Here is a 72089-nt window from a genome sequence, read left to right on the forward strand (position 1 = left end):
CTATTCTTGTTTTACTAAGGGTCCACAGGAGTTGAATAGAAGGTGAATCAGTCTTCTGTGTACCACAATTTGATGAAGTCAAGTCAACAAGCTCAGTACTAAGAGTTCAAATACAAGATAAAGAGAGTCTCTGCCCTCAAGGAGTTGATATTCTAAAGGAGGGAAGACAACTGATTAAAAGAAGCTGAAATGGGGGATGGGTGCTACACTTGGCTTGGGGTGTGATGGAGAAAAATGTCCTAAGAGTCAGTAGGGAGACCCAGAGAAGAAAGTAGGAATGAATACGGCTGACCTGGGTATTTTCCTTCAAATAAATATACAGGAAGGGATTGACTAATCAAAGAAAGAGACCTAAGAAGTCAAGGGATCTTCCAAGGTTAAAAAAAAAAAACTTCAAAGAAAGAGATTCTAACATGAAAGGGCTTCTGGGGAATGATGGAAAAAAGAAATCTGGAGAGTCAGGAGCATTGAGAAAAGAATGAAGGAGACGGGGTGGCTAGGTGGCATAGTGGATAAAGCACCGGCCCTGGAGTCAGGAGTACCTGGGTTCAAATCCGGTCTCAGACACTTAATAATTACCTAGCTGTGTGGCCTTGGGCAAGCCACTTAACCCCATTTTCCTTACAAAAAAAAATCAAGAATGAAGGAGAGCTCATATTTATAGAATTAACTCTCCTCTTTGAAGGTGGACGCACAAAGTTGTGACACAAGGATACTTCTAAGAAGATGGAGCCCAGACTCAAACCCAACAAGAATATCAACCCATTAGTTCATCACATACTAATAATGAGAAAACAAAGGGCAAGGAACTTGAACTCACTTTTTCAAATGGTTAACATAACACATAAATACACACACACACACACACACACACACACACAGAAGGGTGCCAATAGCACAGAAAGCAGACAAATGGGTGAAGGCTGAGGAAATAAGCAGAATAATATTTGTCTTTCTTTCTCAAAGAAGACCACAACATTGAGGAGGTGATGCTATGGCAAGCACATAAATTGGATTTGAGGGAGGGGTGCTGTGCTAAGTCCCCAGCCTCACTTTCTTTTCCAGAGCCATCTAGGTCCAGTGGCCAGATATGAATCCAGATTACTTGAAATAACCCTGGTTGTGAGGTGACTAGAGTTAAGTGACTTGCCCAAGGACACAGAGCTAGTGAGTGGTAAGTGTCTGAGTCTGGATTCGAACTCCTATCCTTCTGAATCCAGGGTCAGTGCTCTATCCACTGCACCACCTGCTACTCACCAGAGGTACAGAGTGCTGCAATGTCATAGGTATAGTTAGCTGGGAAAGGAGGAAACCTGTCCCTTAAGGAATATAGCCCACATTTCCACAGCAATTGTGAGGGACACTGAATGAAGAGTTTCATGATGATGGGAAATCAAGGGTGGGGGGCCAGAATCATTATGGGATGACGGATGATAGAAAATCACAAAGCTTAAGAACAGTGTTCTTTAGAAATGACAGTCCATGTTACTTAGAATAATTAGCAGTATCTATCTGATGCCATCAATAAGCATTATATTCAATGGGGAGAGGCAACAGGCATTCCCAATAAGATCAGGGGTGAAACAAGGATGCCCATTATCACCACTACTATTCATTATTGTATTAGAAATTTTAGCCTCAGCAATAAAAGAAGAAAAGGAAATTGAAGGAATTAGAATTGGGAAGGAAGAGACAAAATTCTCACTCTTTGCAGATAACATGATGGTCTACCTAGAGAATCCCAAGAAATCATCCAAAAAACTACTGGAAACAATTAGCGATTTTAGCAAAGTTGCAGGTTATAAAATAAACCCTCATAAATCCTCAACTTTTCTATATATGACTAGCAAGATACAGCAGGAAGAGCTAGAAAGAGAAATCCCATTCAAAGTAACCTCAGACAATATAAAATACCTGGGAGTCTATTTGCCAAGACAGACTCAGAAACTTTTTGAAAACAATTATAAAACACTTCTCACAAAAATTAAATGAGATTTAAATAACTGGGAAAATATCAACTGCTCATGGATAGGTCAAGCTAATATAATAAAAATGACAATTCTACCAAAACTAAACTACCTGTTTAGTGCCCTACCAATCAAAATTCCAAAAAATTACTTTAATGAGTTAGAAAAAAGATATAAGTAAATTCATATGGAGAAATAAAAAGTCAAGAATTTCCAGGAATTTAATGGAAAAAAGGTGCAAAAGAAGGGGGTTTAGCCCTACCTGATCTAAAATTATATTATAAAGCATCAGTCATCAAAACTGTTTGGTATTGGCTAAGAAATAGAGTGGTGGACCGGTGGCATAGACTAGGTGCATTAGTAGGAAATAATTATTGTAATCTGCTTTTTGATAAACCCAAAGAGTCCAGCTATTGGGATAAAAGCTCTCTCTTTGATAAAAACTGCTGGGAAAATTGGAAGTTAGTATGGAAGAAACTTAGATTAGACCAACACCTCATATCCTTCACCAAGATAAGATACAAATGGTTAAAGGATTTAAACATTAAAAAAATAATACTATAAGCAAATTAGAAGATCAAGGACTAGTTTACCTGTCAGATCTATGGAAAGGGGAGCAGTTTATGACTAAGGAAGAGAAAGAGAACATCATCAAAAACAAACTAGATGATTTCGATTACATTAAATTAAAAAGTTTTTGCACAGATAAAACCACTGTAACCAAGATCAAAAGAAATGTAGTAAATTAGGAAACAATCTTTACAACTAATGATTCTGACAAAGGACTCATTTTTAAAATATATAGAGAACTGAGTTATATTTTTAAAACAAAAAGCCATTCCCCAATTGACAAATGGTCAAAGGATATGCAAAGGCAATTTACAGATGAGGAGATCAAAGCAATCCATAGCCATATGAAAAATTGCTCTGAATTATTAATTATTAGAGAAATGCAAATTAAACTTCTCTGATGTACCACCTCACACCTCTCAGACTGGCCAATATGACCAGAAAGGATAATGATCATTGTTGGAAGGGTTGTGGGAGATCTGGGACACTATTACACTGTTGGTGGAGCTGTGAACTCATCCAACCTTTCTGGAGAGAAATTTGGAACTATGCCCAAAGGGCAACAAAAATGAGCATACCCTTTGACCCAGCAATACCACTACTGAGTCTATACCCTGAAGAGATGATGAAAAAGGTTAAAAACATCGCTTGTACAAAAATATTCATAGCAGCTCTGTTTGTGGTGGCAAAGAATTGGAAATCAAGTAAATTTCCTTCAATTGGGGAATGGCTTAGCAAACTGTGGTATATGTATGTCATGGAACACTATAGTTCTATTAGAAGCCAGGAGGGAAGCCTGGAGGGATTTGCATGAACTGATGCTGAGTGAGATGAGCAGAACCAGAAAAACACTGTACACCCTAACAGCAACATGGGGGTGATGTTCAACCTTGATGGAGTCACTCATTCCATCAGTGCAACAATCAGGGACAATTTTGGGCTGTCTGCAATGGAGAATACCATCTGTATCCAGATAAAGAGCCATGGAGTTTGAACAAATTTCAAGGATTATTCCCTTTAATTTAGAAAAAAACAACAGATATCTTATTGTCTGATCTTGTTATCTCTAAGACTTTTTGTTTCCTCCTTAAGGATATGATTTCTCTCTCACATCACACTCAATTTGGATCAATATATAACATGGAAACAAAGTAAGGACTGACAGTTTGCTTTCCGGGGGGGGGGGGGAGAAAGTTAGATTAAGGCAAAAATTGTGAAACTCAAATAAAATCTTTAATAAGAAAGGAAAGAAAGAAAGAAAGAAAGAAAGAAAGAAAGAAAGAAAGAAAGAAAGAAAGAAAGAAAGAAAGAAAGAAAGAAAGAAAGAAATGACAGTCCAATAGATGTTACACTCTGGAATAAAACTCTAGTTGCCCCACATTACATAAAGTTAAGTGCTTCTTTTCCCTCTGATTCATTGAAATTATGTAAGACAAGAATTAGGAAATAGTAGGATGAGAATCATGTAGAATCATACAGGGTTGCAAATGGATGGGCTTCTAGAGATCTCTCAGCTCAAACTAACAGTTTTACAAAGAGAAAAAATTTATCTATATTACATGAACAATTTTTGATAGTGTATGATATTCTGTTTTATTTAATGAAATAAAATGAAAAAAGCACTGGATTTGAGCCCCAGTGCCACTGCATGAGATTATGGAATCATAGTTAAGAAACAGGGAGAGACTTCAGGTGTCATATTGTTCAACCCCTTCATGTTACATTTGAAAAAACTGAGTACCAAATAATTCAAGTAACTTGTCCCAGGTTACATATTTGATAATGTATGTGAGAATGAATTTAACCAAGTTTCTTAGACTCCAGAGTCAGAATATTTCCACTTGTACAGATTGCCATGTCATATTTCTGTTTCCTGTGTGCTCATTTCCCAATCTATAAGATGAGTAGACAAGACAGGTTACTTCACAGTATGCTAGAACTAGCCAGGGTAGGTTTGGAAGATTCGTTCCTACATTTTCAGTGTGAATATGTATACCTCTGAAATCAATAAATGCTAAAATAATAAATAAATGAATAAACAAACAAACGAATGAATGAATGAACAAATAAATGAATGAACAAACAAACAAATAAATAAATGAAAAGTCAGGGCTTCATTCAATGCATCGTTGATCCTGAGGTGTTAAATCCTCACCTGAAAAATTCCAATGAGAACCAGATTAAAATATAATTGAATAAATAGTTAAACAAATTAAATAACGTGCAATGCAACATGAATAAAATTAATTTGTGGTTTTCTAAATCAATGTGGAATCAGCAGAGCTCATGTGAGTTTGAGTTTGACATCATTAGCTGGACTTTAAAAAGTGAGAGAGAAAATATTAATAATGCTAATTAAACTTAAAAGTATGTCCTATATATTTTTTTCTTTTTTTCCTTCTTTTTTTTCTTTGCTTTCTTCTTCAAGTCTCTTCTTTCTTCCTTTCTTTTTCAGAGAGCTGGCTATTAAAATTTGCCAGCATAACCATGCTTATATATTTACATACTATAATACTTTAAATAAAACAACAGGAGATTTATGACTATGTTCTCCTGTGTAATTCAATTGTATGTCTTTTGTAAATATCTATACAGTACAAAAATATAAGAAGATAATTTCTATTAGATTAAGTAGTTGATTTAACATTCTAGTTACAGGACAAATATAGGTTTGTGCATGAAGCACTGGGCATCAATCAGATCCTTGATCAGGAATATAACTCTATCACAACATTGTTTCTTTGAAGGAAATTAGATTTGACTCACATAATTATATTAAATTTTCTGGAAGAAATTTCATAAGGATTTCAGGTTGTTTTGATTTAGTAGTTAGATTGGGGACTCAGGTTCCATATTTTGCAAGTGGGTGGTTTTATTAGTTTGTTATTGTGAGGTGGCTAATGATTACTAAATTCAGGATACTAGGTAGGCAATTATTTTTCAAAGCCAGAATACTCCATTTCACAATTCAGGATACTCAGTCTCAGGTGGTTTCATCTATCCAGAGCATGTGGTAATCACTGACAGGGAGCTAGCTAAGCTACCAGTTCATATTCCACTATAAACCCATGTCTGACATTAGTCAGAGGCACTCCTTGATCAATATTCACGGTATGACAAACCATCTTGCCAGAGATGTAAGGGCGACTTTGATTTTGTAATTGTCACTTTTATCATTTACCCTACATATAACTGCTTCAATTCAATACATCAGCCTGGCAGAGTGCTGTCACCTTAATATGTCCATAATTTAATAAATCGATGCTCATTCTTCATTCTGTTAATACTTCAGTTATTTCTCTATTCTTTTATCTTTCTAATTCCTCTTCCACAAAGCTGCCAAAATGATATACCTAAAACTCAGGTCTAACCATTACTTTGCCCTGCTCCAGGAGCTCCAGTGGCCCTTGGTTTCACTAGGGCACCTTCTGACTTCCCTCTGATTGGATAGTGCATCCTTTTCTCTCAGGGCCTCCATTTAAGGAAGGTATCCAAGTCAACTATTTCTCATGAGGCTCCACTGACTTCTCCATCATGCCTAGCCTGTCCCTTCCTCTTGTCCAATCCCTTCCCTTGTAAGAGATGAACTAGAATACAAATTCATACAAATACAATACAAAATCATCTTTCTTTTTGTTCAACTTTGTATTTTCTGTCCTTAGTGCAGTGCCAGAAACATCTAGTAAATATTTTATAATTGGTTGTTGACTTACTGACTGGGACATTACCATAATTCATATAATCAGAGATTTAAAACTAGAAGGTGACTCAGAAGTTATCTAGAACAATTGCCTCATTTTATAGATAAGGAAACTGAGACCTAGAAAAGTGAAGTAGTTTAAATACAAATTCCCCCAATGTTCTCCATAATCTCCATAATCTAATGCCAGTCTATTTTTTCTAATAAATTACCTTCTTGTACTTTATACTCTAGTCAAACTGTCTTATTTCTATTCCCCATCATGGAATTTCATAACTTACTTCCAATCTTTTGTTTTATGATTTCTCCTCCATGGTTCTCATTTTTCTCATTGGCAAGAAGAGAGGTCTGAACTCATGATAAAATGGAAAGAACCCTGGATTTCAAGTCAGTGGAGCCAGTTCAAAATTTGACTCTCTTACCTGTATGGTCTTTGAACAAGCTTTGCCTTGGGTCTGGAGTACTAGAATGCCTCCTTCTCTTCACCTCTTAGAAACTCTATCTCTTGTCAAGGTTCAGTTCAAGTTCATCTCTTACAAATGCCACCTTCCAATTCCCTAAGTTGCCAGACCTCCCTGCCTCCTCACAAAGAATCATTTTGTGTTTATTTAGTCTGTGTTTTGAATTTATTTGGGTATGAATGTGTTTTATCTAGTCAGCAGAATATAAGCTCCTTGAGGGCAAGAACTATCTGACTTTGTTACCCAGTGTCTAACATAAAATCTGGCTCATAACAGGTGTCTAATAAATGCTTTTCAATGGACTGATTCTTCCACATATCACAACTTTAATACCTCACTGTCAATTCTTTAATTGCTTAAAATTCAATATTAATATTTTTAGACTTTAACACCTCAATGCATCAATATTTCTGTTTTAATACATCAATAACTTAGTTTAGCAATATTATAATGTGTCTCATCTCAACATGTCAGTACCTCAATATGTCTGTGCCTCAAGGGTACAGACTAATCTCTGTGTGCAAACCATCTCCACCAAGGCAAATATAATTTCTATCATGCCTAACTTAATAGCTTTTGTGAGTCATGACCAAAACACTCATCACCTATGGTCAACGGTAATGTCTTTTTGCTAATTGTTTAGTTGATAAGGTCTTTCATCTGAGACAGACACACAGTCATTTCTCAAAACACAACGGGAAGTTGTCATTTTGGTAGGAATGATATTATGGTTTTCTGGTATAACAGAATCACTTCAATAACTTGATGTTGAATCAAATGCATTCCAGGCAATCCTCATTATGTTTTCTATGACCAAGGGCCATGCATGCATTCCAAAATACCTAGACAGCACTCCAAGGATTAGGCAGAACAAATGATGACCAAGATATTCTACTTCTTGAACTCATTCCCTAATTCTGAGTTGCATGAACAAATAAAAACAACACTCTACCACAAGATGAAAGAAGTCATGTTGTTTGGTCCAGATTGGAGATGTCAAATCCTTGTCCCTTAGAAAGGGAATGGAGTCAACAAATACTAGGGAGTAGGGTACAAAGATAAGAACCCTACCAGAAAAAAAGGAAATAGTCTGAAATTCTGGTTGAAATAACTAAATGAGAAAAGAAATCTAGAGCTCCTAGGGATAATTAAATTCAAGGTTCCTAACAGGAGGAAGGAAAAAGTATCTAGCAATGATCAAATGATCTAAGAGTCTTCATGAAGTCAAGAAGAACACAGCAGGTGAATGAGTTCTATATAAACAGTTTTTACTTTACATAAATTCACATTGTAAAGATTCAACTTAACTTAAAAAATTCTGAAAGAAATCTGTATTCCAAAAAAATGCCACTTTACTACCTAGTATTGTTCTCGTTCTCTCTCTCTCTCTCTCTCTCTCTCTCTCTCTCTCTCTCTCTCTCTCTCTCTCTCTCTCTCTCTCTCTCTCTCTCCATTCCTCGGTGTTCCAAACCCTTCCACCCCTCAACCCTCTACACCCTCCCAAAAAAACCCCTACAAAATTATGTCTACTCCTGTGGTTATTTATCATCAGTTCACACTGACCAGTTTCTGTCTTACCTGTCTTCTCCTGTCTGTGTGGTCCCCACATACCTGTTCCCTTTGTGTTCTTCCTCTCTGTTGTTGCCAGCCCCCATGTGACTGACCCTGTCCCACATATTCCTCCTCCTCTGTTGACTTCTCTGTACCCTGCTTCCAGATGTCCTTGAACTGTGTGAATCTCCTCCCTTTACACGTGTTTGCAAAAAATCATCTTGTCTTGAGGTATGCAGATATATTTACAAAGTAAGAACTGTCCATATAGTCTCTGACAACAAGATGATTTAAGTTCAATGGATTTTTCTGCTCAAGAGAGCATTTTTGATGGCAGCATCCTCCTAGCCAAGGTTTCTCCTTGATCTATTTGGTTGTCATTCTTCTGGTACTAGAAGGCAGGGAGACATTAGAGGAGGGACCTTACAATTAAACTATTTCCTTTTTAATAGTTTGCTTCTCTGATAGAAAATCCAAGGTATTTCCTTTTTCATTCCATGTTGTCTTTATGAAAAAGGTGAAGCCTTGGGTCTTAAAGGAAGAGAGAAATTTCAGCAGATGGATATGAAGAATGAGGAGACCATTATAGGTATGAGGCATGATGTAAGCAAAGACTGCAGAGGTGGGAGAGAGTAGGGTAAGAACAGGGAACAATGAATAACTGAGTTTGCCTAGAATAGAGTGAAAACTAGTTGACTTAGTGAAAGCTAGGAGCCAAGTCATGAATAGTCTTGTTTAATTTGGGAATATCTTGAAAGAGTACCTTGGGAGATACGAGTAAAATTATTACTCATACCACTGTAGAAAGGAAATTGTGACTTTAAATAGGGAACAAAGTGGGGGTTCAGGCAAATTGTGACTCAATACTAGGCATTTGGAAATTTGGAACTGGAGTTTTGAGTAGATATTGGGGTAGAGGTATGGTTATGGGAGTCATCTACATAGTTATAATCTTCATGATCCTTTAAAGCATGGGTGTCCAACCTCTTAACTCTTCTAGTGCCCAATAGAAACTTGGTAAGGGCTGCATATAAATTTAATATTTATTTATGACTACATTATAACCAATATTACCAATGAACATCATAATAAAATGTAATAATACTACAAGAATGGACTTTGAGGGCTGTATATGGTTGGCAAATTTGACACACCTGCTTTAAAGTTGTTCGCAAAGTGCTTTACAGATATCTTAGGTGCCATTATTATTCCCATTTGGTAGTATAAGAAACTAACACTTAGGAGGTCAAGTGACTTACTCAGGGTGACACAGCTAGTCAAATGTCTGAGACCGCACTTGAACTCAGGTTTCCTGGACTCAGGTCTAACACTCCAGACTCAGATACTTGTCACTTATCAGTTGTGTGACCATGGGCAAGTCACTTAACCCTGATACCTCACCTTAAGGGTCATTTCCAGTTATCCTAATTGATATATCATCATTGGACTCAGATGCCTATGGTGAGAAAGTGAAGCTTGGTGACTTAGCACAGCAACCCCCTCACTCAAATCCAATTCATGTGTTTGACATGGCATCATTTCCAATGTCATGTTCTTCTTCAAGAATGAAGGACAAACATCAAAAGCAACTATAATTTATTAAACTCCTACTAAGTGCCAGACACCTAGCTGTTGTTAATACATAGAAGTGATCACTGAAGTCATGAGTGTTGATAAGGTCATCATGGGAGAGAATGTAAAAAGGAAAGAGAAACAAGGAAAGGACAGATCCTTGGAGGGCAGTCATGTTTAAGAGTTAGGAAGAGGGTGAGGAGCAAAAAGAAGAATAAGTAGATTGAGTTGTCATGGAAGCCAAAAACAATAATAATAACAGCAGTTGAAATTTATGTAGTATGTTGAGGCTTGAAAACAGCTTTTTAATATCTTATCTCACTTAAGGATCACAACAATTCTGTAAGGTAGAATATGCCATTGTTTCTATACTACAGACAAGGAAACTAAGACTGGGAGAGGTAAGTAACTTAACCAGGTTCTCACTCAAGTAGTAGGTGTCTAAGCTGGATCCGAACTCAGGTTTTCTTGACTCTATCCACCTTGATGTCCGCATGACCTAGAAAGGTATTTATAGGGCAGACGTGATCAATACTGGCAAGTAGAATAAAGAAATTAAGGAAGATGAGAGTCAGTAAAATGATTGAACTCAGAATCAAAGAATGTCAGAGCTAGAAGCTAGATTAAACAGTATATTATTCAACCTCCTCATTTTACAAATGAGAAACCTGAAGCCCAAAGAGAAAGAGTATCTTGCTGAAAGTAACACCAATAGAAAGTAACAAAGCCAGATTTGAATACAGATTTTTGTATGTACCCCCACCCAACCCCCAGAATCTAAGTTTCTTGAGGATAGGAAATTTTTTTAACCTCTCTTTGTTATCCCCAACACTTAGCATAGTATTTAAATGATGTTAGTTAATTTGATTGATTAATTTGTACTCCCAGATCACTGATCTATTAATTAAATCCAGTAGTGAGGGGAGATCATGGAAACTAGTCTTTCAAGGCAGAAAATCTGGTTATGTCATTAGATAACTGTCAATGTATGGCAGACTCCCCTCCAGGTCTCCTTCATTTGCATAGCCTTCTCTGGTCAGGCTTCATTCAGCACATAGTGATACCATAAGAGCTAAGCTCTGGGATACTATAAGTCTCCCTTTTGTAGGGGAAAAACTAGGGCTACTGTTCCTGCCACATCCAGAGAGTACCTCATTAGGAACTCTTACTTTGGGGCCATGCATTCAAAGCCAGCAAGTTCTCCTGCTGCTCTAGTAGTTTCTGGAAAAGTAAAATGGAGTATTCTGGCTTTGAAAAATAATTGCCTGCCTAGTATAGTGAATTACATCTCTGAAGATGACAAAAAAAAATATCAAAAAGGCCATTACCAAAAAAAGAAGCCCAGTTGATGTCCATACAAAATAAATCTTTAATGTGATAAATTTTAGGAAAGGGGGATAGAGCTTGATCTGAGAAATGATCTATAATTACCTAGCCGTATGGCCTTGGGCAAGCCACTTAGCCCCATTTGCCTTGCAAAAAAAAAAAAACTAAAAAAAAAAAGAAATGATCTAAGAAACACAAGTTTACAAAACAAAGATATAAGGACTGAGGAAATGAGAAATAAGCAGAGTAAGCCTGGGGCTTCATTCTAGCCATTCTATGATAGAATCAAGAATTGAAAAATAAATTATAAGTCATCTAATTCAATATCTTCATTTTACAGATGAAGACATTGAGGATCGAAGAGGTGGTGACTTGCCCAAAGTCACAGGTAGCAGAGTCTCTATTTTCTGAATCCAGATAGAGTACTTTTTCTTTTTTTTTAACAGCAGAATGAGTTCAACTTCTCTCATTTTGTAGAGGAGGAAAATGAAGTTCATAGAAGGGAAGTGATGAGATATTCAAAGTAGAAAGGATTCAGGTTCAAAAAATCTTTTAGTCAAAGAAACCTTATAGGTTGGAAGCAATCTAGCCCCATCCTCTTGCTCTGCAGGCAAAGAAACAGGTCCAGAGAGAAAGGACAACTTGCCCCTGATCATAGAGGTTTATGATCCACAGAGCCAACATTGAAACCTAGTTCCTCTGATTACAAGTGTCCTGGTTTTTAATACTTTGTCACTGCATTACAATAATTCCCTCTGTCATTTCTGATTTCTCTAGGCAAGAGCTGGATTTTGACAGCTCCAGGTTTTTATATCAGGACCAGTCAGACCAACTGACACTTTTTTTAATTGGTCTCATTTCTAAGTAATATGTTTTTCATCAGCATTTAATCCCCCCCCCCCATGTTCTTTTTCCTCATCCCCCTACCACAAATGCATCTTCTTGACAGCGGAAATCACCTTCCCTGTCTTGCAAACAGATCCCTTATCATATGATTGATCCTTTTGGGCCTGTTCTCATTTTCCTCTGCAAAAGGGCTCTCTTCCCTGACAAATCAAACTCCCCTCAGATTTGATTTTCTGTATTAACATCTTCAACACCAGTCCCTTCCAGTAATGGAAAACAAGCTTCCTTTATTTAAGGGGGGAAAATTGAGGATCCACTATATCAGATGGCCGCCTAAGAAGCACCTGGGTTTTCATATACTAGCATTGCTCTAGCTGTCTCAAAATCCCAAACTAAGAAACAAACTATTTTACTGAAAAATAGATTAAGGCTAAAAAATTGTAGAGAAAAGTGGCTCTGGACAGTATTACACACACATACACACTATATAAGATTATATGTATCATAGTTAATGTCTGTCAGTAGTCTAATACCCATTAATGAATAGCAAATTCAATGACTGACCCAATTATTCATGTCTGATATTGATACTTCTGTTCTTAACTTAGTTTAAACAATTGTCTTCCTCAGTAGTTATTAGAGGCTTTATAGAATATTTTTGAAAAACCACAATAATGGAAGAATTCAGAGAAATTTATGAAGACTTACATGAACTGATGCATGATAAGAAAGCAGAACCAGGAAACCAATATACACAATAATGACAATAACATTAAAAAGAATAGCAACAACAAAAACCCCAGAATAAAATGTAACTTTAATGAAGAAGGCTGGTCCCCCCAAAAAAGGTAAGGAAATATACCTCCTCTTTATAGAGCTAAGGGAACATGAGAATACAACACTGTATATATGATCAGACTCAGATGATACTTTGATCAATTTAACTGAAATTCTTGTCTTTTTTTCTTAATTATAAGAAATCATTTTGTTAGAGGAATAATTTCACTAGGGAGGTTGAGAAGAAAGGGATGCATTTGGAAATCTGATTAAAAGGTGATTAATATAATAACGTAAAATTAAATAAATTAACATAAGCAATAGGTTTTTATCTTTCTAGGTTTAACAGATGCCAATTACATGGACAAATAGATCATAACATCAGTTAATAATTGTATTATTAGCATATTCATAGGTATTAATCGTGGTAGATATGTTCTAATGGCAATTTTAAGACTATAGTGACCTCTTTCTATCAAAGGAAAGTTATTTAAAGTCTTAGTTATTAATTCTAGAATTAAGTCAGGTTTTTGTGGAGCAAGTTACTGTGACCAAGCACCAAGACCAATACACACAGAATACATGATTGTTCATAGAGAGAAGAAATGAACTGAATTGTGAGACCACAACTACTTCTAAATCCAGGTCTCTGTTGGCCAGTCACACCACCTTCTTCTCCAAAATTCCCTAGTATTAGCTATTCAATACATATTTATTTTTAACTCAAAATGCTTCTTCCACAACAACCTTACAATTATTATCATACTCATTTTACAGGTGAGACAATTGGGGCTGAAAAAGGTGGCAAAAGTTGTCAATAAATTTACATAGTTGTTTTGATTTAAATAAGAACTCTGATCCCAATACCTCACTGCCCTTAAACACAGAGCATGATGTTAAAGTATTAGGAAATACAAAGGTTAGCTTATACAGCTCCTTGTCTTGGTTGAACCATAAAGACTGGGGGTAAAGGTAGGGTTGGGGGTGAGGGATAGGTAAGGAAGGGGTTATCTTCAGAAGGTAATAAACATATTGGGAGCAGTGGTCACCACAGATAGTAAGGTACTAAGAAGTAAGTGTGTGTGTGTGTGTGTGTGTGTGTGTGTGTGTGTGTGTCTATGTGTGTTGTAAAGGGGTGCCAAAGACATACTGTTGCCTTTACAATTTTGCCTAGGGCCAGACCTGGCACCATTCTGGAGTCTAGCAGATTCTCTTTTCCAGTCCCACCCAGGGTTGGCAAGACCAGCATTTCTAGGGAGAAGTGTATTGAGCCCTTTCTCTTGGCACTGTGCACTGGGCTGGCAGTTAACAGATGGGGGTGCCCAGGCATGAGTAACCTGGCTCAAAAACAACTGCTTTGGAGAAAACTGATGAGATTTATATATGGTATAATAGAATAAGCCTATATTATTATTATTATTATAAAATCTTCTTTTCCTGTGTTGATACGCACACACACACACACACACACACACACACACACACACAAAGATGACCCTGCATTTGAATAGAGTGACCACATAAATGATATAACTTAAGCAACATGATGAAAGTTCCTTTCTGACCTGCCCCCCACAAATACCTTCTCAACTGTAAGTATTTTTTCAATTTAAATATTTTTTAAAATTTATTAGTTTTTCCAACTATATGCAATGCTATTTTTTCACCAATCATTTTTATACATTTTACATTTTACATCTCCCTACATTTTCTCCCTCCCTCTCTTCCCACCCTTATCTCCCCCCTCCCCAACAGAAAGCAATCTCTACAAGTGTAGCTATGCTAAACATCAATCCATATTTATCATGTTATGAAACATGAATCAAATCCAACTGGAAGGAAAAAACATGAGAGAGAAAAAGACAACATAATACATAAGACAACTTTTAGCAATTGAAATAGTAAACTTTGATCTGCCCTTAAACTCCACAATTCCTTCTCTTGATATGGATGATATTTTCCATCATATAGCTTTTAAAATTGTCTTTGATTAAGGTACTGCTGAAATGAAGGTTCATCATAGGTGATCAGCACACAATGTTGTTGTTAGTGTTCTTCTGGTTCTGCTCATTTCACTCAGCATCAGTTCATGCAAGCCTTTTCAGGCCTTTCTAAAGTCCTGTCCTTCATGATTTCTTATAGAACAATAGTGTCCCATCTCATTCAGATACCACAATTTGTTCATCCATTTCCCCAATTGATGGGCATCCCCCCAATTTCCAATTTTAGAAGTAGTTTTAATAAGGTATGATACCCTTGCTTTCCCAATAAAGATCTTACTCTTTGAATTTCCCTGTGGGATGGGACACAGTTACCTTAAATTACAGTGTCAGGTAACTTTTCAGGTGTTCCTTCTGAGAGGAAGTTTTTAATAGTAGAAGGTTGAGCCTGTAGAAAGTGCCATGAACACTGGAATGAGAATAAAATGATAGAATTTCAGAATTGGAAGGAACCTTGGATCAGCTAGTCCAACTCATTTCCAAATCAAATGATTCTCTTTACAATATCTCTCAGCCTTTCCTTGAAGACCTCCAGACTTAAGGAACAAGCTCCCTCTCAAAGTAGCTCTCCATGCTTTTGAATAGATCTTGTTGTTGGGAGGCACAAATTTGCCTCCTTCAATTTCTACTCCTTCCTAATTTTGTCCTCTCAGACCAAGCAGAACAGTCTGATCCCTCTTCATTATTATAATCCTTCCAATACTTGATCCATAATGTAAAATACCATCCTTAAGTCTTTTCTTCTCTAGATTTAACATGAAGACTTTCTTCCCTTACTTTACCACCTGGCTTGTCCTTCCTTTCTAATGTGTGCCCAGAGCTTAGCACAATACTCCAGATGTGTTTTGACCAGGTGTTTGGGGCAGGATGATATTCAGAACCCTGTTAATGATGGAAAAAAACGAAGCTCTTAAAGGTCATTTAATAGCTAACAAAAGGAGTTTTACTTAGTAACAAAGCAATATGCAACAAGTAAATAGCTTCTATAGACACAGCCTGGCATCCCCATGGAAACAGACTATTCAATTGGGCAGGTGTGGCAACTCAGAAATCCATCAATTTAGAGGACTGGACTTCACAGAGATGAAACTTTTTATGCCCTTTGGTGACCTGGAAACATGTCAATACAGCCAAAGATTGCCAGGAAACTCCAAGGGAGGTGGGAGCCAATTAGGTCTGGGGGACAGCTTTTTTGCCTTTCAGGGAAAACTAACACATGCCAGGGTTGAGGAAGCATGGCTCTACCCAATTTTGTGGGGAGGTAGGAAGGAGGGGGTAACATTGGTCCTATAAAACTAGGAAAGAAAGTAGTAGGACAATGACTTCCCTTATTCTGGAACTTCAGTGTCTTTTATGCAAGTTAAAATCTCCTTAGCTATTTGTTTCTTGCATCATACTATTGACTTATCTAGATCGCAGAATCCACTGAATCCCTAAGTCCTTCTCATATATATCCACCTTGGTCTCCTGCATCCTATATTATTGCAGTTTAATTTTTGAACTCAAGTATAGTTCTGTACTATGTTTATTTCTATTGAATTTGATATTATTAGATTCAGCCTGCTGAGATCTTTGGGGATAGATTCTATCATCTGTCATCATGCTATATCTCCAAGCTTCATATTATTTGGAAATTTGATGAGTTTTAATTATTGTCTTCTTCCAATTTAGAGATTCTCTTAGAGGCATCCTTGAGACCTTTTCAAGGGTTCTTCAAGATCAAAATTATTTTCATAATAATATGATAAAATGATAATAATAAAACATTTTAATTTCTAAAATGGTAAATAGAATAGGTATAATCCACATAAACAAAAATGGGATAATTATCTAATTGTGTGACCTTGGGCAAGTCACTTAAACCCACTGCCTTGCAAAAAACAAAAAAAAAGTAGTATTTCTCAATTTTAAAGTTACTAAAAGAAAAAAGAAAAGAAAAAGAAAACAATTGCTGAACCAACTTATTGTTTCTAGTTTAGTCATTTGTAGAAATGTCATACTCTTTGTGATCCCTTTTGGGATTTTCTTGGCAGAGCTAGTGGAGTGGTTTGCCATTTCCTTCTCAAGTTCATTTGCAAGGAAATTTGATAAGGAAACTGAGGCAAACAAGATTGTATGAGTTGCCCAGAGCCATACAACTTGTAAGTGTCTGAAACCAAATCTGAACTCAGGAAGAGAAGTCTTCCTGATTCCTGTCCCAATACTTTATCTTCTCTACCACTTTAACCATCCCAAACTTGTTGGTAAAAATGTTAAAAAAAAAAAAAAAAAAAACAAAGAAAAACTCTGGGTTATCTTCTAGGGAATCAACTCTATGGCTTTATTTGGAGTTCAGATAATGGTCTCTTGAGAGTTTTCTAGTTTTGGATTAGGGGGTTCTTATTTCAAATATCAATAAAATATTTGTACTCAGCACAGTGTTTGACATATATTAAGTGGTTAATAAATGTTCATTCCCTTTCCCATTCAAATCTGAAATTATTTGACTCTGACTCAGATTAGTTGCATTTAAATTTTGACTCTCCTGATTTACAGCTAGAAATGGCTTAATTAATAGTCCAGACCAGCAGTTCTCACATTGTGATTCAGGAGCCTCCTGAGGGCCCCCAACCTTCCAGAAGATTCTCAGGGTCGAAATTTTTCATAATAATACTAAGACAAATTTCTAATATAGTAAACACTGATAGCTATAACCCACATAAATAAAAGCTCTTTGAGGTCCTCAATTATGCCTAAGAGAATAAAGGGGTCCTGAGACCAAAAATTTTGAGAACCCTTAATATAGTCAAATCATCATACAGAAAGGTTTTAAATTATTCTAAATCAGTTCCTCTAATGATAGAAAATTTAGGCAGTTTGGATAATCAAATGTTTGGAGATCATGTCCCTTAAGCTATAACAAAAGCAAAAAGGTTGCTTTTTTAAAGTATTTAATCCATGTAATAGGCACTGAGCTATGTACTAGAGATGCAAAGACATAATCAGACGTAATCTCTTCCCTCAGAGATTTATATGGGGCAGAAATAGTGTAGGTTAAGGGAGGGAGACTAAAACACACCTATGTGTGTATATATATACACACATATATATATTTATGTATATATATACACACATACATACATACATACATACAATATCTAATATAATTACAAAATACAATCGGAAGGGATCTGGAAAGGTCTCTTGTAGAAAGTGATACTGAGCTGAACCTTAAAGAAAGCAAGGAATTCTAAGAGATGGAAGAAAAGAGGAAAAATGTTCCTAGCATAAAGGACAGCCTGGGCAAAGACACAGAGATGGGAGATGGAATGCTATGTACAGGAAAAATAAGCCTCTCATTTAAATGGAACATATAGTGTGGGAAAGGAACTAATGACACTCTTATATTGGGGGTAAGCATTCATTACAAGATCTCTTGATCATCTTTTTGCCCCAAGACTGGGTATTAGGAAATACAAAAAGATAGATTTCAGCTCTATATAAGTAAAATAGGGGGTTTTTCCCCTTTTCTTTTAAAAAGTGGACTTAGCTGCCTAAGGTGACAATGGATTAATTTTCATTAGATGTCACTGAAGCAGGGAATAGGGATTTCTACTCAGGTAAAATATTGGATTAGATGCACTTTGAAGTCCCTTCCACCTCAGATTCTGTGACTATAGAACTGACATGATTTTATGTTTTAATGAACCTGGGAGTTTGGTGGGGAGAGGACCTGATATGGAAGGAGGATCACAAAATTGATGTTTATGAGACAGAATAGTAGATTTGAAATCAGAGGACCTGGCTTTACTACATAGTGATATTAGATATATCTCTTCCCCTCTCTGGACCTTAACCTCTTTAGCTATAAAATAAAGAGAAGCAACCTGATATATTGTAGAAAAGATTGGACTTGAAGTATAAAAGACCTGGGTTCAAATTCCATCTCAGATTCTTACTGTCTATGTGATTATAGGTATGACATTTAACTCCTCTGTGTCTCATTTTCCATCTGTAAAATGGAGATTAGACTTAAAGACCTCCAAGGCTCCTTCTAGTTCCAAAAGAAATTATGATGTGAGGAAGTTTGGACAAATTTCCAAAATATAACCCAATTCTAAATCCTATAATTTATAAAGAAAAAGAAATAATGGATATCAGAGTCCAGCATCAATTCTTAAGTTCTCCTCCAAAGATCCATGTTGAATTTAGCTATTATTCTGATGCCTTGAAGGCGAAGTCTTTGTAGGACCAATACACACAGAGAAAACAGTCTTTTAACTTTGGAATTCCTAGCAAATCACCCTCTGTCAAGGAGACCAGAGGAGCAGATAAAATAGACAGACCATTGGAGAGGAAAGGTCAATAATTCACTGGAGCCCTAGAGAACTAATAAGCTGATGGCTGGCTGCCTTGCACAACTTTCAAAGATTTCCAGTAAGACAGATTGTAGGTGGATAGCTAGTAAGTGGTTTGGATGATACTCTTGATTCAATAACAAACATGAATTAATTGCCTAATGTGTGAAAGTTCGTGATCTCAGTCAGTCCTGACAATACAAAGATAGAAATGGCACATAACCCTGCCAGTGGGGAGAAACTCTGCTACACAAATAACTAGGAAAAAAAGGATTGTGAGATAAATGGGAAGGAGAGATCCAATCAACTGCTCATTAAGTATTTATTAAAGGACTACTATGTACCAGCCACTGTGATATTTCACTGAAGATACAAAAACAGAAGAGAAAGTCTTCACTCTCAAGAAGCTTACATTACATCAAGGCCAGATATATAAGATTTTTGAGAAGGAAAAGAATGCTTTCATCTGGGGGTGACAGGGATCATAGAGGATTTGGACAGGAAAATCAGGGATTTTTAACTGTTTCTGTAAGTCTTGAACTCCTTTGGGAATATGGGGCTTATGGACTCTCAAAATAATTTTTAAATGAATAAAATAAAATATAAGCTTTTAAATATTTTGCTCACCATTTCAATAAAATTGGTTTTCTTTTGTATTTTACCATATATAAGTTGGGAAATCCAGAGAAAGTCACTTTAATTATATGTTTTTGCATTTCTTCATCCATAATAAAGAGACAATATTTCCAGACTGCAAATGTCAAGAAGACAATGGAAGCAAAGAATTTTATAACTCATAGAGTGCTATAGAAATATGTTATTGTTTCTTTCTCATCTAGTGCTCTCTCTTCTGGAGTTACCATTAAAATATCTATTTTGAATGAATTTGTATATATTTTTTCTCCATTGTATACATGCTGTCCCTCTGCCTGCAGAAGACAGATACTGTTTCCATTTTTTTCCAGAACTCAGCACAATTCCTTACTCATATTAAACATTTAATGAATGTTTATTGATTGATTGATTAAATGGAGTTCAGATAAAAATGAGTCCTAAGACTTCTTTATCCTACTTTTATTCTTTTATGTTTAATGTTCTATACACTGTTATATGGATCAATAAAATTATTACTCTTTTAATTGAATGTATTTATTGGAATATAAACTCATCCAGAAACTCAGGCTAGCCACCACATCGCTATTTAATTCTATTATATTCAGTAGTCTATTAATAATTTTGCAAGTGGATAAAATAACCAATTTATATAGCTAAATAAAAAATGCATTAGGATAAAAGCATAGCAGGAAATATTTCTCTCACTGGATGGAAGAAACACAAGGTCCAAGAACAAGAGCAGCAGCAGCAGCAGCAGCAACAATAGCCAGGCTCAGCAGGGGACCTACAATAAGACTCCAAATCTGGGACAATCCACCAGTAAGGCCCTCTTCTTGCAAACCAACAGTCCCCTAAATAAGTGAAAAGTCTCTATAGAGCAGCAAGACCCCATCCCAGCAACCCCCACCACCCCAGTACAAGCCTCTACTTTATTTAATAACTTAAAAAGATTTTAAAATCAAATTAGAAAAGAAGAAGAAAATTGGGAAAAGAAATGAGAGTAATATAAGTGAAGCATGAAAAAAAGTCAATAGTATGAGAAAAGATATACAAAAATTTACCAAGAAAAGGAAGTGCAAAAGCTCACTGAAAAAAATAATTCCTTAAAACTCAGAATTGTACAAGTGAAAACTAATGACTCTATGAGACATTAAGAAATGGTAAAACAAAATAAAAAAAGAATAAAATGTGAAATTTCTAATTGGAAAAACACTAACTTAGAAAATAGATCCAGGAAAGATAATATAAAATTATTGGATGACCTGGAAGTCACAATTAAAAACTCTAAAATAATTTTTTCAAAAATTATCAAAGATAGGTGGCTAGGTGGCACAGTGGATAGAGCACTGGCCCTGGACTCAGAAGTCCCTGAGTTCAAATCCGGCCTCAGACTTAATGATTACCTAGCTAATTGACCTTGGGCAAGCCATTTAACCCCATTGTCTTGCAAAAACTAAAAAAAAAAAAAAAATCAAAGAAAATTGCCATGATATAGTAGAAATAGAGGGCAAAATAAACATTGAAAAAATCCATCCGAGTGCCTCTTGGAAAAGATCCCAAAATGAAAACTCTCAGGAACATCATAGCCAAATTCCAGAGTTAACAGTTCAAGGAGAAAGTATAGCAAGCAGCCAAAAAGAAAGAAGTCAAATATCGTGAAGATACAGTAAGAATTAGTCAGGATTTGGTAGCTTCCACATTAAAAAAAAAAAAAAAAACAGAAGGCTTAGAATATGATATACTGAAAGGCAAAGGAGTCAGAATTTCAATCAAGAATCACCTATTCAGCAAAACTGAATATAATCTTTCAAGGGAGGAAATTAACATTTAATGAAAGAGTTTCCAGTTAAGCATTTCTAGTTAAAATACCAGAGTTGAATAAAAAAATTGACCTCCAAATACAAGATTCAAAAGAAACATAAAAATGTAGTACATGGTACATACACAAAAATTGACCATGAACTAGAGCAAAAATTCCTAATGATCAATTGAAGAACGGCTGAAATAGTGAATATATCTTTCTCAGATCATAATGCAATAAAAATTATATGCACTATTGGGCCAGGGAGATATCGACCCAGAACTAATGGCAAAGTAGATAATCTTATTTTAATGACTGAGTGGATCAAGCAACAAATTATATAAATAATTAATTATTTCATCCTAGATAATGACAATAATGAAACAACATACCAAAACCTATGAGACACACTCAAGGCGGCTGTCAGGGGATATATTATATCTTTAAATGCTTACATGAATTAATTAGAGAAAGATGAAATCAATGAAATAATATGCAACTAAAAAAATTAGAGAAAGAGCAAATTAAAACCCCCCCCAATTAAGTACCAAATTAGAAATTCTAAAAATTAAAGGAAAAATTAATGAAATCAAAAGCAAGAAAGCTATTGAACTAATAAATAAAACCAAGACTTGGTTTTATGAAAAAAACAATACAATTGATAAACCTCTGGTCAATTTGATTTAAAAAAAGAAAGAAGAAAACCAAATTGCTAGTATCATGAATGAAAAAGATGAACTCACCACCAATAAGGAGGAAATTAAAGTAATAATTAAAAAGCTTTTACACAGACCAAACTACTGTAACCAAGATCAAAAGAACTGTAGTAAATTGGGAAACAATTTTTACAACTACTATTTCTGACAAAGAACTCATTTCTAAAATATACAGAAAACTGAGTCAAATTTTCAAAAAAAAAAAGCCATTCCCCAATTGACAAATGGTCAAAGGATATACAAAGGCAATTTACACATGAAGAAATCAAAGCATTGCATAGTCATATGAAAAATTGCTCTAAATCACTACTTATTAGAGAAACACAAATTAAAGCATCTGTGAGTTACCACCTCACACCTTTCAGACTGACCAATGTGACCAGAAAGGACTGATCAGTGTTGGAGGGGGTGTGGGAAATCTAGGGCACTAATACATTTTTTGTAGAGCTGCGAACTCATCCAGCCTTCCTGGAGAGCAATTTGGAATTGTGCCCAAAGGGCAACAAAAATGTGTATACCCTTTGATCCAGCAATACCACTACTGGGTCTATACCCTGAAGAGATTATGAAAAAGGGTAAAAATATCACTTGCACAAAAATATTCATAGCAACCCTGTTTGTGGTGGCAAAGAATTGGAATTTAAGTGAATGTACTTCAACTAGGGAATGGCTTAACAAAATGTGATATATGTATGTCATGGAATATTATTGTTCTATTAGAAACCAGGAGGGATGAGAATTCAGGGAATCATGGAAGGATTTGCAAGAACTAATGCTTAGCAAGATGATCAGAACCATAAAAACATTGTACACCCTAACAGCAACATGGAGGTGATGATCAACCTTGATGGGCTTGCTCATTCCATCGGTGCAATTTTGGGCTATCTGCAATGGGGAATACCATCTGTATCCAGAGAAATAATTGTGAAGTTTGAATAAAGACCAAAGACTATTACCTTCAATTTAGGAAGGAAAATACATTATTTTATTATGGAATTTTGCTATCTCTTATACTTTATTTTTTTTCCTTAAGAATATGATTTCTCTTGGGAGGCTAGGTGGCACAGTGGATAGATCACCAGCCCTGGAGTCAGAAGTACCTGAGTTCAAATCTGGCCTCAGACAATTAATAATTACCTGTGTGGCCTTGGGCAAGCCACTTAATTTCATTGCCTTGCAAAACCCTAAAAAAAAAAAAAAAAAAAAAAAAAAAAAATATATATATATATATATATATATATATATATATGATTTCTCTCTCATCACATTCTATTTAGATCAATGTATACCATGGAAACAATGTAACAACTAACAGACTGCCTTCTGTGGGGGCAGGGAGAGGGAAGCAAGAATAGCTTTAAAATAGTAAAACTCAAAATAAGTAATATCTTTCTTTAAAAAAGAAGAATAACATTAGATAGCATATCAATAAATGGAGGTTTTTAAAAAACTGATAAGTGATATTTATCTAAAGCTATCAGCAAACATTATCCATAAAGGGGATAAGTTAGAGATCTCAAAGTATGCCCATTATCACCTCTACTAATTAATATTGTACTAAGAATGCTAGCTATAGCAATAAGAGAAGAAAAAGAAATTAAAGGAATTAGAATATGCAATGAAACAAAATATCACTTTTTATAGATGATATGTTATATTTAGAAATCCATATAGAATCAACTAAAAATACTATTTGAAATATTTTAGCAAAGTTGCAGAATATAAGATAAATGCACAAAAATTATCAATGTTTTTGGAATGATCAACAAAGTCTAGCAACGAGATATAGATATAAAATCCCATTTAAAATATCTGTGGATAATATAAGATATTTACAATTCTACTTACCAAGAAAATCCCAGGAACTATATGAAAACAATTATAAAAAACTTTTCACACAAATATAGTCTTATTAAAAATTGGGAAAAATATCAATTGCTTATGGGTAGACTGAACTAATATAATAAAAATGATAATTCTTCCTAAATTAATTTATTTATTCAGTGTTATATCAAATAAAACTATCGAAAATTATATTATAGAGCTATAAAAAATAGTAACAAAATTCATATGGAAGAAGAAAAACTAAAGGATACCAAGAAAATCAATTGGGGAACAATGTGAAAGAAAATGGTTTAGCCATACCAGATCTCAAACTGTATTAGAAAGTAGGAATTATCAAAAAAAATCTGGTATTATCTAGGAAATAGAGTGGTAGATCTGTGGAATAGATTAAGTACAAATCACATTATAGTTAATAATTATATTAATCTAATATATGTATATGAAAAATCCAAATATACAAGATTTTAGAACTAAAATTCTTGATTTGACAAAATCTACTGGGAAAGCTGAAAAACATTATGGCTGAAGTCAGGTATAGACTAACCTCTCACACTGTATACCAAGATAAGATGAAAATGATACGTAATTTACCCATTAAAAAGTGATATCAAATTACAAAAGGAATAGTTTATCTGTCAATCTGTGAATAAGGGAAGAATTTAGGAACAAAAAAAGATTTAAAACCATCAAAAAGATAAAAAAAGATAATTTTGATTATATAAAATTAAAAATGTTTTATACAAATAAAGTCAATGCAACTAAAATTATATGGAAATCAGAAATAGGGGTGGGTTTAAGACTGGGAATTTCAACAAATATCCCTGATAAAGATTTCTGAAATATATAGAGTACTGAATAAAAATTTTTAATTATTTTCTAATTATATTGTTGTAATATTGTTGTAATATTCATTGTTGTAAGATTTTTTCCCATCCCATCCTAGGATTGCATGTAATCTGATAAAGGTTGTACATATATAATTGTGTTACAAATATATCCATATCAGTCACACTGTGAACAAGGAATCAAAACAAAAAGGGAAATGCAAAAAACAAATTTAAAAAGATGAAAAAAAAGTACATTTTTTTTAGGTTTTTGCAAGGCAAATGTGGTTAAGTGGCTTGTCTAAGACCACATAGCTAGGTAATTATTAAGTGTCTGAGACCAGATTTGAACCTAGGTACTCTTGACTCCCAGGCCGGTGCTTTATCCACTGCGCCACCTAGCCACCCGTGAAAAAAAAAAAAAGTATATTTTGTTCTGTATTCTCCTATAATTTTTTTCTCTAGATGTGAATGGTATTTTTCCATTGCCGATCGTTTAGAATTGGTTTAGATCACTGAACAGTTGAAATGAGCTATCAAAGCTGATCATCCCACAGTGTTGCTGTTAAGGTATGCACAATGTTTTTTGCTGATTCCCCAACTGATCAGTGGTTACAGGATATGAAAAGGCAGTTTTCAGACAAAGAAATCAAAGCTATCTTTCAACATATAAAAAAATGCACCAACTCACTATCAAATAGAGAAATGCAAAGAGAAACAACTCTGGGATACCACCTCATGCCTATAAGAGTGCCTAATATTACTGGGAAACTAATATACCATTTTGGGAGTTTTGAACTGATCCAACAACTCTGGAGAGCAATTTGGAACTGTGCCCAAAGGGCATTAAAACTGCTAATCCTTTGAACAGGCAATATCACTGCTAGATCTATATCCCAAAGACATTCAAAAAAAAAGGGGAGGGGAGTACTTGTTGTACAAAAATATTTATAGCAGTTCTTTTTGTGATGACTAAGAATCAGAAATTAAAAAGATATCCATCAGTTGAGGAAATGGATAAACACACTGTGGTGTATGATTATAATGCAATATTATTGTGTTTTAAGAAATGACATGAAGGATGGTTTCAGAAAATCCTGGAAAGACTTACATGAACTGATGCATAGTGAAGTGCATTGAGCCAGGAGATTGTTGTACAAGGCAATACTGTTAGATGAACTGTGAATGATTTAACTATTCTTAGCAATGCAATGAACCAAGACAATCCCAAAGGACTAATAAAGCATACTATATCCACTTTCAGAGAAAGAGCTGATATTGATTGAATACAAACTGAAACATTCTATTTTTCATTTTCATTTTTTTTCTTTTATGGGAGTCTTCTACAAAATGACTAATATGGAAATGTTTTATATAATGTTTTACATGTATAACCTATATCTGATTGCTTAGAATCTCAGGAAGGGAGGATAGCAGAAAGGGAGGGATAGAATTTCAATTTCAAAATCTTAAAGAAAAATTTTAAGCAATTTTTAAAAATAATTGGTTCAATTTAGCTTGAAGATTATGAGTATTTTGGATGGTGACATACTATTTAAAACCTTTTCTTAAGTTTTTATGAATGCTATATCCAGATTTAGGGCAAACATTCTTTTGATGATAATGTTATGAGTCAAATAGAATTAATTAGTTGAATTGTCCAGGTTATTTTTAGTTCCATATTTGTAGTACACTCTTTTTAATGTGTTACTTATTATTATTATTATTATTATTCCTTCAGTGATTATTGACTTCTATGTTCTTTTCATAGTTTTACATGTCTATTTCTTGAGTCCTTATCTAGACTATCTAAGCCTCAAGTATAGAGTTTGTGTTTTGTTTCCTTATCCCTACCACAATGCTGAGAACATAGTAGGTATTCAGCAAACGTTTGCTAAATCCAACTGAAGTGTAATAGCATAAAGTTTTATGGGTTTTATTAATTAAATTATATTTCATTTCAGTACTTCATCAAGTGTACAATTGAGTAAAGATCACTGAATTCAAAACCAGAAAACCTGGAGTCTAATCCCAGTCTTCTATTTATGAGCTTTTTACTACCATCAAGCTATTTTAACATTCTGAGTCCCAATATCCTTACCCACAAAATTGAAGTAATAATACCCATATTTCAAGAGACAGTATGGTATAATGAATGAACAGAGTGCTCTACTTAGAAGAAGAAAGAGTTAAGTACTCCCACTGAAATTTATTAGCTATGTGGCCATGAGAAATTCAATTTACCTTTCTAAGTTTCAGTTCTTCATCAGTAAAGCAAAGGTAACAATACCTATAATTGCTGTCTACTAAAGTTGTTTTGAAGCTTGAATGAAATAATTATATAAAGTAGTATATTATTGTTAGCTATTGTTACTTCTTATTTCACAGAGTTAGTATGAGAAAACTACCATGTAATTCTTTAACAAATGTAAAGGCCTAAAGTAAGAATTAATTCTATATGAATATTGGTTTATGTATTTCTCAAACCCCAACTCCAGCAAAACCCTGAAATTTTTGCAAGACCAAATAATGATCAAAAAAATCCAATGAGAAACTATAGCAAGATACTTCTAGCTCAGGTCTTCACAAAAGTCAGTAAGGGACTGGTGGTCAATAGGAAAGAAGTCTGCTGGCAAAGTAATTGTCATAGAAGTCTGAATTCTCTAAGCACTACCAGAGGCAGACTTTAGCTACTGCAACCTACAAGTCTAGGGGGAAGATATAATAATGTTTGCCCTTCATTTCCAAAGAAGATCACAGAACTGGGAGATGATGACATGACAAGCATGCGACTTGGATTTTTTGAGTGAGGGGTGCTGTGCTAAATCACCAGTCTCACTTTCTCCTCCAGAGCCATATGGATACAGTAGTCAGATATGGAAACAATATGGAAGCATTTATGGTTAAGTGACTTGCCAAAAATTGCACAACTGTTAAGAGTCAAGTGTCAGTCAGATCAGATTTGAATACCAGTACTCCTGACTCTAAGACTCTATTCACTGTGCCACCTAATTTCCCTTCAAGGGAAAGCAATAGGAGAGCCCTGTCTCTCCAACCTGAGAAAGCCCTAAGGAGGAATCCAGAATACCTGAAAAAGCAACAGTGAACAACAGAAGAATAGTTTGACAGTGTTCAGGAAGAGGACAGGCTCAGTGCATCCAAGGTTCTTTGTAGTCTATTCTGAGACACTAGAGAGGTGCAGGATTCTCAGCTTCAGTGATTTAGGAAGGCCTAACCCAAAGATGTTGACATCAACATAGAAAGACAGGGGACTTATGGTGAAATAAAGTGACCTTGACTACCCCACCCAAAAGAACAGCAGAGGATAGAGTCAGGACCTGAAACAAACCTCAGTTCATGAACTAAAGATGGAGAGATGACTAACCAAAGAAGACAACATTCAGTATCAAAAACATTGCAAATCTAGATATCCATAAAAATAAGGCAATAATAATTCTTTAACCACTATAATCAGAGACTCAAAAGGAAAAAAAATGTTTTTTCACAAGTACTAAATGAAGAAATGAAGCTATAGATTAAAAAAATAAAACTAAAGCTCTGGAAGAAAGATTTAGAAGGAAAACAATAGAATAGAAATTGATAAACTGTATTCAAATAATGTATTCCATGAAAGTCAGAATACAAAACTAACAAATGGCTTCATAAGAAAGCAAAAACTACCAGAGAAGGTAAGGAAAGGAAGGTGAATATGTATTTATATAGGACCTACTATGCAGCAGACATTGTGCTAAGCACTTTTTCAATTATTTTATGAAATGTTTTACAAGTATTAGAAAAGAATTTTGTAAAAATAGAAGAAAATTAACAAATCTGATGTCAAAAACAGCTATCATAGTAAATATGCCAAAGAGAAATAATTTAAGAATCATTGAAATTTCTTCAGACTATGATTTAAGATAACAAAACACCTGGGCACTATATTTCAAAATATCATAAAAAACTGCCCAGATCTATTAGAACCAAAGGGGAAAATAAAAGCAAAAAAATTCATTGATCACTTCCTGAAAGAAGCAGCAAAATGTATATTCCCAAGGGATGTCATTGCCCAAGTCCAGAACTTTCACGATAAAGAAAAATATTACTAGCATCCAAGAAGTTTAAGCACCAAAGAATCAATCAGAATCACACAAGACCTGGACAATTCTATTATTTATGAAAGGAGATGTTGGAATACAATTTTCCAAAAAGGCAAAAGAGACAGGCATACCACCAAGATTAACTGAAAAGCCGAACATAATAGGGATGGAGGACAGAAAGAGAAATGGAATAGAGAAGTTTCAAACATTTCTGATGAAAAGATTGTCATTTAAAATACAAAAATGTAGTCAAAGAAACCTAGTAAGTTCAATTTCAAAGGAAATGTTTATGAGGTGTTAACATTCTAAAGGGGATGAAAAAAAATCATGCCTTCTGAACCTTAATGTCTTTAAAGGATATGGAAGGAATTAAATAGGGAAAAAAATAGAAATCATGTAAGTGGGCTGGTTCTGTTCTGAGGATTTTCAAAAAGTAAAGAATAAAGAAAATAACAGAAATACATTAGTGTAGAAAGGATGAAGAAAGGAGTGAAAGTTGTCATTTTCTCATCATTTGGATTTAGGAGAAAAAGAGTATGCAAACATGGAAAGAGGGGTAAAAGAGCAGGCCTCAAATGAATTTCACTCTTATTTGAAATAGACCAAAAAACTGGAACATACATATTTGATATAAAAATACATAGGTAAACAATCAAGGATAGGGAGGATGTTAAAAAGGAAGATAATACTGGGAAGGAATAGTTGCAAACAAAACAAATTTTCTGATACTCAAGAAGTAATGATGGGGGAGAGGGGAGGAATTTAATGGGATGTCCATCGATGAAAATTGTTTTATTTTTTATTTTAATTGTGATTATGTAGATGTAAGGGATTATCATTTTGTCATAGACCATTACAAAGGAGACAATTCTGGCAAATCTTGGGCAGTATAAATTCAAACTTTGAGCAGCATTAAATTTAAAAGGATCTTCTTTTTAAAAATAATATTCTTACAGTGACTCTATGTAATTGTGATTTGTGGAATATCACAGTTGCACCCTACCCAAAGGGTAATGGAACCCTCCATGGTCAGAAAGTCAATCAACTCACATTTATTGGGTGCCTACTAGGTGGCAAACATTGTGCTTTGTTTTAAACTACAGAATATTACAAACAAAAAAAAAGTGTGAAAAAGCAGTAAACATAGCATTATTGAAGCTATATAGACAAAGGAGAAAAAGGAATAGAAAGTGGATGGGCCTCATGTTGACAGTAAGGGATAACCAACAGACAGCCCACAATCTTCATTGATACCTAGGATTCCTAGTGTAGGAACGACCAAAAAAAAAAAAAAAAAACAAAACCCAAACAAATTGTTAACTTTATTTCAACATATTTGTAAGCCTTTGTTTATTTTATGTATTTAAAAACACTATTCTAAGAAGAAATGCAGTCTGCATGAGACTGCCAAAGATCCCTCACAACATAAAAGATTAAGAACCCCTGGTCTAGAGAAAGTCTCAAATACATTGGGTGAACCCCACCTCCATCTGGATTAAGAATTTTCAGGCTGAAATGGATGAGTCAAACGAGAAGAGAAGGCATAGACAGAATGTGATCAGAGGGAATCCCTATAAAACTCACAGATGTACTGAAGTATCCAAGGACTGAGTAGGCAGTATTACTAAACATACTGATTTTTAGATAGCATTAAGCCATGTCTCATAGAAGTCATCTAATGATGGCCTGGCTTTAGCCTTTTATTTGATCATTTGGTCTCATGGTAAATATACTGGCACTACATTCAAATCCAAACTCTGAGTCTTACTTTCTGTGTGATCTTGGACAAGTAACTGAACTGAAGGAAACCTTGGTTTCCTTGATATAAAATGAGAAAGTTAGACTATGGTTTTGGGGGGACCTTCTAATCCTAGAGAGTTTTTATTAGTATGAATTCCCTCAGGCTGGTGGGTTATGTAAGGGAACTTCTGAATTTTCTCCTTCAATCTGTTAGCAGGATCATGTAATACCTAATGCACAGGACCAGGGTGATGACTAAGACCAATGGATTTTTATGTTTCTGGCTACACATGTTCACACATATCATTAATAGCTGTTTACCAAATCTGGGTTTTCACATACATCATTGCCAAACTATGCCATTAAAGTCCTTATCTCATTATAGAAAAACAACTTACATAACACTACCTAATCACAAACTAGAGGCTTAAAACAAAAGTTGCTGCTCAATCTAAGTCAAATACTTATTCCTACTACAGATATAAAATGGATCTCAGAATGTCAGAGCTGAAAGAATCTCAGTGATATGAAAGTTAAAACTAAGGAAAGAGAAGTGACTAGACCAGAGTCACACAGCTAATATCTGTGCTGAGATGCAAACTCAGTTTCTTCAACTCCAAATCCATCATTCTTTCCAAGAATGATCTTCAATCCAATTTAATTCAATATACTTTGTTAATAAGTTAATAATAATAATATTTCTGGTATTGGGCTAAGTACTTAGGATACAAAAAGAGGTAAGAGTCAATTCCTACCCTCAAAGAGCTTTCAGTCTAATAGGGAAGACAAAAATGTAAATACATATATAAAAAGTAAGCTAAATACAAGATAAATAGAAAATAATTTATCAAAGAGAAGGTACTGGAGTTCTAAGTACTCATAATCAGCAAAATTTACCAATAGCAAGCTTCCTGTTTCTTAAAGAAAAAGGAGTATTGAGGTGTTATGCAGTGTTTTCTTGTGAATAAAGCAAAAATGAACATCCTCCTAATAAGGAGTTCCATTTTGCCTTTTTTTCTCTGGGGAGCTCAAATGCTTTATATAGCATAAGCCTTGGATGGAGCTGGCCCTTTAAGACTGATGGCCTCTCCTAAGGGGGAAGGGTAGGCTTGAGGAAGAGCTCTGTTGACTGTAATGGAGAGAAAGAAGTCAGGATACCATGGCAACACCCAGTGCAAAGACTGAAGGAACACTGCTAAACTGATTTGATTTTTATATTCATATTGTGTGAAACAGGATGGCAAATGTCCTTTGTGAATTTCATACTTTCTTAAAGGGAATCTTATGGTGGCTTTGGAACCAGAATAAGAAGCTGTCTCCTGCTATCCAATCCCACGCCCTCCCCTCTAGTACACGTTTAGGATCAATGACCCACATTTCTAGGCACTTGTAGTCATTATTGTCTATAGCTAGGGGTTATTAGAGTTCATGAACTTGTTTTTAAAAATATTCTGACTCTGCTATAATCCTCTGTATTTTATTTTAAGTATTTAAAAACATCCTGAAAAAAAGGATATATAGACTTAATGAGACTGTCAAAAGAGTGAGGGTGGTTTATGACATAAAAAAGTTGTGAACCCTTAGCATGGTGATGAAACTTGACTACATTTGATTTGGTGCTCTATCACCCTCAACATGTTTACATGATTCAAAAAGGAGATTGAGCTGAGTAGGTAGCAAGAATGAGACAACCCATCATGAACAGACCAAGTGTGACACTGATATCCAGAAGATTTTACAAGAGTCAGAGAAAGCATTCCAGGGCATTTAGTGGATCATCTAGAAAGAGTTAGGATATAGAAAAGAAATACATAGGATGAGGATCTCCTCATGGATGGGATACAATCTTAATAGAGAAAGAAAGAAAGAAAGAAAGAAAGAAAGAAAGAAAGAAAGAAAGAAAGAAAGAAAGAAAGAAAGAAAGAATAGAAGGAAGGGAGGGAAGGAGGAATGGAGGGAGGAAGAAAGGAAGGAGAGAAAGGGGAAGGAGGGAAGGGGAAAGGAAGAAGGAAGAGCATTTCTTACATATATATTTTGTACAAGACATTAAGTTTTGAAGATACAAATTAAAATGCAATAGAACCCCAACTTTCAAATAGCTTACAATCTAATAGAGGGAGAATGGCAGTAGTAGCTAGGAAAATAAATATTTGGGAGGTTGAGATGAAGTGACAGGCATGAGTTCATACAAGGTACAGTCAGTTGATACTCCTTTTTCAATAACAATGATAGCATGATAGTTTTTATTTGATTATAGATCCAGGTCAAGAAATAAAAAGGTAAGGAAGAGGGATACTTAATTACAGAGAGCTAAGACATTATGCCTAGGACAAACAGCAAGTAGCTAACAAGATGCTGAATAGTATGTGAAGGATGATAGTCTGGGACTAGGTAGAAATAGTAGGCTAGTTCATTTGGCAATTACTACCAATCAGGGTAGCTTTTCATTCTGGTCCAAACTTACTGTTCCAGGGGCAGCAGCAGAGAGGGTGCATAGATGTTTGAAGCAGATGACAAGTGAAGTAAGATGGTCATTTGGGATGTTAAAGCATGATCTAGTCAGGAAGACTGGGGTTGGTAGAAAGAGTAGGCTAATTGAATTTACAGAATCAGACAGATCTGAGTGTTAAAGTAAGTGCTTTAATATATATTTGTGTTGTCTTATATTTTGTACCATCTTATCTATGGTTTATATATGATAGTTTTGTCAACTCACTTAGGTTGTGAGATTCCTGAGAACAACGACTGTGATGCCAAACTACAAACTTGCTGACATCCTATGGGCCTAGTAGTGTGATCAGACTGGGAAGAGAGAATACCCAATCATATTTATTTTTATGATCCCACTCACACTTTTCTCTACAGTGAAGCACAGTGCTATTGTTAGTTGTTTCAGTCATATCCAACTCATCACCCCATTTTGGGTCTTCTTGGCAAAGAGAGTAAAGTGGTTTGACATTTTCTTTTCCAGTTCATTTTACAGATGAGAAACTGAGGCAAATAGTTAAATAAATTAACCAGGATCACACAATCTAGCAAGTGTCAGGGTTAGACACAACTCACAGAAGTAAAATGGAGCTTATGTTTGGAGTACCAATATGCTTTCTCTAGGGCACTTAGGTGACACCACAGTAAATAGAGCACTGGGCCTGGTGCTCTTCCTAAATTCAAGTCCAATCTCAAACTCTTGCTAGTTGTGTGACCCTGCACAACTCACTTCCTCCTGTTTACCTCAATTTCCTCAGCTGTAAAATGAATTGGAAAAGGAATTGCAGGTGACTCCAATATCTTTGCAAAAAACTCCATTTGGGTTCACAAAGTGTTGGACAAGACTAAAATAATAGAATGACAACAACAACATGCTTTCTATTTTTCTGTAGAACTTCAGTGGATAGAAATAGTCTCCAGAAGGTCACACACTTATGGAAATACTTTAAAGTAAAATAGTATTGTTTCTTAATTCCACAAGGAGATTTGGAATTATAGAGCATGAAACATTCAGAACTGGGAGGGATCTTACAATTTAAAATCCAATCATCAAAGGAGTTTAGGAATAATCTAGTTTTACCTATTCATTTTGCTGATGAGGAAACTGAATCATAAAGAGGCAAAGTGACCCCTCTATACCCTAACCTTACTCTAACCCTAAAAAATCTTTTAAAGTCAATGCTTTGGATTTTTCTTGAGTCTCTTCTTTCAGCATGAAAATTTTCAGGGTCCTATTGGGTCCCTAACTATAACTATGTCTGCTGTTTATGAAGGCATTGTAGTGCAGAGGCAAGAGAGTCCATGAATAGAAACAACAAAATTCTAGTCCTTGATCTCCTATTACTTTTGTGTAAAGCTTCAGATAAGATATTTTACATCTCTGAGTGAGATGGGGTAGGACTTGAACTGCAAGCCCTATATAAAATAGAATATTGGACCTCTCAAATCAGGAAGCCCTGAATTCAATCTCTCCTCTGACTTTCATTAGCTGAATGGCCATGGCCAAGTCACTTAATTTTTCTGAACTTCATTTTCTTCAAATGTAAGATGAGGATAATAATGTTTGTTTAAGAGATTAGGAAGTAGACCAGGTACAGATAAATATAGCCTCAGTTATTAACTAACATTTGTCAAGATGCATAGCCAGGAAGGAGCAACCAAATAAACTTGGAACTTGGAGAACCTCAACAGGACTATTTAAAAGTGGGGAAAGCGTGTTTTTTTTTTATTAAAAAGTTGTTATTCATTCTTTTCTGAGTCTTCCTGATCCCATTTGGGTTTTTCTTGGCAGAGCTACTGGAATGGTTTGCCATTTTCTTTTCCAGCTCATTTTACAGATGAGGAACTAAGGTCATTGTTTAAGTGACTTAACCAAGGTCACACATTTACTAAGTGTCTGAGGTCACATTTGAACTCAGTCTTCCTGACTGCAGGCCCAGCTCTCTATCCACTGCTCCATCTAGTTGCCCCAGTTAGAAAGCTATCATCTTGCAAAATGTCATTATACCTAAGGAACTAATTATTCTCTAAGACTGATATTTTTTAATTTTCCAAACTTCACCTTATGGTGAGGATCAAATAAATAACATGTAAAGCACTTTGCAAATTCTAAAGTACTATAAAAATGCTAGCTAGCATCATTATCACCTTGATGATTGTGGTCATCATTGAAACCAAAGAAATACATATAATGCATCTTTCTTATATGTTCACTACCTGCTGAGCTACATATTTACAAAAATTATTGTTTGAAGACATTGTGGCCTACTAGAATATGCACTGAAGTTGTAATCTGAAGAAAGACATGTTCAAATTCCTCTTTGCCACTTACAAGTTGTATGACCTTGGATTTAGTTGCTTCACCTCTCTGAGTCAGTTTTTTCCTCATAAATGAAAAGATTGGACTAGGTTATCTCTAAGGTCTTTTATAGCTCTGACAATCTGTGAAATTAAAGCATTGGTTGTGAAGCCTGTAACAATTACAGGATGAAGAGGATTTAAAGTCATGAAACATTTAGATTTTTTTCAGAGTAGATAAAAAAAAGAAAAGAAACTGATTGGGGGAAAATCTGTGTTATAAATATATCTGATAAAAATTCGACATCTGGAATCTCTGAGGAAATGACACAAATGTGTGAGAGCAGCACCCATTTCCTTATGCAGAAATAGTCAAAGGACATGAACAGCTTTATAAAGGCAAAAATACAAATTGCTTTTTTTTAAAAAAAAAAACCCTCTTAAAGGATGTTAAATCCCTCTAAAATTTGGAGGAATGCAAAAGTGATATGCCATTACAATATCACTGATTCACACATTAAATTAGCAGAAATAGCTACAAACAATAAGAAGAAATGTTAGTAAGGGGAAAGCTACCTTAATACTTTATTGGTAAAAAAAACATGCTTCACAGAGGAGTGATATGATGTTCAGTGAAAATAAGTGACTTACCTAAGGTCTCACAGGTAGTACGTTACAAATCTTTTAGAAAGTAATCCAGCATAAAACTGATCCCGTCCTTTCATCCTGGAACCCCTTTGTTGGCACGATAAGTTTAGTGATGTCATTAAACAGGGTGGGGGACTTTCCTTTCCAAATATATTCAAAATTACATTGTTTCAAATAAAGAATCATATCAAAAGAGCATTTATGTCTAACAGTTGAGAACTGGCAAAATGCATTGCAGTATTTCAATGCAATGGAGAATTATCATACCTTAAGAAATTATAAATTATAATAACTATAAAGAGAAACAAGGAGAGGAAAAAAATAGAAAAATGACATCCATATTTTGTTACCATTATACTATGCAAATGAAAGGAGATCTATAATATATCTCATTTCATGGGTCACCTTTAAAAATACTCTATGGATAATAAACACTTTCCATACATCATCATATCATATAATAGCTGTTGAGATAGATAATGCATGTTGTCAAACTCATTTTACAATCAAGATGAAGAAGGCTCAAAGTTCAAAAGCTATACAGGTAAAAATGGGAGAGCAACTGGAACATTAATTCTACTGTTTAACAGCTGTGTGTCCTCAAACAAATCTCTCTGGGCTTTGTTTTAACCTTATCTGTAAAAACAAGGAGTTGTATTTTTTAAAAATCCCTTCCTGCTTGAACCCTACAAAGACAAAAATGGAAGAGTGATTGAACATACATAAAGAAAATATGAAATATTATCATTATCATTTTGTTAAAGTTTAAAATCTCTTTTTTCTTTTTATCAAAATGTGGAAAACTTTATTCTTAGAATTTTGTCTGGGATTCAATTTTATACTTTTAAAAAAGAGACTGTATAAGACAGGGAGGGTGAAGAAAGAGTTGCTTTTTTTCCAAAATGGACTTACCTTATTTTTCTAAAACAAACAGAAAAGCAAAAGCTTGAGACATGAGGTGTAGTCTTGGAGAAGGACAAACAAGGACAGAAGGCCACAAAAAGCCAGTGAAACAAGAGCTCCAGGGAATACTAAGCCTGTATTTCTAAGGCTCTTTCACACAAGCCCTATTTAAGGCCTTGCTGTAGACCATCTGGGGAAAGGCCCCACCTTTGGGAATTTGGACTTTGGTGAATGAACTCATTCAGTGTTATGTCTGCTTCTCTGGTCACTGTAGAGTAGTGTCATGGTGGCATCCATAGGTCATGAGGGTGACACAGGAAAAGAGCCTTTAAATATTATCTCCCATTGACTTTTAGGGCCAGTTTCATATCCCAAGACCCAGACTTGAGGGGTGATTTTGAAAGGTTGACTGTCAAAAGCAGAGAGTACCTGCAAAAAAAAAAAGAAAAGGAGAAGGGAAGAGAAAGGAAGGGGCAGAGGAAAGGGAAGGGAGAGGGGAAAGAGAGAGAGAGGAAAGGGAGAGGTAAAGAAGAGGAAGAGGAATATGAGAAGGGGAAACAGGAGAGGAGAAAAAAGAAAGAGAAGGAAGGAGAGGAAAAAAGAAAAGGACAGAAAATAAGGGAAAAGAAATGATGTGAGATAAAGGAAAAGATATATGTGTGTTATATGTACATATATACATGCACACATATAAATGTACGTATATAATCTATCTATGTGTGTTTAAATATATGTGATAGATACAAAGACACATGTTTTACTAAGTTTTCTCTATGGGCAACATACACTACTCCTTTTCATTCACTCTTCAATTAATTCAAATCAGTTTTCTTGCTTTTCCTCACATACATTATTTTATCTCTTGCCTCTGGATTTTTGCAGTCTGTCCAATATCCCTAAAATGCATTTCTTCCTCACCTCTGCTCTTAGAATTTCTAGTTTCCTTCTAGACTCAGTTTAAAAGCTCCCTCTTACTAGAGGCATTTTCCAAATACCCCCAGTAGCTCATCCTTACTTCTATTAATCATCTTGTATTGCTTTTTATATATGTTCATAGATGTATAAATGCTGGTCTCCCTGGATAGAATGTAATTCTATTTATTTTCATCTTTATATTCCTTCCACCCAAATAATGATTCACATAGTAAGTGCTTAATGCATGCCTAATGATGGTTTGCTTACTGATTAAAATCCATCCTTAAGGGGCAGCTAGGTGACTCAGTGTATCGAACACTGGCCCTGAAGTCAGGAGAACCTGAGTTCAAATCCAACCTCAGACACTTGATTGCCTAGCTGTGAGATCTACCCCATTGTCATAAATAAATAGATAGATAGATAGATAGATAGATAGATAGATAGATAGATAGATAGATAAAATCATAAGTGAACTTGAAGAGTTGAATCTGGGAAAAAAAGAAAATAGTAGATGATTAGATGGTTCCAATTTCATGACAGTGACAGCAAACATTCATTCTGCTTTTCCTCAACAGTCATAAAACTGTTCTTGATCAAAAGATGTATAGTCAGTGAAATAATTTGTTCATAAATAAACAATGGCTATAGGTTACACTGTCAGAAAGTTTGTAGCAGTCTTCAGATATAAGTGAAATGAGATTTTCATAGTTTCAGGACTCTTTTGGTCCCCATAATTTTCTCTCTAACCTTCAGATCAATAGAAAGAGATAAGTCTCATCGGGGGGGGGGGGCAGTAGCAGAGAGGGTATTCGTTCTGAGTTAGGGGTAGCATGGCCGATCTGTGAGGTCTGCCCCTAACTTTCCCCCTCTATTCAGTTTGTGCCAGTCTCACCTACTACAAAAATTGGATGTACCCCACATACCCTCAATTTTCCCCTTCAGGCACCAGTTCTATGTCATATTCCCTCAGATTCCCTTTATAGATGGTTCATGTTGAATAGTGAATTGATCAAAGACAAAACCAAAGGTCCAATATATACCAAACTATTCATAACAGCTCTCCTTGATATCAAGCAACCAATCATTAAGTATTTAGTCAGCACCTACTATCTTTCAGACATTGATAGGCTCTGGGGATACCAGTACAAAAAAAATTAAACAATCCCTATTCTTAATGAGCTTACAATTTAATAGGTAAAATAACAAATATATATGAAAAGTTGCAACTGACTCTTCTTGAATGCATTTGGGATTTTTGTGGCAAAGATATTAGATTGGTTTGCCATTTCCTTCTCCAGTTCATTTTATCAATGAGAAAAATGAGGCAAAGAGAGTTGAGTGACTTCCCTTGGTAATTGTCTGAGGTTGGATTTGAACTCAAATTTACCTGATTCTAGTCCCAATGCTCCATCTAGCTGGCCCTAAAATGCATATAAAATAAATACAAAGTTATGGAAGTATATACAAAATAGGCAAATAGAAGCTTGATTAACTAGCAATTGGAAAAAGTTTCATTTAGAGAAAGGTACTTGAACTGTGTCTTAAAGGAAAAAGGATACTCAGTAAGGTGGTGTCAATAATAATGATGATGATGATGATGATGATAACAACATTTGTGTAACACTTTAAGATTTACAAAGCAGTACATAAACATTATCTTATTTTGTCCTCACAACAACCCAATGAAGTGATATTATTCCCCCATTTTACAAATGAAGAAAATGAGGCAGACAGGTTAATTGATTTTCCCAAGCCCAGATTTGTACTAAGGCCTTCCTGACTCAAGGTCCAGTTTCTCTATTTTGTATTCCATATGACCAGGGGGCATGGATGACAGAAGATGGAATGATAGTAGAAAACTAAAAATAAAATGAGTGGCTATCAACTTAGAGAATGGCTAGGAAAAAAACCAAATTATGAAATATAAATGTAATAGAATACTTTGTGCAGTAAGAGATGAAAAATTCAGAAAATATGGAAAGATTTATATAAATTGATGAATAATAAAATGAGTAGAACTAAAAGAATTATATATGTGATGACTACAATAATGTAAATAAAAAGATCACTAGGGAAAAAAGTCAACCTCTGAGCAACTAGAAAACCTGTAAAGATCCTGGAAAGTTGACCTCTTTACCATCTCAGTAGAGACATAAGGAAACATTAAGGACAGAATATTGCCACTGTTATTAGATGCTGGTACAGCTAAAAAAAAATTGCTTAAATATTTTTCTTTGTCACAAGGCAAAGTTCAATCAGAAGAAGGGGAGGAGTCAAAATGACTGTGATGTAAATGATAAAGTAATCATCAATAAAGCTTTCTTTTCTAAAAAATAAAGTGAATTCTAAAAAGATATGGTTAGTCCCTGGGGAACTTAATTTGAATTCCTTGTAAAAATTTAATATCTCTCTCTCTCTCTCTCTCTCTCTCTCTCTCTCTCTCTCTCTCTCTCTCTCTCATCTATTAGAATATATAGATAAACTAAGGATAGTATATATATATATATATATATATTTAATATATAGATATAAATGTGTAATCTATAGATATATATATATATAGAGAGAGAGAGAGAGAGAGACAGAGAGAGAGAAAGAAAGAGAGAGAGAGAGAGAGTCTGGAAGACTCATCTTCTGAGTTAAAATTTGATTTCAGACACCCTGGGCAAGTCACTGTTTGTTTCTTCCTCATCTTTAAAATGAGCTCAGGAAGAGAATGGTAAACCATTCTAGTATCTTTGCCAAGAAAACACCAAACAGGATCACAAAGTATTGTTCATAACTGAAAATTGTATCTATAGCTATAGACATAGACATATACATATATACATATATATATATATATATTTATATGTCTCTGGACATATAAATATAGATATATAATCTTAAAAGTCTTTAAGGTCCAAAGGTAGTGGTTCTCAGAGATCTCTTAGGTAAAAGCTATTTATTTTAATAATAATACTAAGACTTTTGATTTATATTATGGTAAATATTAAGTGATACAACAATTTACTTAAACTAAAGCTCTTTGAGAGATGCTCAATAATTTTTAAGACTATAAAATGGTCTGGAGAAAAAAAATTAGAACTACTCTACTAAGGAATGATTATCTAATGGTAGAATTTAAGCATTTTTTATCAGTAGCTGAGGAAACACTGTGGTATAGTGACAATAATACCAATAGTAATAGTGATATAATGCTTTAAGGTTTGCAAAACATTTTTTGTGTTATGTCATTTGATCCTCACAACAACTCTGGGAGGTAGGAACTACTAATTATTTCTATTTTAATTATGTTGACTTATCTGAGGAAACTCAGTTTCCTAAACTGAGACTGACAGTGGTAAGTGACTTGCCCAGGAACATAGAAATAACAAGTATCTGTGAGGATCTGAACTCAGATCTTTCATACTGCAAGTCCAGTATTTTATCTGCTGTATCACCTAGTTGCCACTGAACTGGGTTATAATTCTGACTCTGAAAGTTGTTAACTCTATGACCCTAAGCATGTTAAGTCAAGCCAGCAACTATTTCTTAAGTGCTTTTTTTTTCCCTCTAAGGGTCTTAAATGTACAAAATGGTGGTTCATCTCACTCCATTCCATTCCTCCACTCCTTAATTTCATTATTTATAAAATAAGAAGATTGGACTAGAGATTGTCCCCAAAATCCCTTCCTGATAATATTTCATTATTCTGGGGAATGTTTGGGATGAGAAGGCATTTTTCCCTTTTCAGATCCCTGAAATCATAGGTGACCATCTAATTATCATTTCCTTCAAAGACTTAAAAGTCTGGTCATGAGCTGAGAGTAATCAGGTTGGGAATTGGTCCTGACAAATGAAGAAAGACACATTTTTAAGTTCCTGACTATGGGCACAAAGATTGAAGAGACTTGATGTGATGCATCATACATAACTAATACCAAAAAGTTAGATTTTTACTGGGCTGAAGATTTTTTTTTTTTGGTAAACCACCAGACCTAAGAGAATTCATTTTCCCTAAAATGTTCCAATAGGGCCAGCAGGCCCAGCATACCACATGTTGCAAACTGGAAAGGACTCCTTGAAAGCTTTTCAGGAATTCCACTTATGTGTTCGTAGGCTGAATTTGTGATTTTCGGCAGAGAGTAAGATATTTAACTCGGGAAATCAAGCACACATATTTGAGATGCCAATAAGCAACAGCATATTTTGTGTGGGCCAAGAAAGAGGGTGAGATAGCAATCCAGTAAGCTAAACTGATATCCCACACAGAGATCCAAGGGCCTAAATTTAGATTTGAACTCAGCATCAGACAAAGCTCAGTTTGGGAGCTTTCACTGAGGATTCTTTTTATCTTTTGAAAGCCATTCACTAGCAATTAGTCCACAAATTAAGTGTCTCTTAGATGGCATGGTGCTGAGCACAAGCCCTTCAGAAGATTTAGAAGCTGAGTTTATGATCCTTGCCTCCAAGAGTTTATAATATAAGGGAGGCAAATGACCCCTGAACCAGTGGAATAGAAAGCACCCTGGATCTGTCCTCTGAGAACTTGGCCTTGAAGCCTAGCTCTGTTCCTTTACCTGTTGTTGGTAAGTCAATTCATCTCTCAGTTTTCTCATCTTTAAAAGTTAAGACCATGATTTAGATCGGGTCTGGCCTTCACCTGTTTGTTTCTTTTAATAATCCTTGATTTTTACAGTTTTGAATACAATAAAACTTTGTTTTTTTAAAAAAATGTCCATTCTTAGTTCAAGACTGTACAAGTTGTGGGCCTATGAAGGACCCATGAACTTGATAATCACTAAGGTTTCCTTAGGAAGAAAAAAGTTCTGTATTTGGATGAGATGCTGCAGTTATTGGTCAAGGTACCTACTATATAAACCTAAGTATTGAATAAATGAATGAATTAATGGCCAAATAAGTAAATGAATGAATAGCCTTATTGCATTTGGAGGCAGAGGCCTTGGATTTAAATGCCAGTTTAGCTGCTTACTACCTGCATGACTTCAGTGAAATCACTTTCCCATCTTGGGTCTTAATTTTCTCCTCTACAAAATTAGAGAAGTGAACTACTTCTCTAAGGACTCTTTAAGTTCTAAGCTTTATGACCTTATGAATGAATGAAGGAATGAGTGCATGGATGGATGGATGGATGGATGGAGATGGATGGATGGATGGTTGGGTGAGTGAATGTATCTGAATTAGAAGGAGAATTGATGGACTCTATAAACTGACATGTCAACAAAAAACAGTAACAAACAACAGTGCCAGATACCATAATGAAAAAAATGAAACAGGTGTTCCTTGATCATGGGAATACAGATACAGAGGTCAAGGTGTTTCATAGAGAACTAGTCCAATGTCTTTATTTTAGAGATGAAGAAATGAAGGCCCAGATAGTTAGCCTAAGTTCATATAGTTTGTAAGGGACAAAGTCAGAATTTGAATTCAGGTCCTATGTTTCCAAGTTCAATGAGCATTAGGTTGAGTTAGGCAAATTGTTAATGCCCTGACACCCCTGGGGCTATGACTTTTCCCTGTCCTTTGGAACTTAATATTTAGCAGATAGTCTTACACCAGTTTGGCCTAGCTTTTTAGGTTACACATGCTTTCCCCTAAATTCAGGTGCAACTTCCACTACTTCAGATGGAAATTGTCCTTCCCCACCCCAACAACCAATCATGGGAAAGTTTTTGTCTGACTGGGTCAGAACATTATAGAATGAATAAATAAAAAGCTCACATTATCTCAGATTTAGATCCAAAAGGAAACTTGGTAGTCATTGAGTTCAACCCCCTCATTTTATAGATGAGAAAAATGAGACCCAAAGAGGTTGTGATTTGCCTGAGGTCATAAAACTAGTAAATTATCTGAATATAACTTTAAACCCAGGGCTTCCTGATTTTAAATTCAATGCCTTATCTACCATTCCATTCTGTCTCAGAGTGTCATCAAAATAAAGTGTTATTTGAATTAGGTTGTTTTTTTTTATCAGAACAAATATCATATCCAAAACATCCAGAACAAAAAATTCTAGATCATCCCAGTTCCTCAGCTCCTAAACTGTTCAATGGATATTTTAAATTTTCAGCCTAATTATTTAATAAATAGTGAGATATTTCTTTTAACATAAGGAGTTATGAAAAAAACAACTGAAATGCTAAGGACTCAGTAAACCAAGAAAGTTTGGGAGCCTCTGACCAGATTCTAGTGCCTTTGTTGAATAAATGAATCCTATGACATGGTTCCATAAATTTTAATTCACACTATTCAAAGTTATAGTTATGATCATTGATTCCAAAGGATTTAAATTTGGTTTCCAAAGGAAATTAATCTCTGATGCCTATATAATGAAGAATTAAAAATACAACCATCTACAGTGTGTTAAGCTTGATATAATCTCCCATGCAGACTTCAGAGTATGTCCATAAATTCCAAGACTTTTTGACCACTTACTATATGTCAAATAGCAGCAATTTGATTGATAGCTGAACCAGAACTGAGTGTGAATACAAAAGGCATTAATCAAGAAAATTAATCACTTTCCTTGACTGTGTTCTAGAGAGGTGGACGAAATCTTGTAAGATTTTTCTCTTTACCCAGGCTATGGTCATGGGCTCATGCCTCTGATGTTGCTTCTGCCTCTGTTATAACTATTCTTTCATGCTCTAAAGTGAAAAAGTATTGGAGGCTACTATTGACTTTTGAAGTTTTGAAAAGTTGTAAGAGTGAACCACCAGAGGTCTAAAACCTAGAATAATAGAGTTTTTTGTACCCAGGTCTAATAAGAAGTAAAGTGGACCCAATATCAGAGTATATTTTTCCATTGTCCATTGACTACACCACATTCAGAATGAACTTGGAACAGAGTGAATGATTTGTAGCAATTGTTTTAATTTTGAGCTCACTGTCCTTGAGACAAAAGTAATGTAGGAGATAGTTTACCCCATTTGGAGAAAAGACTTTGTAATTTCTGTTTTGTTTTATCTTTTCATTAAATATCCAATTGTTAAAAACAATATGTTAAATGGTATTGAGGCAATAATCACTGCTAATTAATAAGAGAGGGTGAAATTCACAAGGAGGGGAACTCAAACCAATGACAGAGAAAAAAATCCTTTAAATTTATCCCTAGAACTGGGAATCTGACTTGACAAAAAAAGGACCCCCAGAGTTAGTTGCTCTCTAGGGAGCCAACTTGACAAAGAAAGTGGGATCTGGATAAGGAAAAATTATGAGACTTAAAATTTATATGGGTTATACCTCAAAAAGGATGTAGAAGTCACCCTGGGTCCTTGAAAGCCATGATATCAGCTCAGATAGCTCCTATTAGCTATTTGGGAGTTAACAATGAACTATGAGTTTATTGAACAAGGACCAGACTAGCTAAATACAGAGAGGCTCATCACCAGAGGATTGTCCATTGAGTAATAATTTGTTTTGGAATCATGAAATCATCATTTAGGTATGGAAAGGTTACGGTCTGTATTAGTGGAGGGATGATCCACCTTGATGAAATCATAGATGTTTTCAAGAAGTGCATTCTGACTGATGTAATTTGATCCCTTTTTAGGGTCTGATGATCAAGCAAATAAATTCTTAGTCAGTGGTGATTAAAACTGGATTTGAAATCAGAAGACCTGTTCCATTCTATCTCTGCCACTATTAAGTTGTGTGATCTTAAATACTTTTCCTTTATAATGCTGTTTTCTAATCTATAAAGACATTCCTTCCTTCTTATGAAGGAGCATGATATGCAGGAGTGGTTGTAAAATTATTTTTTAAATCTTCAAATGTTTTGTAAATGTAAATTACCAGGAGGTAGAGTCAAGATGGCAAATTAGAGACAACCCAATCTTCAATAGTTCCCTCCAAACAACTTTAAAATTGCACCTCAAATCAAATTCTGGAGTAGCAGAGTCAACAAAAGCCCAGGATGAGACATTTCTTCCACCTAAAAAAACTTAGGAGATGAGCAGAAGTTTGTGACATTGGGATGTAATGGCAACAAGAGTGGCTACAGTAGCAGCAGCCACAGCAACTTCGTGAGCTCTCAGTCCAGAGACAATAAGACACTTGGACAAATGGACAGAAAGAAATTATAAGAAGCCCTTTACTGGCACTGGGTATAGCTAACTCTGACTGGCAACACTATTGTTCATCCACAGATCTGGGTCACAGTTCCAGGGCAGAGAGGGACACTGGCAAACCGTTACAAGGGATCAGGACTCTGTTCACAGGTAAAGAGATTGCTAGTACCTTATCTGCAGGCCACAATAAGCCCTTGTAAGGTAAAATCCAGAGTTTGGACCAGGAGAGCAGTGACCATACCTCTTCCAGGATTACATCACCTTGAAAGTACCAAAAACTTATAGAACACCAGAACTGACTCAGAATAATAGCATGAAAAAGGCTAGAACAAGGGAAAGTGCTTCCCCATCCCCAGATGAATAGAGCCTAATTTTAACATAAACTTCAAAGTCAATAAACTCCAAACTCCAAAAAAACAAACAGATGATGACTCTAGCCAAAATTTAGAGGGGCAGAACCCACAGAAAGACTGAGTGATGCATTTTCCCAGTCCAAGATAACTTAGAAGTTCCACAGGAAAGGTGTGTTTCACCAGGACTGGGGGCTGGGAAAAAAAAGCTGTGGCCCAGTCCAGCCCAGCCCAGAGATCACTGGTAACAACTTGAAGGGGCAGTGAGAGAACTCTGCTGCACCAGAATGTATGGAGTAAAGAGTACCAGCCACAGAATCTGCAGCAAGAATCTGGAGAAAGCAACCTACAAGCCCAGAGATGGTAAGGGAAGTCTACAGAGATTTCTCTGCTCTCCCTGAGGTAGGACTCTGCTGTTTGTCTACACCCAGATATTGCAGTTTGGGCTTCCATACTAAGATAGCAGGATCCCTCCTTATAGCCCCAGGGCAGAGGGAAGTCCAGGGGCCATCTACATATCACAGCACAGGCTAGAGAGCATAAGACCTTGGAGAAATAAAAGTCCCAGTGGGGTGTCCCCCCCCCAAAAAAACCCAAAGCCTTAGAAGTGATTCTTGGGCTGAGGAAATGAGTAAACAATAGAGAAAGAAGAATCTGACCAAAGAATGGAGTCCCATGGAAGATCAAAACACATACTCAGATGATGAAAAAATCAAAGCTTTCATATCCAAAACTTCCAAGAGAAACAGAAAATGGGCTCAGACTATGGACGAGCTCAAAAAAAAGACTTTGAAAAGCAATTAAGGGAGATGGAGGGAAAATTGGGAGGAGAAATGAAAGCAATGCAGAAAAATCATGAAAACAAATCAAAAGCTATACAAAGATATACAAAAAAAAATACTGAAGAAAACAATATGTTAAAAACCAGTTTAGGTCTAATGCAAAAAGCAAAACAAAAGGCAAATGAGGAGAAGAATGCCTTAAAAAGAAGAACTGGTCATCTGGAAAAGGAGATTAAAAAGTTCTCTGAAGAAAATAACTCCTTCAAATGCAGAATACAACTAAAAGAAGCTGATGACTTTGCAAGAAATCAGGAAGAAATAAAGCTCTTCCCAAAAAGCCAAAAATTAAAAGGAAATGTGAAATATCTCATTGGAAAAACAACCAACCTTGAAAACAGATCCAGAAGAAATAATTTAAAAATCATTGGGCTATCTGAAAGTCATAATCAGGAGAAAAGCCTAGGCTTCATTTTTCTTGTACTTAGTAGATTTTTTTAGGTTTTTTTGCAAGGCAATGGGATTAAGTGACTTGCCCAAGGCCACACAGCTAGGTAATTATTAAGTGTCTGAAACTGGATTTGAACTCAGGTACTCCTGACTCCAGGGTCAGTGTTCTATCCACTGTACCAGCTAGCCACCCCTTAGGCTTCATTTTTCAAGAAATAATACAGCAAAATTGCCCTGAGATCTTAGAAGCAGAGGATAAAATAGAGATGGAAAGAATTCACCAGTCACCTCCTGAAAGAGATCCCAAAAGAAAAACTTGCAGAAATATTATAGCCAAATTCCAAAACTCCCAAATCAAAGAGAAAATTCTGAAAGCTGCCAGAAACAAATAATTCAACTACTGAGGCTCCATAGTCAGGATTACACAGGATTTGTCAGCATCTACATTAAGGGCTTATAGGGATTGGAATATGATACTCCGGAAGGCAAAAGATCTTGGTTTACAACTGAGAATCAACTACCCAGCAAAACTGAACATCCTCTTTCAGGGGAAAAGATGAACTTTCAATGAAACAGGGGACTTTCAAACTTTCCTATTGAAACAACCAGAGCTGAACAGAAAGTTTGATCTCCAAGTACAGGACACTGGTGAACCATAGAGGGAGTGGAAGAGAGGGACTAACTATGAGGAATTTAAGGATATTTAACTGTTTGTATTCCTGCACAGGAAGAAGATATTGATAACTCATATGAACTTTCTCATTTATAAGAGCTGTTAGAAGGAGCATACATAGACAGGATATAGGAAGGAGTAGAATATAATGGTATAATATAGTAAAAAGATGGAGTCAGTAGGTGATAAAGGAAAGTATTGGGAGGAAGGGAAAGGAGTTGAAGAAGTTAAGAAATTTCTCATAAGAATCAAGAAAAAGCTTTTTCAATGGAGAGGAAAGGGGGAAGGCAAGAGGGAATGAGTGAGCCTTCATTCTCATCAGAAATGGCTCAGAGAGGAACTAACATACACACTTAATAGGGTGAGGAAATCTGTCTTACCCTAGAGAAAAATAAGAAGAAAGGGACAGGATAAGGGGGAATGGGGGAAGGAAAGTGGGGAATAGGTGATAGAAGAGAGGGAAGATAGAGGGAGAGGGTACTCAGATCCAACACACTTTTGGACAGGGCCAGGATGAAAGAAGAAAGAGAATAGAATAAATGAGATTGGGGAGAAACAGAGTGGAGGTACAAGCTAGTGATAGCAACTGTGGGAAAAATATTGAAGCAACTTCTCTGGTAGACTTATGATAAAGAAAGCAGAGCCATTGGAATCTGAACACAGACTGAAGTACAATTTTTTTCTCTTAAACCACATTCAATTTACATCAATGTATGGCATGGAAACAATGTAGAGACTATCAGCCTTTTGGGGGAGGGAAGGGAGAGTGGGGGAAAATTATAGTATTCAGAGCCTTGAAAAAAAATTATGGGTACATATTACTATTGTATGTAATTGAAAAACAAATAAAATGTTAGAAAGTTCTATGAAAAAAATAGGTTAGGAAAATGAGAAAAAAACAAGAAAAAGAATTTTGCCATAACAAGCTATTATGGTATCAGGGAAGACCAAGACAGAAATTTACTAGAAATCACTAGAAAATAATTACAAGCAAGTTCTTAAAAAAAATGCAATTGAACACAAGGCCAACAAGAATTCCTAGAAGAGTTTTTTAAAAAAAATTAGAACGGTAGAGGAAAAATTGGGAAAAGAAATGAGTGAAACACAATTATAAAAAGATAATTAATGATTTGGCAAAAAGCGACAAAAATCCTGAAGAAATAACACCTTAAAATAGAATTGGCCTAATGGTAAAAGAGGCACAAAAATTCAATGAAGGAAGTACTTAAAATGCAAAATACTAGCAATAGTAGTAGAGTGGTGGTGATGGGGTGATAATACTTTGAATAAATGAATGAATGAATGAATTAAGCATGTATTATATGCAATTACTTCTATTAAGCACAGAGAATATAAATTTAAAAAACAAGATAGTCCTTGCTCTCAAGTAGCACATATTCTAATAAGAAGAAATGACACAGAGGAGAAAGGAGTAGTAGTAGTATTAGCATCACTAGTAGCAGTAGCAGCAGCAGCAGCAACAGTAGCAGTAGTAGTAGTAACTGACTATTAGCAATAGAAGTAGCAGTAGTTATAATATAGTAATAGCAGTAATAGTAACAATAGCAGTAGTAGTGGTAGTAGCAGTAGTAGCAGTGGTAGTAGTGGTAGTAGTAGTAGTAGTAGCAGTAGTAGAAGTAGTAGTGGTAGTAGTAGAGTATTAGCAATAGAAGTAGCAGAAGTTGTAATATAGTAGTAGCAGTAACAGTAACAGTAGCAGTAGCAGTAGTAGCAGTAGCAGTAGTAGTAGTTAGTAGTAGTAGTAATAGTAGTAGTAGTAGTAACTGAGTATTAGCAATAGAAGTAGCAGAAGTTGTAATATAGTAGTAACAGTAACAGTAGCAGTAGCAGTAGCAGTAGTAGTAGTAGTTAATAGTAGTAATAGTAGTAGTAATTGAGTATTAGCAATAGAAGTAGAAGTAGTTGTAATAAAGTAGTAGCAGTAACAGTAACAGTAACAGTAGCAGTAGTAGCGGTAGTAGCAGTGGTAGTAGTAGCAGTAATAGTAGGAGTAGGAGAAGGAGGAGTCGCAATAGTAGTGGTAGTAGTAGTAGTAGTAATAGTAGTAGTAGTAGTAGTAATAGTAGTAGTAGTAGTAGCTGAGTATTATCAATAGAAGTAGCAGAAGTTGTAATATAGTAGTAGTAGTAACAGTAACAGTAGTAGTAGTAGTAGCCGTAGCCATAGCAGTTGTAGTAGTAGTAGTAGTAGTAGTAGCAGTAATAGTAGTAGTAGTAGAATTAGTAGTAGTAGTAGAAGTAATAGTAGTCGTCATCTTCAGCATTGCCTTTTCAATCCTCCTATTACCTTTGGATGACTCCTTCCTTAATATAACTGATGCCCTCATCCTCCATCATAGACTTATAAATTTTGAGCTAGAATGAACTTTTTAGATCATCTATTCCAACTCCTTTATTTTATCAAAGAGGAAACTGACGTCCAAGAAGGTTAGATGATTTGCCCAAGGTCACATAAGTCACAAGCATCTCTGCCAAGTTGTGAACCCAGGTCCTCCTTCAAGAGCTAGTCTTCTTTACATCATAGAATGGTGGCCCCAGTACCTTTTAAGAATCTACAGACCCTGGGGCAGTTAGGTGACATAGTGGATAGAGCATCAGCCCTGGAGTGAGGAGTACCTGAGTTCAAATCCAGCCTCAGACACTTACCTAGCTGTGTGGCCTTGGGCAAGCCATTTAAAACCATTGCCTTGCAAAAAACTAAAAAAAGAAAAAAAGAATCTACAGACCCTTTTAATTTCAAAGGAGAAGGGATCTTTTAGGACTATAAGCAAGAACAAGTTCTTTAGGCCTTCTCTGTCCCACTCTAATTCTGAGGACATCAGAGACCTCAAAATCTCCCCAGAGAGTGAAACCATCACTCTAACACTCAGCAGCTGTCTTTTGGCCTCTTGGTGTTCAATGGCCCATAGCAAAGCTTATGTCATTGTCAGAAAGAAATCTAGACAGCTGCTATTTGGTGACAGTTTGGCACTGATCTATTCTCACCCTCTTTATTTAGAATTAATTCCCCAACCTCTGAACAAGAAAAACCCTATTCAATAGCCTGGAATCTGGATGAAGAAGAAAGAGGGTGAAAACTGATGTATAAAGGTATACTTGGGGGGAAAAGTTGCATGATACAATGGAAAGAATGTTATTTTTATAATGAAAGGACCTGAGTTCAAATCTTAACAATGGTATTTATTACCAATAGCCCTTAAGCAAGGCATAACCTCTCAGACTTCAAATTTCCCTATCAATAAAATGATGTTCATCCTTCATTCTCAAAGAAGACCATGACATCAGGGAGGTGCTGTCCTGAAAAGCTCATGAATTGGATTTGAGTGTGGGGGTGTTGTGCTAGGTCACCAGCCTCACTTTCTCCCCCAGAGCCATCTGGATCCTGTGGTCAGATATTAATCAGGAAGACTGGAGATAGCCCTGAATGCCAGGCAATCAGGGTTAAGTGACTTGCCCAAGGTCACAAAGCCAGTGAGTATCAAGTGTCTAAGGCTGGATTCAAACTCCTGTCCTCCTGATTCCAAGACAAAATGAGTTTTAGGATGAAAGTCTCTTCTAGCTCTAAATTTACAACTTTGTGATTTCATTTCTAGCTATGATACTGAGCCAACTGTGTGACATCAGACAAGAAATTCAGTGTTTAGTTTCAGAATCTCCATCTGTGAAAAGAAGATATTTCCATCACCTTTGGAGTATGCATGGAGAGAAGTGCCATAGAAATTCTGTTAAAATGGAAATTATTATTAAAAAGTTCCCATTTTTTGTGGAGTTCTGATATGAATAGTCCAAGGGACAAAGCACTATACTATCAGACTTTCTTAATAGCATTTATGATTAAAGCATTTATGATTAAAATAACTGTTTTTTAATGAAAGTATGTTATAAAACAAAATATTTATACTTATAATATTAAATTAAATAATAATGATAATAGTAATAAGTAGTAATGGTAATTATATTTTAGTAATTTTATTCATATATATATAATTTTTTTATTTAGTTGTTCATTCAAATATCAGAAGTAGAATTTGAACACAAATACTCTGAGTCCAGATAGTTGAGGGTTTGTTTGTTTTGTCCCTCACTGTTGTATCACAATACAAAATGGTACATAGGCAGGCTCTTACCAGGACATAAACTAAAAAATTCCAAGCTGAAAAGGATCAAGGTTTAGATCTCGTAGTATAAACACTGATGTTTGTCTTACATACTAGAAAAGACAATGATATAAGGAAGGAGATGCCATGACATGCAAGTGAATTGGATTTGTGAGGGAGAGCTGTTCAAAGTCACTAGTCTCACTTTCTCTTCCAAAGCCATCTGGGTCCAGTGGTCAGATTTGCATCAGGACTACTGGAGATGGCCTTGGATGCAATGGGAGACCTTGGCCTTTTTAAAGTTAAGGTCCTTAACAGGTCTCAGTTTGACTGAGGCAATGCCCATTCAGTGATTGTGGCAGTTAAGAAAGGTAAGTAAGGAAGAAATGAAGCAAAGAATGGCCTCTTCTGCATAGGCAAAAATAAATAAACAAATCTGGGTGGGGAAGATCTCAGGGTTTCTGGCCAAAAGAGAAACAATTGCTGTTTAAACAGCAAGTACAAAGAGAGCAAGCAGGGAGATAGAAAGAGACAAATGGAAACAGAAAGTCTGAGAGAGAAGGAAGGAGATGAGAGGGAGAAAGAAGGGGAGCTTCCTGTTTAACATGAGCCAACACAGTGAATTGCCCACAGGGATGACTAAAGAAAAGCAAATAAGATGAAAATTTTATGTAGACTTGCTATTTATCCTGGAAAAAATTTAACTCTCCGTTTTCTTTCTTCCCTGAGTTCTCCCCAATGGCTTAGAAAAACAAATCTGGCTATTAGTTTGAAATGTAGCTATTGGTCCAAGTCTATGCTTTATTTCACCATAGATTCAAACTCTTAGAAAATTTCACAGTAGGCAGTCCACTGGGAAGGAAACAAAAACTGGACAGGGTCAATAGCAACTGTCTCTTAGTGGACAGAACAAGGTCCTGGGGCCAAGGACCTGCTGCAGTTGTCAGTTCTGGACTCTTTTAAGAGCTCAGATGATCCCCTTCCTGAAATTGGGATAGATACTTCCTTATCATCATTTCTATCCCACTCCCCTTTGCCAAATATAATTTTAACTTTTAGTCTTGGTTTTGCTACTAGCTATGTGTGCTTGATTAAGACCCTTTCTCTTTTCAAACCTCAATTTCCTTTTCTGTAAAATGAGGACATTGGCCTGGTTCATTCCTAAAGTCCTCCCATCCCCAGTATCTGATGCTCTAAGACTCCTGAGACAATCTAGTGCTACCAGTCAAAATTATATTAATTGGGGAGAGGGATATGCAAATTGCAAACTCATAATAGTGAAAGACATTCACATTCACAATATTACAGTTAATCCTCCTGCTATCACAAATTATGTATTTGTGATATATATATATAGAGAGAGACAGATATATAAAAGAGAAATTATTATCCCCATTTTATAGATGAAGAAACAGAAAAAGAGAGATTAAGTGGTCCTTTGTTCCACATTTAAGGAAAATAAGATGTGAGCCTATATCTCTTGATTTTTACTACCACATTCTTTTCTACTACACTATCAAACTGCTTAGAGTAAAATGCATTTTAACTTGTGACAATGAGCCCCAAATTTGTTTCTATTTCAAATGGGTTATGGCTTAACCTCTGTCTGGATCTGTATAAGTTCATGCTGACTTAATATGATATTAAGAAAGGCATAATGGTACAGTAGAAAGATTGTAAAACTAGAAATCAGAACATCAGGGTTTGAACTTTGGCCCTCAAGTTCCATTAGTTTAATAACAATTCACCTTTATAGGGCACTTTGAGGTAGGCAAAGCTCTTTCCTCATAACTATCTTGTGGAATAAGTAGGAGAAGTATGATTAGTCTCTTTTTATAAATGGGGAAACTGAGGCTCAGAGAATTTAAATGACTTGCCCATAGTCCCACAACTAAAAAGTTACTAATGAGAGAACTCCTGACCCCCCTAGTTCTAGGCTTTTCTCATCATGCCAAGCTACCATTTTGGAAAGGAGCTCATAACAAGAAAGACAGTTTAAATGATAGTTTAAGTGATAGATGCCTTCCCTGCACACCGGGCAACATTCTATTTCTAGTGCATAGAAAGTGCCAGATAGGCAGGAAGATATCACCAAACTCAGCACTGTACAAAGGCTTGAATGATGATGGGAAAACTTGTTAAAAAATGATAATCAGGCCAGGTCACCAAGGAGGAACACAGAGAAATAGCACAACTGTGTAGGGACATGAAATGGAAAAAGAAAATGAGAGAAGAGGGGTACCCTTGTGAGAAATAATTGACATCAGGAACATGTGCTTTAGCTGTAGCCTGCAAAAAGTGGAAGCCCAAAGAAAATGTCATTCTGCTGATACACAAGGAGGGGAAGATGAGTTGCATGGGTCTAACACCAAAAGGCAAAGGCTTTTTAAAAACTTTCATTCATATACCCAAATGTGCTGCCTTTTGTAAAAAAAAAATAACACCTACATTCGTGAGGCATTTTATGTTTTCACATCTCCTCAAATCTCTCCTCTCCCATGAAGCCTTTAGTTATATACATTTTCTCACCCTCAACTCAGAAATACACTTAGGACCATGGGATCTTAGAATTGAAGGACCCCCTGGGAGATCATTTAGCCCTCTTTACCCTTTAATTTTTATAGATGTGGGGTGGCTAGGTGGCATAGTGGATAAAGCACCGGCCTTGGAGTCAGGAGTACCTGGGTTCAAATCCGGTCTCAGACACTTAATAAATTACCTAGCTGTGTGGCCTTGGGCAAGCCACTTAACCCCATTTGCCTTGCAAAAAACTAAAAAAAACTAAAAAAATATAGATGAGTAAACTGATATCCAGAGGGGAACATGTCCAAAGACCATGTTTCCAAGGTCATGAAAGAGAAAAATAGTCCTGGAATTCACACCTAGTGCTTTTTCCATTATAATGGGCCATAAATGCTTGTAAATATGCTATTAGTTTGCATACTGACTGGCAAAGATTCTTTCTATTGTTCTGCTAGTATATGCCATATGTATAGATCTGCACCACTGTGTCAGTCTCAGATTAACAGCATCATCTTAATAGTTAGCATTTATATAGAACTTAAAGACTTGCAAACACACTTTATTTGTATTATTTCATTTTATCCTCAAAACAACCCTGGGAAGTATGGTCCTCATTTTCGCAGATGAGAATGCCCAAAGAAGTTAAGTGATTTGCCCACAGTCCTGATTTGAACTCAGGTCTTCCTGACCCCAAGTTCTATGCTCTTTCTAGTGTGCCACCTCTCTTCCTTCAGGGTTTAGCTGGGGTGTTAAACTTCTACTCCAAGGCTTTCTTTTTCTTCTGCTTGTCAATGTTCCTCCCTCCAAAAGCTTCAAATGACTTTGGTCTTATTTCTCTGTGCACATATAAGTTCCCTGAGGGCAAGTCCTATTTTGTTTTTAGTTTTTGTATTCCATATCTAGAACAGTGCTTTGCATGTAGCTTAAGTTTGTTTATTGACTTGAATTGGATGAAAACATAAAACTTTCTTAGCCCTACTTAGCAAAATGTTTGTTGCCATGTTTCTTTTTTAAATATGTACCCCAAGGTAGTATGATGACTTGCTTTTTCCCCCCTTGCACTCTTTTCCTTAATATTATTGACCATTTCCATAGTTTTGATTATCAGCTTTCTACAAATGATTCCCAAATCCATAAATCCACTCTTATTTCCATGACTATTCCCTTATTTCAACCTACCTACTGCATGTCTCCACCTAGATGCTTCATTGGGTACCTCAAGGCATCCAAAATGTATCACATCACCTTCTTCATAAAATATGCCTCTTTGGATGGCATCAACATCCTCCCAAGTCATCTGAACTTAACACTTCAGAGACATTTTTAACTATTTCTTCTCCTTCATCACCTCATATGTAATCAATTGTTAAACCCTGCTAACTCCACTACCATCATATCTCTCCTATACACCTCCACCCCTACTACTGCTTGTCAGGTTCTCAACTCTTCTCTTCTCAACTATTGTAATCACTTACTATCTTCTCTTGAAGCCTCCAAGCCCTCCTTTATCCAAGCCATCCTCCTCACTGCTGCCCAAGTGAAGTTCCCAGTGCATAGGTCTTATTATTGCTGTTTCTACTCAATCATCTTCAGCAGTTCCCCATTGTCTACTGACTAACTTGATACTATCATTCAAGACTCTCCACAATATGGCATTGAACTAGTGTTTCTTGTAGGATAAAGTCAAATTAACCTCACACTATTCACCTTCATATATTCTACATAATCTGATCCAATTGACCTATTCTTTGCCCCATTCTATTCCTGTCTTCTCCTGTCTCAGATGATTCTCCATGTCTTTCAGGGATTTTCTAATTCTATTTTTACCTGTTGAATGGTCTGTCTACCTTTGCTTAAAGGCCTAGTTCAAGTATTATCTTCCATGGAGCTTTCTTTCATCATTTTGTAACAACCCAAATCATCTTGCTCAAATTCCTCCAAGAACTTCACCTATTCCTTTCCTTTGCTTCTATATTAAGTAGCAAGGTATATAGCACATCGAGAGTTAGAACTGAAGTCAGGAAAATGGAAATTCAAATCCAGCCTCTGCTATACAATAATTATATAACTTTTAGCAGATCACTTAATTATCTGAATTTCAATTTATTTGTCATTTTCAAGATGAGATGATATTGTCAGTATCTATCTCATAGAGTTGCTCTAAGGCACAAATTAGATAATAAAAGTTGCTACATGGCATAGTGGATAGCATGAGATAAACCTTCAAATGCTATATAAATATTACTTACTGTTATTATCTTTCTTTTAATGATGTTCTTTAGGTACATACTTTACTCCATTAAGCTGTAAATTCTTGAGAGTAAAGATTAAGCCTTATCAATCTTTGTAACCCCAACATTAAGCACAGGGTCTTAGATGTTATAGATATTTAAAAGTGTTTATTGCTTTTATTCTTGACTGAGTAAGCTATACTTACCAGCATTTAGCATAGTGTCAGACACAAAGTAGTTTCTTAATAAAGGACTGATTGTCCAGTGTTGGTCTAAATATAAATCACAATTTTCCTCCCTATCTCTTCCCTATCTCTAAGAGAGGTACATAAACAGCATGTTTTTTTTCATTGTATACCAAGATTAATTTCTGAATTCATAGAGCTTTCTTCTTAGGATCTTTACCTATATTCAGGGATATTCTACATCTGGTTAATATAGTCCTTTACAAATCATTTTCACTTTTATTGTCTTTTGGTTAAGCATATTGACCCAGACTCATCTTCAGTGTTTTTGTTCCATCCTCAAATGCCACCAAGTTTTTGTTATTGTTATTGTTGAATAATGGGAGGAAGGAAGTCAAGACAGAATAGTAGAAAGAATTCTAAACATGAAGGTAAAAGAAAGGCTTGAATTCTGCTTCTGCTGCTGCCTAACGAGGTGATTTTGGATAAGTCACTTTATCAATAAAATGAGAAAAGATGTTAAGCCTACTATGTTCAAGGGTTTTGTGAGAAAGGTGCTTTTATACTTTAAAATGTAATAGAATATAAGATCCTTGAGGGCAAGGACAAATTCCTTTTTTGTCATTATATCTCCAGAATCTAGGCGCACTAAGTCAGACAGAAGTTAAATGACTTGCCCAAGGTCAGACAGTTGGAAAGCTTTTGAAACGAAATTTAAACTTAAATCTTCTGACTCAGGGGTATTCTCTATTTAATAAATGTTTATCAATTAATTGATTGATATGTTATTTTTATTTTCCTTTCCTCTTACTAATTCCCTTATCTTTCCATTCAGGTGGTTCTAAGTTCTCAAAATAACCAATAAAGGACAAGCTCTGTCAGGTATTATTTATCAACCAACCAATCAACAAACATTTACTGAGTGCTAACTCTAGGGATAAAAGACAAAAATGAAATGGTACCTGCAGATAAAATGTACATTATATGAGCATAAATGGGATAAGAGCAAAATTTATACCTACATCTACCTATACCTGAATAGCAGATAGGCTTGAGAGACAGGATATGGATTTGTGTGGGAGGACAGGATGGTACAAAGAAGAACAACTTCATGAAGATGGTGATGTTTGAGCTGAGCTTTGGAGGAAAATAGAAATCTGATTCCAAGAAGTAGAGATGAGAAAGAAGAGCATTCTAGATCTAGGGAAAAGTCCAAAGATCAGTGACAGAGGGTCAAGTGAAGAAAAACAAGCAGGCCAGTATGGCTGGACCATAGAGTATGTAAAGGGGAGGAAAGGTAAGAAGGGGCCATGTTGTCAAGGGTTTTACGTGGCAAAAAATGAGTTATATTCGATTCCAGAAGAAATAGAGAGCAATAATAGTTTACTGAACTGGGGGGAGGAGAGCAGGTGACATAATTACCCCTAAGCTTTAGAAAAAATCAGTTTGGAAGCTGTGTGGAAAATGGATTGGAGAGACACTTGAGTGTGGGAGACCAATTAGGATGCTATGGCAACAATCCAAGAAAGAAGTGATGAGAAACTCAACTAACATGATGGTTGTGTGAGGAGGGAGGAGATATATGTGTACGTATTTCTATATAAACACACATATGTGTGTATACATGTGTTGGGTAAGAATGAGGAATTGAGGCAGTTCCTTCATATGTAAAATAAGTGGAGTTGGCCTGGATGAGTCCTAATATTCCTTTAAGTTATAAATTTATGATCTTATACTTCTAGGAATATATTTTCTCAAATGTCATTTTTCAAGTTATTAATTCATTCATACTCTTTGATAAAATAATCCCACCAATGGACATGTACTACAAAGATATCAATGACTAAAAGAAAGGATTCATATGTACCAAAATATTCCTAGCTTTACTACTTAGAATATCAAAAAACTGAGAATAAGGGTGAGGGAGGGAATAAATATTTTAACTGCAAATACTATATCCTAGGCATTGTGCTAAACGTTTTTAGAAATATTATTTCATTTGAGACCTATCGAGACAAACCTGCAAGGTTGAAGGTACTACATTATCTCCTTTTGACAGTTGAAGAAACTGAGGCAAATGGAAGCTAAATGACTTGCCCAGGGTCATATAGTTAGTGTCTGAGGCAAGATTGAAACTCAGGTCTTCCTAAGTCCAGGTCTTTCTCTCTGTCATTGTCCCACCAGCTGCCTCTACATGCACAATAATTGGAAAATGGATGAACATGTTTGTAATAGTGAATGTAATGGAATATGATGGTACCAAAAGGAATAACAAAAATGATATTAAGAGAAAGGTGGCAGATTTGTATGAACCTGATGCAGACTGAAGAAATCAGAATCAAAAGACAATACATATAAGGACTAACTACAATGAGTTATTATTCTTCAATTATGTCTGACTCCATTGACATTTTCTTGACAAAGGTACTGGAATGATTTGCCATTTCCTTCTCCAGCACATTATAACAGATAAGAAAATTAAGCCAAATAGGGTGAAGTGACTTGCCCAGGGTCACAAAAGCAGTAAGTGTTTGAGGCTATATTTCAACCCAGATCTTTCTGATTCCAGGTTGTTTGTTGGATATGATGTAGATGAAGGCAATTCTAAAAAACAGCAAAACACAGGTCAGGTACAATGGTCATGGTAGGACCCAAGAAATAGTCAAAACATACTTCCCTTAAGAAATAGTAAACTACAAAAAAATGGGAAGCAACTTCTACTGTCAAACACAATTATTCTGTGAGACATTATTACTTAATGTTTTGGTGAGAAGTTATCATAAGGGAATTAGCTGCTGGGAAGTTTTATTGATGTTTCTAATTGTTTTACAAAAAAAAGGCTCTGGACCTTGGGCTTGCCCATGTATGAGTAGTTATAGATACTAATTGAATTATATTTCAATATTTCAGTGACTGTGATAATTCTATGATCTCAGAAAGTAAGGTCCCCCTTCCATCCATGCAAGCTGCAATTCATCCTCATCTTCTCTTCCTGGGCAATCCTTATTCTTATATTCTTTTAAATTCTCCAGAGAAGATCTACCCAGCAAACTAGAGGCTTTCCTTTGGGTCTTTTAATATTTTATAGATGCCAATGTAACACTCGGGTCATCCATCTGTTAATCCCTCACTCTCTCTATAGGACCAGCCAACCTTTTTTTTTTAGTTCATATATACATGCTTCTTGATGTCTTTTATATCGCCTCTCCTATATAAATTGCATTTGACCATATATAACATCCTGTTGACAAGCAGCTTCCAATTGCCTCTCCACTGCACTTTAGTTTATCATCCCACACTAATCTAAATACAAGAGGAGGGCATACATTTGTATCATGCCTGACTTGGAGCAAAAACAACAATCCACCAGGTCACTCCAACCTTTTAGAAACCCAAGAGACAGAATCAGAACTGCAAGGTTGTTGGGTTTCTTTATTTATATTTTTACTACATTAGCTAATTAGCTTTTTTCCCCAGGCCTCATTAATGTTCCCTCAAGTGTATCACTTCGCCAGTTCTAATGACAGCCAGTTGTATGGTCCAGCATGCAAGGCAGTGAAAGATGGAGTTTACATTCAAGAAGCTAGACTCAAGGGCCTCTGGAGAGATTGGATTACTGGGTGTCAGACAAGGGTCATTGTGGTTTGACCCTCTAGATAGCTGGAAGTGGGGACAATGAAATCAGCAGTTTGCTTAACCCATCAATGATTTTTCCCTGAATCAATGGGAAAGAAAGAGATGAAGCCTGTAGCAATAAAACAAAGGTCCTTGACCAAGCCTTAAAGAGCAACCAAAAAAAAAAAAAAAGCATTCACCAGTTCTACTCCTGATCCTTAAGGTTTATGAATCTAATTCCAAAGTACACTAGCATCAATTCTTTAATTCTTTAACTTGACCTAAACATGATGTGATAAAAGGAGAACAAAAGTAGAATCAATAGTCTTTAGAAAAGGACATGTGCCTCCATGCATAAACCTAAGAGAACAAAATAGTTTACAGATCCCAAGGTTCTCAATACATTGTTACTATGTACTATGTACACACACACACACACACACACACACACACACACACACACACATTCAAGCTAAGATTTCCAACACTTAGTCTTCCTTGAAAATAATAGTTAGCATTCTCTCTTTTTATGTTCTCTCATTTAATTCTTTCAATAGCTCTGGAAGTTAAGTGCTATCATTATTACCTTTTTTATAAGTAAAGAACATTAAGGCAAAGAGAGGCTGTGACTTGTCCTTTCCAGAAGCAATGAAACTATTAATTTGGTTTGATTAGTCTTTCCACAGCAAAATATTAAATGGGGGGAGGAGTTATAGGCAAGGAAGGGTATACTTAAGGGATCTCCTAGAGCCAGTTCATACTAGCTTTCAAGACAGTTGCTAAATTTTCAGTGTATTTGCATCTCAGAAATTGGCAAATACTACAAATCAGGGTTTCATTTATTATTTTGATCATTGTCTTGATTTAAGAAGAAATGAGAAATCTGTTACTAATGAAGATTAAACTTAAAAGGTTAAAATTGGTAGAGGTTTTTGGCGAGAGAAGAAACTTACCTACTGGAAACTAGATAGCCCAATTCAACCAAGAAAGTCTTGGATCTCTCCCAAGGGGAAACTCCCCAAAGCCTCTAGGGAAGCAAGTGAAGATAAGGCTATGATAGGAATAAGACCAGCCCCTCTTATGTTGACTTCCTCCTAGTCTTTTCCTTCAGTAATCTCAAGTGAGGTTGGTCTCTTCCATCTTCACTCTCAAAGCTGGAAGACAAAAGTATCTGAATTTGCTTAACATTTGAAAGTTTCCAAGAGGACTGAAGAAGCTGGAGATATCCACTTTTGCCATCTTCTCAACCAATAAGAAGAGAGTCAGAAAATAATGGCCCTTGGGACAGGGATTATGAAATAAACTAACTGTTGGGGTCCTTCACACAAAGTGGAATATTTTCCATTCTCTATCTTCTCATTTGAGCCCTCTTGCACTCCCAAGCACTCAAGTAATTGAAATATGTTTCTTCCTTCAAAATCCAATGCAGATGTGATTGCTTCCATGCAAGACACCTCTAATTATGTATAATAAATCTCTAGCTAAAATAGACCTGGGGATAGTTAGGTAGCACAGTAGATAGAGTACAGACCTGGAGTCAGAAAGACCTGAATTCCATTATGGGCTCAGATACATACTAGCTGTATGACACTGAGCAATTCATTTAACCCTGTTTGTCTCAGTTTCTTCATCAGTAAAATAAGCTGGAGAAGAAAATGGCAAACCACTCAAGTATCTTTGTCAAAAAAAAAAAACCCTAAAGTTGGTCATGAAGTTGGATATGACTGAAATAACATAACAAAAGCAAAAGAGACCTGACTGATTGCTTCATTTTACAGAAGGCGAAACTAAAGTCCATAATGGTCACACAGGTATCAAGCACATTCCAAATTCAGGGCTCTTTTCACTATATCATCTTTTAATCATTTGATGTTCTTCCCACAAAATCACATTGTGTTTTTGTAACCAAAAACCCAAATATGGAACTCACCACTTATTTCTTAGTCAAGCCAAGTCAAGCTGAGCAATTGACACAGACCTTGGCTAGGGGTTCCCAGCTCCTACTAAAGTAAATGATTTTTTTTGGTAACAAACATTATCTTTTTGGTCAATGTAAATTTTCAGCCTTTTTGGTTGGGGAAAATGTACTCTAATTCTACTAGCACCTCTCTATATAATGATTTATGATTCCTCCATTCCTTGGCACAGTGGGCAGAGTCTAGAATCAGGAAGAGTTTATATCAAACTGTATGACTGAGCAAGTCACTTAATTTCTGGCTCAGTTTTCTCAACTATAAAATGGAAATCATAATAACACCTACTTCTTAAGGTTGTTACAAGGATTCAATGAGATAATGATTGTAAAGTACTCAGCACACAGTGCCTGGCACTAGTGAGTACTTAATAAATTCTTGTTTTGGGGTGGCTAGGTGGTGTAGTGGATAAAGCACCAGCCCTGGAGTCAGGAGTACCTGGGTTCAAATCTGGTCTCAAACACTTAATAATTACCTAGCTGTGTGGCCTTGGGCAAGCCACTTAACCCCATTTGCCTTGCAAAAACCTAAAAAAATAAATAAAATAAATTCTTGTTTTCTTCCTTCCCTCCCTCACTGCCTCCATGTTTCCCATTCCTCCAAATTTTCCTTCCTCACTCCTTTTATCTTCCTTCCTTCCTTCCTTCCTTCTGATGCTTTTTCTCCATTCATATAATCTTATTAGAAATGAATAACCCTAAAACCAGTAGCTGGTGCCTGCAGTCTGATCTAGAAGAATGCCCAGGGCATTTTAGTAAAGCCCTGATTAAAAATGCAATAGTATTGATATTGTATCAGTTCATCACTTTTATTTTTCCAGTTGAAAACCACTACCCTCTTATTTGCTACTTGACAGAGGAAGTCTATTCAATTCAGCTGAATGTCTATAAAAGCAGAGAGACAAAAAGATCATTAAACTTTTATCTTGGATGCTATAATGAGTAATCAAAAAAAATGTCCCCTCTGTCAGATATCTGTATTACCTCGCACAGACACAGACTGGTTGGTTGAGTTTTATTTGGGGTATGCCAAGGGCTTGAGTAAGTGTGATGTGTATTGGTATATGTACATTTTGGGGTTCACTCTCATGCACATGTGTGCATGTGTGTGTCTCTGTATGTGTGGTTGTGTTCTTTAAGGGAATTAGATAAAGGGCCCATAGGACCAGCTGCACAGTATTTGGTTACATGACTTTGTGCTCATTACTTGACCCATGAGCTCTGCACATGGTGTAAAGCTCTGGAGAAGAAAGGAGGAGGTGGGTGAGCTCCAGAGGGCAAGAAAAACAGTTGAATCCAATTTCTCATTCTAAGGTTTCCTCTTCAAACACAATTTGACAGGGCAAATGCAAAGGTTCATTAGGAACCTTAAAAGTAATTTTGAAGCTTGATGGGCATGGTTCATCATTCCTATCCACTTTTCTCCATATTTTTAAATATTTTGGAATCACAGAACATTAGAACTAGAAGGCATCTTAAAAACTATCTAGTCTAATTCCTTTATTTTCCTTGTGAGAAAACTGAGGTCTAGATCTAACTAAAGCATCTTGTCTAAAGTCACTTGGTGAGTGTGTGGAAGAAATGGAACAAGAAATCAGGTCTTCTGGCTCCACAATACAGTGAGTTTTGGGCATTTTCTACCTGGAGGCAAAGTATCATGCAACTTCTGTGACCCTGTGTACTAGACTTATCATCAGAAAGAAAGAAATTCAAATCCAACTTCTAAGTCACTTAATTGCTATCTGTCTCAGTTTCTTCATCTGTAAAATGAGGATAATCTTCCAGAGTTGTTGTGACAATCAAATGAAATAATAATAGCAAAGTGCTTAGCACAGTGACTGGTCCACACATAAAAGACACTATATAAGTATTCATTATGATGATATCAATGCAATAAACATTTAGTCATTGCCTCCTGGGTATAAAACATTGTGCTTTATCAGTTTGTTTATATGATTTCATTTCCATTGACTTTAAGTGGGATGTTCTTAAGAATTAGAATTAATGTTCAGTACTGTTAAAACTCAGTGACAGGGCTGCTAAATTCAAATACAGGAGTTCTTCTAAAAGAATTCTTCTGAAAGACATTCTTCATCCTCCCCTTCCCAATTCCACTTTTACTAAATACATATAACACCAGGAAATGAAGAACAAGAAAGCTACAGGAAAGTTTCAAAATGTAAAGGATAAAAGAGGAACACAGACCAAAAGAAATCTTTCCATCTTTAGAGATCCAACACCAAATCTACTTAATCAGTGACCTTGGGCAAGTCACTTCCCCCTCATCTCAAATGAGATAATATTTTATAAAACACTTAACTTAGGACCTGACTTGTAATAATGTTTATTTCTTTCTTTCTTCCCCCTAGTGATGACAGTTGATTAATCTGTAAAATGGGGAGGTTAGATCTTTGATGTATGAGATCCTTTTCATTTCTAAATCATATAGGTCAGTGGGTTATTTCCAAACCACTTCAGACTAAAATTCTAACTTCTTTGCCATTCATTTTGATATATAATCATGCCACTTTGTTTCAGGGGTATGGTATTCCAATGAGATAATGACTTCCCAGAGTGTAAGGCTTTTATTTTTCTATTTTTTTCATTATGCCAATTACATTGTGGGGCACAGGGTAGACAAAGAGCAAAATCTAAACTTATAAGGAACTAGGAAAAGGGTCTGTGGTGCCTCTTTATCTAAGACAGAGGCCTCACTAATCCAAACTCTCCTTTACTGACCCAGCTTCCGCACAACTGCCAAAAAATTACCTTGCTAAGGTTCAGATCTAAGCATATCATTGCCTTTTCACCCCACCCCTCCATCCAACAAAAGACCCTAAGGATAAAATACAATGTCCTCAATCTGGTATTTAAACCCCCAACAATCAGGCTCCTAACCTAACTTTTCCAGTGCTTGGTATAAGGCATTGCACATAATAGGCACTTAAATGTTCCTTGATTTGCAATGATGGAAATCCATATTGCATAAATAGAAAAAAAACAAAGAGGTAATTTGATCCCAAGATCCCAACAGGCTTAGATAATTTAACTCACACTATAATACTTAATCAATAAACATTTAATTAAGGACCTTCCAGTACTAAGCATTAAGACTATCAATATAAAAAAAATGATAGTCATTGCCATCAAGGAGCTTACAATCTAATGGGGGGAAGTCACATACAAAGAAAGCTGAAAAGGGTGGAGAGAGAGAGTATCTGGTTGGGCTCCTCATGGAGATATAAAAAGAAATGCACCAGGTGGGAAATGAAGTAGATTCTATTATTTTTGTTGCTAAGTCATGTCTGATTTTCCATGATCCACTTTGGAGTTTTTCTTGACGAAGATAATGAGGTGGTTTGTCATTTCTTCTGCTAGCTCATTTTACAGATGAGGAAACTAAGGCAAACAGGATTAAGTGACTTGTCCAGGATCACATAACTAGTAAGTGTCTGAAGTCAGCTTCAAACTCACAAAGATGATTCTTCTTGACTCCAGTTCAGGTGTTCTAGTCATTGTGCCACTAAGTTGCACAATTCTATTATAGTCAACCCCTAAAGGGGAATATAAACTAAAGTGTACAAAATGGTAGATTCTTTACAAACAAAAAGAAGAGAATCTCTTCATTTCCCACCTAATTCTCAATTTTGACTTCTCTACCATGACCTCTGCATCACCAGCCTTTTCAACCTTTTTTTGCCTGTGTGCTGTCTCCTTCATTAAATTATAAGCTCCTTGAGGGAAATAAGCCTTTCCTTCTCCCCCCCTCCTCCTTTTTGTATTTATATCCTCAATGCCTCAATCCTCCAGTACATAGTAGGTACTTAATAAATTTTCACTGACTATTAAGGAAGTTGTTTGGAGTTTTTTCAAGTCAGTAAAATTGTTTCTTCAGTTAAAATTCTGTCTTTCTGTAGTAATAAATCTTGGTGATGAGGGAGAGATTTCTGATGGAATACAATACAGAAATTTGCTCTATTATCATCCCTCACTTAGCACCATTAAAACCAACAGTTAATATGTTGACACTTCAAGTGAGTGTGATACCTTTCTAAATCAAATCATTCTACTCTCAATGTGTTTTTAATGAAATTCAGCATTAACTCAACCATTCCAATTTCAAGCTTATCCAGGCAATGTCAACACTAGCCAAACCTAGGATTTCTGTGTTAAAATTATTGTGATATAATTATTAATAACAATGGAAAGGAAACTTAGATATTTTATATATGAATACCTTAAAGTTAAATTGGTTAACTATTTTGTAGTATTAGGTCAAATTGGAATATGTCATAGATCTATAACATATGTTACATGTACACAGCATGATTAAAATGACAAATGTATGGAAGTATATGTTTTTTCCTGTGGTCTTAATCTATTCAAAGACTGGAAATGCTGGCCAATTTTGTATATTCTCCCTGGGAGGATTATGATCTAGGAGAACATTTCTTCTGTTTCTCAACTCCTCAATAATTTGTCACCTGTGTTGCCAAGCTGTTCAGTCTGTGAAACTATAAAACTGAAACTGAGATTCTGCAAAATTGTCTTGCTGCTATGACAATAGCTTTGATAGAGCCAGCAGGCAGTTGGTTCAGTCCAATTCAGGCCCACTATCTGATTGGGAATGTGTTGACCTAACGGGGTCATTTCACAACTGTTTCCCACAAATATTTTCTCAAGAAACTCCTGTGTTTTTCTTCTTTAAACCTTTTTTACTCAAATGTGTTTTAAAATGTTAAACAGGGGGAAGAACAATAGAAAAACTCAAATCCCATTTAAGAAACAGTCATGGAATGAACTGGGAATTGCAAGGGGAGTTAATATGAAATCTTAAGCAATTTGATGCAAAGCAACTTTTACCTCAGTTTAAGTATGAATAATAGGTAGAGGGAGAGTTGATTGAGTTGGTAAAAATCGATTGTCAAGGAAACTTGATTTAAAATAATCCAATCAAGATGTGAAAGGGAAGTGAGTATCTTGTAGCATGATATCTATGTGTTACATGGGTCATAACACTTTTTGTTCTTCCAGCTGAAAAGAACCTACATGGGGTAGAGAAAGGCAAAAAATAAAAAGAAGACATAGACTTGTGAAGTTGCCTTGAAAAAGAAGGTCCTGGGGCAGCTAGGTGGCACAGTGGATAAAGCACCGGCCCTGGAGTCAGGAGTACCTGGGTTCAAATCCAGTCTCAGACACTTAATAATTGCCTAGCTGTGTGGCCTTGGGCAAGCCACTTAACCCTATTTGCCTTGGAAAAAAAAAAAACCTAAAAAAAGGAAAAGAAAAAAAAGATCTTTCTCTGGAATAAGTAGCATTTAGTAATAGATAAAATTTAATTAGAGTCAGCAGTAAAATAATCAAGACTACCAATGACCAACCCCTGGTAGCTATGAGTAAGGCAAGGAACTTGACAGCATCCAAAATTTCACAGGTGAAACACAGTTACAATTACTTGAAGAATCAGAATAAAGAAATTAAGATCAAGTGATTTATGTTGAAGTTGACTCAGAAAGATGTCTAATTTACACCTGAGTTCTTTTCTTCATATTTTGTTCTATATTATAAAGATGATTAGGGAAAAGGGAAAAGAGGCTACATGTTCTAAAGGATTTATAGCAATTCTCTTGTAATGCCAAAGACCTGAACACTGTGGGGATGTCCATCAATTGAAGAATGGTTGAAAAGTTGTGGCATATTATTTTGACAAAATGCTTTGGTTCTATAAGAAATGATGAGTTTTTTGAACTTTGAAAAGCATTACTATTTTATTTTATTTGGCGTCTTTTTTTTCTTTTTTTGGTTTTTGCAGGGCAGTGGGGTTCAGGTGGCTTGCATGTCACATGGCTGTGTGATTGTTGGGTGTACAGGGCCAGATGTGGGGTCAGGTGCTCATGGCTCCAGGGCTGGTGCTCTGTCCATTGCGCCACCTGACCATACCTACAATTATTATTTTTTTTTAATTTTTTAATTTTAATTTTTTTTCTCTCCCCTTTACTTTATCGCTCAAGCAAGTCTATATTTATGGGGAGAGGGGGTATTTCATTTACTCTTAAACAAGAATATTTTATTAATGTAAAAATACATTATTTGTACAAAATGAGAATAAATATTAAATAAAATTATTAGACTAAAAAAAGAAAATCATGGGTAGATTTGCATGAAATAATGAAGATCAAAAGGAACAGAATTAAGAAAACATGCAAACAGTAATGGCAATATTGTTTTAAGAATAACTTTGAGGTCATTTTGACTATTATAAATACCCAAATTAACCCTAAAGGATTTATGAATGAAGATGCTATTTACATCCAGAGAAAAATTGATAAATAGAAGTATGCATAGATTGAATATATATTATATATAATATATATGTGTATATATATATATATATATGTATATATATATATATCATCGGTGGCACATTGGATAGAGCACTGGTCCTAGAGTTAGGAGGATCTAAGTTCAAACCAAGTCTCATACTTTTGATACTTATTAACTGCATGACCTTGGGCAACTAATTCAACCTGATGGTCTCACATCCAGGGTCACTTCCAATCATCCTGATTTATATCTGATCCTTGATCAGATGGTTCCCAAGGAGGACATAAGACTGGGGACTTAGCACAGAACTCCTCACTTAAATTTAATTTACTTGCTTGCATTGGCATCACCTCCCTGTTGTCATAGTCTTCTTTTAAAATGAAGGACAAGTATCATCACCATTATCATTGTCATATAAATATTTGCATATATACATATGTGTAATTATTTATTTCTAATGATAGCCAGGGGGGGGGGGAAGGAGAAGGAAGGCAAAAAAAGAAAAAATTATATGACAACTGTACTATATAATTAAAGGGAATATATTGCAAGTTGTACCTAATAGATTTGCAGTTTCATGTGCAATCATCTTTTTTAAAGTTTTACTAAGTTATGGAAGTGCTTGTTTTATTACTTAAATTAAATGTTAATGAAATTTTTAAAATAAAATGTATACCAATATTCATAATTAAATATTTATACTATTTATTTTCTAGGAAAAAATGTAATTGATCAGATTATGTACTATAAGATCATTACCTAAAGAATAACTGTTGACATTGAAGGGCTTCAAGATTATGCCATACAAGGACTGCTTGAAGGACTTGGGATGTATATTTTGAAGAAAAGAGAACTTAAGGGGGACATGAAAACTGTCTTCAAGATTTGAAGCAGCTGTCATGTGGAAGTGGGATTCAATTTGTTTTAGTTGATCCTGGAGGACAGAACAAGGAGCAGAGGATAGAAAAAGCAGATTTTGACCTGATGTAAGGAAAATGTCCAAACAATTAGAACTATTAATTGTGGAATGGGAAGCCTGAGGAGGTAAGTTTTCTCTAACTAAAGGTCATTAATGGAAGGCTGGATAAGAGATAAAAACAAAGAGTCCCCACCTCCAGGAGCTTATTTTCCTTGTAGAGGAATAACATCTACAGATGAATAAATACAGAATATAAACCAAATGACCTTAGGGGTGGGAAAAACATAACATCTGAGCAGGGAGGAAGAAAGGGGTCAGAAAAAGTCTTGTGTAGAAAATAGTTGCTTGAGCTAATTCTTCCAGAAAGTTCAAGATGCAAGACCAATATGGCCATGGGAGGATATTTTTTGCAACAGAAAAATGGCAAGAGAAGGATAATATCATGACCGGGAAACAGTTATAGATCAGTTTGACTTGAACTATAAGATCTTGGAAGCCCTCTCACAATTGTGAGATATTGTGGTTCTCCTTGTGGCTGCTACTCAAAATTATAGACAAGGTATCTGGGGGGAAATAAAACTGCACCTGAAATGCTAACCATGCAACCCCACATCAATAAAATGATGGCAAATATCACCCTTCTCTAATCCATAAAAGCAGCCACCCACCCCAGTGACCAATTAGATCTAGAATAGTTTGTCTGAAAAAGAGAAAACAGAGCTATTTCAACAATCATATTAGGAAAGAATTTACTACCTGAATGCTTCCGCTAAGTAAGTTGGAGGTAGAGCCACGTCTCTTTTCCCTTTGATTTAACCTAACACAGGACTGACTAATGAACAAAGGGATGAACTGTTGAAGTTTCTTTCAGATTTCATTGTGTGTATTTTGTTTCTCAGCTAAGTTGTAAGCATATGAAGAGCATGGTCAGTATCCCCTTCATCCTCTGTCCTTCTTCATAGCACCTTGGACAGAACCCTGAGCAAAGTATTTGCTTGATAAATCAAAGAATTCTGAATTGACAGGTTTTCCGACTATGAAAGAGCCTTTCATTATAGATTTTTACATTTGTAGGTGGAAGCCAAGGAATGAAGGTGTTTGGGGGGGGGCAGTGTGTGTCTGTATCTCTGTGTGTTAAGAAAGTGAATTTTCAATGTAAAGCACTCTGTTTTTTTGTCATAGGAGCATAAAATAGCAGACTAGATATTTTCTCTAATCCACACAACCTCTTAAACCTCTTGAAAACATAAATTATACATCAAAGATTAAGGAACTTCAGCTATTTCAGCTATTTGGATTCAACCAGAATGCAAAAGGATGTAACCCCTCCCCCTCCCAAAAAATTCCTCTAGAAACTGATACTCACTGACCTGGAGCTCACTCAGCAACCCTCCCCAGTCATCCACACTAATAGCAGTGATGTCCCACTAGCAGACCCAATGAGCCAACCCAATTAAATCAACCCTCAGCTCCTATACTTTAGTCTATCTCCCTTACCAATGATGTGGAGCCATGCCTGTAGGAGTTGCCCTGGCCTTGATAGCTGGGCTGGCCACAGACAGGCAAAACCCTGTTGGTCACTTCTACCTAGAAACACCAGTGCTGCAAAGCTCTGAACTGCCAGTGCCAGTCCAGATAATTAAAAAATAGAGGGAGTGGAACTGGTCACTAAGTCAAGGACACTATATATGTGAGAGGCTATACAACATTCCACTGAGCCTGAGGGAATGAACAAGCATTCAGCTGGGACCAGGTATGACCATCCAGAATCCACTGGAGCAAAGACCCAGACTAGTAATCTGTGAATTATTCAATACAAGAGGAAGTTGATCTTATACTACAAGGATGTCATTGATAAGAAAAAATCCCCGGGTACTCCAAAA

The sequence above is a fragment of the Macrotis lagotis genome, chromosome 1, assembly GCF_037893015.1.
Source record: "Macrotis lagotis isolate mMagLag1 chromosome 1, bilby.v1.9.chrom.fasta, whole genome shotgun sequence".
Taxonomy (NCBI): Eukaryota; Metazoa; Chordata; class Mammalia; order Peramelemorphia; family Peramelidae; genus Macrotis; species Macrotis lagotis.